Source organism: Oncorhynchus gorbuscha, linkage group LG23 (genome assembly GCF_021184085.1).
Source record: "Oncorhynchus gorbuscha isolate QuinsamMale2020 ecotype Even-year linkage group LG23, OgorEven_v1.0, whole genome shotgun sequence".
In the NCBI taxonomy this organism is placed as follows: domain Eukaryota; kingdom Metazoa; phylum Chordata; class Actinopteri; order Salmoniformes; family Salmonidae; genus Oncorhynchus; species Oncorhynchus gorbuscha.
The window spans coordinates 8783959-8856047 of NC_060195.1; the positions used below are offsets into that span (position 1 = coordinate 8783959).

Sequence of the window (72089 nt, forward strand, 5' to 3'; positions counted from 1 at the left end):
GAAAAGAGGAATCCTATGTATTAAAGAACCCCACACTTACTGTAAAATTTGGTGTTGAAAAGAGGAATCGTATGTATTAAAGAACCCCACACTTACTGTAAAATATGGTGTTGAAAAGACTAATCGTATGTAGTAAAGAACCCCACACTTACTGTAAAATATAGTGTTGAAAAGAGGAATCACATGTAGTAAAGAACCCCACACTTACTGTAAAATATGGTGTTAAAAAGAGGATTAAAAAGGTAATTAAAGAACCCCACACTTACTTAAAATATGGTGTTGAAAAGAGGAATCGTATGTAGTGAAGAACCCCACACTTACTGTAAAATATGGTGTTGAAAAGAGGAATCGTATGTAGTAAAGAACCCCACACTTACTGTAAAATATGGTGTTGAAAAGAGGAATCGTATGTAGTAAAGAACACGACACTTACTGTAAAATATGGTGGTGGATTTTTTTAACACTATGGGGCTGTTTTTCTTTCACTGGTCCTGGGGCCCTTGTTGAGGTCAACAGCATCATGAACTTTACTCAGTACCAGGACATTTTAGCCAAACACCTGGTTGCCTTTACCACAAGGCCTAAACTTGACCACAAGTGGATCTTCCAGCTAGACAATAAGCCCAAGCACACATCAAAATCCACAAAGAAATTATTTATTAACCACAAAATGAACATTTTGTAATGGCCATTTCAATCTCCGGATACCCCAGGCTGTATCACATTGGGAGTCCCGTAGGGCAGTGCACAATTGGCCACAACGTCGTCCAGGTTTGGCCGGGGTAGGCCGTCATTGTAAATAACAATTTGTTCTTAACTTACTTGCCTAGTTAAAGGTTACATTTAAATTATATTAAACCTGTGGTTTGAGTTATAAGGCAGTCCATGAGTGCAGATAAAGGATATCAACAGTCTGGAAAGATTCTGTTTGGAGGAATAGTCTATTAACCCTTCTAAGATGTTCTCCAATCTGATACAACTTTTTCCAAAAAAAGGCTCAGTGTTGGTATTGAAGGGCATTGACAGGTATTGACAGATATTGAAAGGTATTGAAAGGTATTGACAGATATTAAAAGGTATTGAAAGGCATTGACAGATATTAAAAGGTATTGACAGATATTAAAAGGTATTGACAGATATTAAAAGGTATTGACAGATATTGAAAGGTATTGACAGATATTAAAAGGTATTAAAAGGCATTGACAGATATTAAAAGGCATTGACAGATATTAAAAGGTATTGACAGATATTAAAAGGTATTGACAGGTATTAAAAGGTATTGAAAGGTATTGACAGATATTAAAAGGTATTAAAAGGCATTGACAGATATTAAAAGGTATTGACAGATATTAAAAGGCATTGACAGATATTAAAAGGTATTGACAGATATTAAAAGGTATTAAAAGGTATTGACAGATATTAAAAGGTATTAAAAGGTATTGACAGATATTAAAAGGTATTGACAGATATTAAAAGGTATTGACAGATATTAAAAGGTATTGACAGATATTAAAAGGTATTGACAGATATTAAAAGGCATTGACAGATATTAAAAGGTATTGACAGATATTAAAAGGTATTGACAGATATTAAAAGGTATTAAAAGGTATTGACAGATATTAAAAGGTATTGAAAGGTATTGACAGATATTAAAAGGTATTGACAGATATTAAAAGGTATTGACAGATATTAAAAGGTATTGACAGATATTAAAAGGTATTGACAGATATTAAAAGGTATTGACAGATATGACAGATAAAATTGACAGATATTAAAAAAAGGTATTAAAAGGTATTGACAGATATTAAAAGGTATTAGATATTAAAAGGTATTGACAGATATTAAAAGGTATTGACAGATATTAAAAGGTATTAAAAGGTATTGACAGATATTAAAAGGTATTGACAGATATTAAAAGGTATTAAAAGGTATTGACAGATATTAAAAGGTATTGACAGATATTAAAAGGTATTGACAGATATTAAAAGGTATTGACAGATATTAAAAGGTATTGACAGATATTAAAAGGTATTGACAGATATTAAAAAAAGTATTGACAGATATTAAAAAGGTATTGACAGATATTTAAAAGGTATTGACAGATATTAAAAGGTATTGACAGATATTAAAAGGTATATTAAAAGGTATTGACAGATATTAAAAGGTATTGACAGATATTAAAAGGTATTAAAAGGTATTGACAGATATTAAAAGGTATTGACAGATATTAAAAGGTATTGACAGATATTAAAAGGTATTGACAGATATGAAAAGGTATTGACAGATATTAAAAGGTATTGACAGATATTAAAAGGTATTGACAGATATTGAAAGGTATTGACAGATATTAAAAGGTATTGACAGATATTAAAAGGTATTGACAGATATTAAAAGGTATTGACAGATATTAAAAGGTATTGACAGATATTAAAAGGTATTGACAGGTATTAAAAGGTATTGACAGATATTAAAAGGTATTGACAGATATTAAAAGGTATTGACAGATATTAAAAGGTATTGAAAGGTATTGACAGATATTAAAAGGAAAAAAGGTATTGACAGATATTAAAAGGTATTAAAAGGTATTGACAGATATTAAAAGGAAAAAATGTATTGACAGATATGAAAAGGTATTAAAAGGTATTGACAGATATTAAAAGGAAAAAATGTATTGACAGATATGAAAAGGTATTAAAAGGTATTGACAGATATTAAAAGGTATTGACAGATATGAAAAGGTATTGACAGATATTAAAAGGCATTGACAGATATTGACAAATATTAAAAGGTATTGCAGTTTTTCTCAGTCGCTTTGGTGCATTTTTCACATCTTCCCTAACAAGTGCAAAGTAACAAGTGCATTTCTCAGTTTGGATGACAGTTACTGTATTGAAAATGCACAAGGCTGCACTTCTATGGCATATATCAATTTCAACAGTACTATTTACATATTACTGTATGTGGGTTATTGATTGAAAGAGACTGGGGCACAACCCAAGGGGCACAAAGGAAAAACAACTAAATTAGAAGAAACACAGGAAACCACCCCAAAGGAACAACTTTGCCCGCAGCACTCTTGTGCTGTCTCTACACATCCAGACGTTCCTGTCTGTCGGCCCACATATTCTCATCCACATCACACCGGATATTTTCCCTTCCAATGCAACGTGGAAAGAATCTTTTGGAATGCCTTATCCATCCTCTGCAGGCGTCTACTGTGATGTCCTCACATGCTGCATCTATTGCAGCCAGCAGGGTCATCTGTGTGTGTGGCTGACGATCGTACACCTTCCACCTCCATGCTGAAAATAACTACTGAATTGGATTAAGGAATGGTGAATAAGGTGGGAGGAATTCTATGAGCATCCTCGGGTGGGTCACAAACCATTGCCTTATGATGTTTGATCGATGGAAACTCACATTATCACAAATGACCACATACTTTGGCAAATCCTCTCTAAGCAGACCCCTCTCATCATCAGGGATGAGAGCCCTGTAGAGAGTCTCTAAAAAGTTGAGTAGATGCTGGGTGTTGTATGGCCCTATAAGGGGGATATGGGTTAGGACACCATGCTCCGAAATAGCAGCACACATGGTGATATTTCCTCCCCGTTGGCCTGGCAAATCCACAGTAGCGCTGATTTGGTCAGGTTGAAGCCAGCCTCATCCACGTATACAAAGTTGTGAGAGGGTTCACTTGATTCCAACTCCATTATACACTACAGTATATCCCAGAACACACAGTTGAATTTGTTTTGGTAAGGAAGAGTGACATAAAATGTACATATATTGCATGTTCCTTCCACAGCAATGGAAATGTGTGCAGTTTATGCTTACTGTACTATGTATCACTATAAAATGTTGCTGTAAAGTAGTTACATAGATATATGTTTTACCTGTACATACTGGTACCGTAGCTCCTTAACTCTGTCCTCATTCATTTGGAATGGTACACGGTACAGCTGTTTCATACTCATCTGGTTTCTATGCAGCACCCTGTCGATGGTTGAGATGCTAACCGTATGGATGTTTTCAAAGACTTCTATAATGGCCCTTTGTATTTCCCTGAGTCTCATGGCATTGTTTGCTCAGACCATGGTGCAAATAGCCTCCTCCTGTTGAGGTGTGAAAAGGCCTCTGCCACCGGTTTGAGGTCATCTTGCAGTCAGTCCTATGTGGGGAAATGCAGTGATGCATCGGATACTTTCACATAGACAAAAACTATGCGAACACACATTTTACTGTAAAACATACAGGAAGGTGCATGTAAGGTGCAGTGTGTATCTGTATAGAGTATATTTCTGTATGCTGTGAAATACAAGTGGACTACTGTAATATGAAGCATTGTAGAAAGTATATAGTATACTGCTTATATACAGCAACAGTGCACTGTACATTGGTGGACATACCTGTTCTCTCTTCGAAACGTTTGAACTATTGAGGACACGGTTGATCTCCCAATATTCGGCTGCACCCTTCGACCCGTCTCAGCCATTGTAAGGCCATGATTGACAACATGGTCTACAATAGTGGCCCCTATGTCCTCTTCTGCCTTTCCTCTGTTTTGCCTTCCACCACGCATCCTTGCTCCTCTTCTTCCTCCTCTTGGCTGTTGACCCTGTTCGTTTCCTGGTCCATCCATTATTGGAAAATTGCAACTCTGTTGTGGTCTGTCTATATATGCTTGCCAATTGATTCTTCACGAGATGCAACTTTGAGCAATTTAGACAACTGGTTGATTGTTGGTTGAACTAACACTTTACATTCCTTCATGAGTGAGGGTCAATTTCACCTGCACGATTCATCAATTCACGTTTTTGTACAAAAGGTCTAATAGAAATGTGTAAAACTATTCTTGACAGTTTATGACAAATAGTTCAACAATTTTGCATGTAACCTCTGGGCCTCCCTTAGTACAGCAAGGTCAAAACTGGAACAAATGCCTAGATGTTTTGATAGGATAAAGTAATCCTTCTCACCCCCTCCCCCCTTAAAATATTTAGATGCACTATTGTAAAGTGGTTGTTCCACTGGATGTCATAAGGTGAATGCACAATTTGTAAGTCGCTCTGGAACCTAAATCTTAAAACAAATAGTTTAACAATTTAGCATTAATGGCTTATGCAAGGAACTAATGCCTAGATGTTTTGAGGGGTAAGACTATTCAACAGAGAACCATCTTCTATATTTTTGATCAATGTGAGCAATTGATAAAAAAAGCTGACACTTGTACATTATCAATTGCAATTTGTTCAAAAGGAATAAGAAATTGCTTTAATGATGTGCACAAGTGACTAGATGATTTGGAATTTGTACAAGTAGTATCAAGAATTGCACTTTTGATCTAAGAAATGCACCAAAGCGACTGAGAAAAACTGTAAAAGGTATTGACAGATATTAAAAGGTATTGAAAGTTTTATTACTTAAACTCTTTTCTTTCCATTTGTATAAAATAATATACTTTTTTTGGAATATAGTGTGTTTTGGAACACGCTATAGCTCAGTATTCATATTTATTTTATACTGTCTTTTTCCCCTCATCTTTAGCAAGAGTGCTAATCATTTTGGATCTGACTGTAAGTGTTTCATATGAATGTATGTAATGTGCACGTATGTTTGCAGTCATGTCATAGTGAAGATACGACGAAGTGGTTAATATATGATAAGTGATTAACTTATAGCTTCCAACTAAGCACTTTACACGATGAGTGATTATTGTATAAGACAACAGCTTCTGTAGCGTTTGTGCCTAAGCTGAGTAGGAGGTGGGAGACACAGTTTGTGTAGATGGAAGCACAGCCTGTTTTTTCATGCGGTTCTAAGAACACCAGGAGCCTGTTTTTTCATGCGGTTCTAAGAACACCAGGAGCCTGTTTTTTCATGCGGTTCTAAGAACACCAGGAGCCTGTTTTTTCATACGGTTCTAAGAACACCAGGAGCCTGTTTTTTCATGCGGTTCTAAGAACACCAGGAGCCTGTTTTTTCATGCGGTTCTAAGAACACCAGGAGCCTGTTTTTTCATACGGTTCTAAGAACACCAGGAGTCTGTTTTTTCATACGGTTCTAAGAACACCAGGAGCCTGTTTTTTCATGCGGTTCTAAGAACACCAGGAGCCTGTTTTTTCACACTTCACACTTTTTTCTGTTTTTTCACACTCCCTCTCGTGAATCACCCTGTGTGACTAGAGATTCGACATGGTGTCCATTCCTCGTTCATCTTCCCAGCGAGAGTCGTCTCGGTGCCCAGATCAGGAAACTCGACTGGCCTGGTGACAGCTGTCCCCTCCCATCTCTGATGCTTCTGAGCAGCGGGCTCCAGGATATCTCATTTTTCAGCTTCCTATTTGTAGCAGGGATGGAACAGGCATCCCCTGACCACTCCCTAATTTGATTTATATCCTGGCATCCTGTTTCTGTTTTTTTTATAGCCAAAACAACAAAGGATCTAAAATCTGCAGATCACAAAATTGTTAGCTATTGTATGTTTCTCTCTCCTTCCTGTCATTAACAAATGCACAGTTTTCATATTGTACTTCCATTGTAAGAAAATGTTTTGCATTGTCAGCTATCATCAATCATATGTTAATAAATTACTATTGTTATTTAGTGGGCTGGGCTCAAGGGGAAAAACCAAATTGATGTGAAATCCCCTTTAGAAGACAACAGGGTTGATGTCTTTCAATTGTTCCTTTAGGTAAATCACCATGCCACTAACAAAAAAATCAATGTTGAAATGAAGGATTCCTCTGTTTGATGAGCTCAGATCACAGAGCATGACATCTGGATACGTATTGATCTACCATCTGCTACACCGATGTCCTTTTGAAAAAAAAACACAAAAAAACATGCTCAATTCATAACGTGTGATCAACATTGTATTGCTTTCATTATTTAGTTACAGTACACTTCATATGTTTTGTTTTGTTTTTGCAGAGGGTATTAGAAATGAAATTCTGTAACTAGAAACCCGTACAAAGGCCACATAACGTTTTGATAAACAACTTCGCAAAATTTGAGACATTTCTTTTATATACATGGATGTGGTGATCTCAAGCTGTTGGTTAAAGAGGAGCTGCCAGCATTTAGATCAAAGCTGTGTATCGTTCCCTCAAGGTCCTGTCTGATGTCTGATGACCAGGGCCAGGTCCAGACGTCTAAACATCACAAGGTCAGCAGGAAAGGCCCGCTACCTCCATGTCAGCATGATGGCCATAGATATGAATGCTGATCAGTCTATTGTGAGACGGTGCTACCAGTCATGGAGAATATGTGTGTGTGTGTCAGTTAAACATACACACAACAAGTAGAGATGAGATAGTCATTCAAAAATCATGTTAAACACTATTATTGCGCAGAGAGTCCGTGCAACAAATTATGTGACTTGTTAAGCACATTTTTTACACCTGAACTTATTTAGGCTTATCATAACAAAGGGGTTGAATACCTATTGGCTCAAGACATTTCAGTTTTTCCTTTTTAAATTAAATTGTAATCATTTTAAACAAATATAAATAATAATAATTCCACTTTGACATTATGGGGTATTATTGTGTGTAGACCAATGACAAAACAAATCTAAATTTAATCAATTTTAAATTCAGGCTGTAACACAACAAAATGTGGAAAAGGTCAAAGGTTGTGACTACTCTGAAGGGACAGTAGGAACATTTGGATTTAGGTTTACTATTTGAATTGACCGGAATTGAAATGTAATCGACCCCAACCATGCAACTCACGACTACCCACTGATGCAATTCACAAAACAACATTTGAAAGGAAAAGCTCCGCCAGACTAAACTACCCCCACCCCCGATTCACCATTCTCTCACTAGCTACTAATCATGATAAATCGAAATATAACTCACAACCCCCAGCCTCCCCAACCCTTCCAGACACGACACAATTACCAAATAAAGCCTTTGGTCTGCCCTCAAGATGGACGATGATTGATTCCAGTAATATGATTGGAAGAAAACAGAATGACCTTTGTACATTCTAAATAGCATCTGGAGGTTAGCTAGATATTGGTTTTGTTTAGACGCGTGTGTATACATTTAAATGTATGGTGTGAGCCAGGTGGTCTGCTTCAATCAATACATCAGGTAACAGGCATTCAAGATGATGTGACAGAGCATGACTGTGTTGTGTACTTGGAACTGATGTTTTACAGGAAATGTGTGGTTCTTATTTGGATAGTCTGCATTGAGCATCATGCTTTTCGGTCCGGGAATAGGCCTAATCTGGATTTAGAAAACCGACCCTATGCTTCTTTAACAGTACATTTTTCAACCCAAAAAACCTTTAACAGCACATTTTTCAATCCAAAGACCTTCTTTAACAGCAGTTGAATTGGATGATTACTGAGCACTGACTGTTTTCCTCCATCTTCCCAGCTAGCACATGTGGTTCCTTTGAAGTTGTGGGAACGTATGTTTTTTGGTTTCCCATTGGTTATGGGAACAAAGGCATACGTTTCCTGACCGGTAAATGTTCTGAGAACGTGGATCTTTCAACAAGACAATAACCCCAAACACACATCAAAATACACAGATAAATGGTTAATAGACCACAAAAATCAACATTCTGCAATGGCCATCTCCTTCTCTGGACTTGAACCCCATTGAAAACCTGTGGTTTGAATTGAAGAGAGCCAGTCCATAAACGCAGACGAATGATATCAAGGATCTGGAAAGATTCTGTGTGAAGGAATGGTCTAAGATCCCTCCCAATGTGTTCTCTAATCTCATAAAATATTTTTGAAAAAGGCTCATGGTCGTTATCCTCACAAGGGTAGGGTGCTGAAATACTGAAAACAGAAATGCCAAACATTGGCACTTATCTATTATTATTAAAAAATATATATATTTGCTTGTTAAACTCAATCTATTTCTCTGAGCAATTATATTAGTATTAAAATAATACAATTCCCCCATGTTTCTGAACACAATAATTCACATAATTCCCCCAGGTTTCTGAACACAATACAGACACTAATCCATGTGGGGTAAGTAAAAAAACCTCCTCAGCAACACAATACCCCATAATGACATCACAATACCCCTTAATGACATCACAATACGCCATAATGACATCACAATACCCCATAATTGTCATGCCCTGACCTTAGATATCTGTTTTCTATATATTTTGGTTAGGTCAGGGCGTGACTAGGGTGGGTACTCTAGTTTTTTTTTTTATGTCTAGCATTTGCCACGTTGCGCCTTGGTCTCACTCATACGACGGATCGTGACAGAAGATCCCACCACAAAAAGACCAAGCAGAGTGTTCTAAGAGGAGCGGATATCCTGGGCTCGGGTGAAAGGCGAGTGGAGGACATCATGGACATGGGAGGAAGTTATGGCAGGGGACAAGACCCTGCCATGGAGGCAGCGAAAGAGGAACGGCGATGACACGAGGGGTCACGTATAAGCTCCAAAAAATGGTAATATCAACAACAAAAAAATTGGGAGGGGGCACAAGGGGAGATTGGCAGAGTCAGGGGTTAGACCTGAGCCAACTCCCCATGCTTACCATGTTACGCAGTGATGCGCACGGTGTCTCCAGTGCGCATTCATAGCCCGGTGCGCTTTATTCCAGCTCCCCACATTGGCCGGGCTAGAATGGGCATCCAGCCAGGACGGACGGTGCCGGCTCAGCGCTCCTGGCCTCCAGTACGCCTCCCTGGACCAGGATATCCTGTGCCGGCTCTGCGCAGTGTCTCCAGTGCGTCTGCAGAGCCCAGTGCGTCCTGTGCCAGCGCCCCGCATTTGCAGGGCGAAAATAAACATCCAGTACATCATGTGCCTTCACGCACTCGCCCTGAGGTGCGTGTCTTCAGCCCGGTGCCACCTGTACTGGTCCCACGCATCAGGCCTTCAGTGCGCCTCCACAGACCAGAGCTTCCGGCGACAGTTCCCAGTCCAGAGCTTCCAATGGTGGTCCACAGTCCGGAACCTCCAACGACGGCCCCCAGTCAGAAACCTCCAGCGACGGTCCCCAGTCAGAAACCTCCAACGACGGTCCCCAGTCAGAAACCTCCAACGACGGTCCCCAGTCAGAAACCTCCAACGACGGTCCCCAGTCAGAAACCTCCAACGACGGTACCCAGTCAGAAACCTCCAACGACGGTCCCCAGTCAGAAACCTCCAACGACGGTCCCCAGTCCAGGGTCTCCGGCGACGGACCCCGGCGATGATCCATGGTCCGGTTCGACAGAAGCGGAGGAATCAGCATAAGGAGGGCTGCGTCCTGAACCAGAGCCTCCACCGAGGGTAGGTGCCCACCCGGACCCTCCCCTATAGGTTCAGGTTTGCGGCCGGGAGTCCGCACCTTTGGGGGGGGGGGGGGTACTGTCACTGGGGACCGTCGCTGGAGACCCCGGACTGGGGACTGTCACGATTGTGACAATAATGACATCACAATACCCCATAATGACGATAATGACATCACAATACCCCATAATGACATCACAATAACCCATAATGACAAAGCAAAAACAGGTTTTTAGACATTTTTGCAAAAGGGAAGGGGTCTGAATACTTTCCGAATGCACTGTACGTTTCTAATGCTGGATGGTGCTGGATTTTAAAATCAACAGCTTCTGTACCATCACATTAATTGCAGGGATTTTGTATTTTAATTGTATGTAATTAATGAGTAACTGTTGGCACTCTCTAGAAATTAAGTAAAAATGAACTGGCTTGTGGCTAAATTAATCTCCATATTAAACATTTCATTATTGCAGAACCTTTTCTGAATATCAATTAATTTCCGTCTAACAGTTAAGTACCTTGGCATCAATTAAAATAGCAATTTCTGAAGCAAGAATTTCGCTAGGTCTGAGTGAGGAAGGGAAAGCTGAAAACGAAGTGTTATTGGCAGAGACGTTTGGAACTTTCTTATTGGTCTTATTAGCTCATTTGCCACCTGGTGATGTCAGCAGGCAGGCCAGAACTCCATCCCATCAAAACAGGCTGAATTTCAGGCTGTCCTTTCAATCACCTCTTATAATAAAAGGACATTATCCTAATTTTCACAATTTTACAGTATTATTCCAACCTCATATATATATATATATATGAATGGAGTGGAAATTACTGTAAGAACATAACAAATCCCTCTGAATCTCTCCTTTAAATCTCTCTTCAACTGATAAAAGTACTGTTGTCCTCCTTCATCAGACTCTAAGCAGGGGGGGGATAGGTAGCAAGTAAATAGGTAGAATATACACTATGCAGCTGAGTAGGTAGCCTAGTGGTTGGCACGTTGGGCCAGTAACCGAAAGGTTGTTGGATCGAATCCCAGAGGTGACATGGTACAAATCTGTCGTTCTGCCCCCGAACAAGACAGTTAACCCACTGTTCCCCGGTAGGCCATCGTTGTAAATAAGAATTTGTTCTTAACTTGCCTAGTTAAATAAAGGTAAAATGTACAAAAAATTCTAAATGAGTAATTCAAATTAATACAAAATCTACAAATTCTGTTCGCTCATAATGAGAAGAATCTTCAAAATCATCCAAGAAGTTTTTTTTGAAAGACTTTTATTTGTTATGCATTTTAATTTCCCAATGATGAGTCTATAGTGATGTGGTTCCACATAAACAAGTATATGACATGCAGATAAGGACATTTATAATGGTTTACATTCTCATCCTGAATGTAGTATTGAGAAGGAAAAAAAAATCCTCAAACTGACAAAAATGATCCTGATTTTTATTTCCCTTATTTAGAACATCAATGCCATTCACATTGAAACAGTACAACAACGATGAACAGAGAGAATGTTCAATGCCAATGATCACTTATTGAACATCAACAGTCACATTGAAACAGTACAACGATGAGCCACAGAGAGAATGTTCTTAAAGACAGGCTGACACAATGATCCTGATTTTTATTTCCCTTATTTAGAACATCAATGCCAGTCACATTGAAACAGTACAACAACGATGAGCCACAGAGAGAATGTTCTTAAAGACAGGCTGACACAATGATCCTGATTTTTATTTCCCTTATTTAGAACATCAATGCCAGTCACATTGAAACAGTACAACAACGATGAGCCACATAGAGAATGTTCTTAAAGACAGGCTGACACAATGACCGATCCCACAACAGTTTCTCTCCATCGGGAAAGTTTGAAGATATTTTAGTGCAAATATCAAAACATTGGAATGTATTTAAGGTTTAGCGTTCGGTCACCCGTTCACACTAGCGTTAGCTGTACATCCTCAGTCAGGCAGATCGTAATACAACTGGAAATATGGCTGAAATGGAACCCTAGAATCGCTTGGTGCTATCTAGAACCTAAAAGGGTTTTTACGTCTCTCCCCATACGAGAACCCTTTGAAGAACCCTTTTTAGTTCAAGTTAGAACCCTTTTGGTTGCAGATTAAATTTGTTTGGGTTCCATGTAGAACCATTTTTACCAGAGGGTTCTACTTGGAACCAATAAGGTTTATTTTATGTGGACAGCCGAAGAACCCTTTTGGGAACCCTTTTTACGAAGAGCGTAGGGCCCCACTTTTGACCAGTAATAGGGTACCATAGCACTAACAGGCAGGGGCCATTTTCTCAAGAATGGACTGCATGCATGGTGGGATTCTTCCTGTGCTTTGTTTCACACCCGTATTCGGCAGGACAACAGTGTGGCTCGTTACAAAATAGCTGACAGGTGTTAAGCAACATCAGAGAGATGTAACAGCAGTCCAGTCATTCAAACAAAAGTCACACATCAATCTCAATAACGGCTACAGTTTGACAGACAATAACGTTGATAGGAGTGCACTATTTGAAAGGTTTATTCTGAAACAGGATGTGTGATCTGATCTTAAAACCTGACCACACTAGACATCTCCCCATATGATTGCATGAACATCTCTTAAAAAATAATAATTGTTATATATATATATATTTTTTTTTTTAAATCTTATCTTTCAAACAATTATGTATCTCTCTGACACTAATTATACGTTTTATATTAGTTTTAAAAATGATCACTTTATTTTAAAAATATCACCATACCCCATGTTCATCGTTTTGACAGAAACATGATGTGATGTAAAACACTCATTCTGTCTTTGGACAAAGTGCGCCCATGACAGTTAAGGTTTTGGAATGCATCCCATTTATTTTGAAATTGACTAAACAATCCAGTCTTTCAATATCAGACCTTTGTTACCTCAGACCTGATATTGTTTGTATTTTCCATCAACTCTGAGGGAGTAATCCTGAACCATAATCCAAAGACTACTGTCAAGGTGCAAGTAATATACAGGAGAAAAGTTATAATTCAGCTGTTTTTCCACCTTTTCAAGTTAAATGAATGCAATCGCACATTTCACCAGGGCGGGGCTCAATTCCATTTCAAAAATAGGAATGTTCTTGTGTAATACCAGAGGACACATATCAATATTGTTAAATCACTCCATCTGAGAGCTTCATTAATGAGTCTTGTGTTCCTGGCCTTGCTAATATTATAGGTCAGAAGGACAATAATAAACATTATTTCCACACCATTTCATGCAACCAAAATAATGAAATACCTAGTAAACATTACCAGAACAAGCATGGTTTGTGACAGATGTACTCGTCTATGTGAAAATTAAATGATAATAGCCCTTTGCAAAAAGGCAATTCACATCATGCTGTGGTGCCTTGAGAATATGTCAGAGAGAGAGAGAGAGAGAGAGAGAGAGAGAGAGAGAGAGAGAGAAGAGAGAGAGAGAGAGAGAGAGAGAGAGGGGGAAGTGAGGGGGAAAGAGGAGAGAGAGAAAGGAGAGGAGAGAGAGAGAGAGGAAGAAGATAGAGGGAGGAGAGAGAGGGGAGGAAGAGAGAGAGGGGAGGAAGAGAGAGAGAGGGAGAAGAGAGAGAGAGAGAGAGAGAGAGAGAGGGAGGAGAGAGAGAGAGAGAGAGAGAGAGAGAGAGAGAGAGGAGAGAGAGAGGAAGAGAGAGAGAGGAGAGAGAGAGGGAGGAAGAGAGAGAGAGAGAAAGGGGAGAGAGAGAGAGAGAGAGAGAGAGAGAGAGAGAGAGAGAGAGAGAGAGAGAGAGAGAGAGAGAGGGGAGAGAGAGAGGAAAAGAGAGAGAAAGAGATATATATATAGAGAGAGAGATAAAGAGAGAGAGGAAGAGAGAGAGAGAGAGAGAGAAGAGAGAGAGAGAAAGGGGAGAGAGAGAGAAAGGGGAGAGAGAGGGAGAGAGGAAAAGAGAGAGAGAAAGAGATATATATATATATATAGAGAGAGATAAAGAGAGAGAGATAAAGAGAGAGAGAGGAAGAGAGAGAGAGAAAGAGATATATAGAGAGATAAAAAAGAGAGAGAAGATAATAGACAGATGAAATATGGCTATTTTTCCTGTTTGACAAACCCTGCTCTAAACAATTACAGGAGGAAAGTGTGAGTATCGCAGTTGAAGTTTGGACACAGATTTATGCCCCTATCCCAGCCAGGGACAATCACCCAACCATCATATATCACTAATATGCAGCAGCAAGACAGAGAAATATGCATTATAATTGTAAAGCCAAATTGGAACCACTCATACATGTTCCATACATTACCGTAATTACAAGAGTATGTTTACAACTGGGGCAGAGGTACGAGCTGTATGCTGCTTGGAATACATGCTGTCATCAATATACACAGATGTTTGACTTACTGCATATAGTACGTCCCCAGCAGAATATGTCGAGGAAGCATATATGTATCTGAAATACAGGTATTGGGATGAAGACAAAAAAAACAAACCTTAACAGCTTCTTTTGACCAAAATGGAAACATATTGTTAAAATGGTCTGTAATAAGGAGAGCAGATCTATATGGCAACACATCCTGTCTGGACTTTACTTGGGCAGTGGCACATTATCTCTGTGACATGTGTTATATAGTTCAGGATATGAGAGGATATATATGGGGCGGCAGGGTAGCCTAGTGGTTAAAGCGTTGGACTCGTAACCGAAAGGTTGCAAGTTCATATCCCCGAGCTGACAAGGTACAAATCTATCGTTCAAATCTGTCGTTAGTTAACTAACCCACTGTTCCTTGGTCGTCATTGAAAATAAGAATTTGTTCTTAACTGACTTGCCTAGTTAAATAAAGGTAAAATATAGGAGAAACCTGTCGACCATCACTGTTAGAGGCAGCATGTTAATAAGTAAACACATAACTGTTGTGTCCCCAGTTTGGGGTTAACATACGGTACGTGTTGTTGAATATGTATGATATAATTCTGATTGTTTATAAAAGTCCTCAGTAAAGGTTAAAGCCACCTTCTGTCAATGTTGTTTTTGTCATGAAATGAATTGCATCATCACATGAGAGGGCAGGTCTTGTTGAGCAAACAGAATGAATAGCATCTGCGGATGTTATAGGGCCTGGTGTTATAGCAGTAGGATGTTATAGGGCCTGGTGTTATAGCAGTAGGATGTTATAGGGCCTGGTGTTATAGCAGTAGGATGTTATAGGGCCTGGTGTTATAGCAGTAGGATGTTATAGCAGTAGGATGTTATAGGGCCTGGTGTTATAGCAGTAGGATGTTATAGGGCCTGGTGTTATAGCAGTAGGATGTTATAGGGCCTGGTGTTATAGCAGTAGGATGTTATAGGGCCTGGTGTTATAGCAGTAGGATGTTATAGGGCCTGGTGTTATAGCAGTAGGATGTTATAGCAGTAGGATGTTATAGGGCCTGGTGTTATAGCAGTAGGATGTTATAGCAGTAGGATGTTATAGCAGTAGGATGTTATAGGGCCTGGTGTTATAGCAGTAGGATGTTATAGCAGTAGGATGTTATAGGGCCTGGTGTTATAGCAGTAGGATGTTATAGGGCCTGGTGTTATAGCAGTAGGATGTTATAGCAGTAGGATGTTATAGCAGTAGGATGTTATAGGGCCTGGTGTTATAGCAGTAGGATGTTATAGGGCCTGGTGTTATAGCAGTAGGATGTTATAGGGCCTGGTGTTATAGCAGTAGGATGTTATAGCAGTAGGATGTTATAGCAGTAGGATGTTATAGGGCCTGGTGTTATAGCAGTAAGATGTTATAGGGCCTGGTGTTATAGCAGGAGGATGTTATAGGGCCTGGTGTTATAGCAGTAGGATGTTATAGGGCCAGGTGTTATAGCAATAGGATGTTATAGGGCCTGGTGTTATAGCAGTAGGATGTTATAGGGCCTGGTGTTATAGCAGTAGGATGTTATAGCAGTAGGATGTTATAGCAGTAGGATGTTTTAGGGCCTGGTGTTATAACAATTCAGTCTGTCATCAACAAACTCTTATTCTGTATGTGATCGACACAGGCCATCACAGAGCTGAGAATCTACAACAACCCAAACTTCTGAATCTAGTCAAACAGATTCTGTTGCCGGGAGACTACAACATAAACAGGCCATCGTTTGTGTTGTTGTATTTGGTGTGAATTCCCCCCCCCCCCTATGTTCCTATGGCGATGTGAAAGGAATGTGTTAAGTATTTCTTTAGACATATGGCACAACCAATTCGAGCCTGGTTAGAGTTTGTGCACACAGGATTCATAGACACTTATAAACAGGGACTGTATATATCAACAACATAATATCACGTCACTATAGAAAGACACAGATATTGTATAAACATACAAACATACATACAGTACATGTACTGTAGTAGTACATAGACATCATTACCATGACTTCATCGTTTTCTCCTCGTCTTCTCCTCGTCTTTGCGTATACACTTGTATATTGTACACATTAGGATACAGTTGGTGAGAAGGGTTTAGACGAATAGGTAGATAGTGTAACGGAACTACACTTTTTTTCTTTACAGGAAAAAAAAAAAATTCAACATTGAATTATAATTGTTCTAGTTATTTTTTTTTGTGTGATTATTACAGTCTAAACCATATGCTTTTACCTTAGTGAAAAACCCTATCAGACCTAAACAAAAGAAAATGAGAAAATGTACGAATAATTTATTCATAACATGTGATTATTTAAATGTTTATTTTAGTTTTTTTTTCTCTCGAATATATCAATCTTCAATGTCATGTAGCCATGTACGTTATATGAAAAATATGAGAATTTCTGACAATTAAAACTTCACAGGGTTTGGTCTTTGGAAAGTGTATCCCAAAATGACATCAATGTCTACATAAGAAACTATATGTTGTCAGTTCTGGACCATTTCCTTAGTTAGTGGGGACAAAATAAATGATCATGTTGTTTCAGTATCTTTGTATATGAATAATTCAAACACTACCAATGCGATTGTCTCTCAGGATAACATGGAATTTATAAAGGAATTTAATTTAGGTCAATTTATGAACTATTAAATAAATGAAATTCCATTTAACATTTCTTACTATTTCATAATAGCCTGCAAAAGAATGAGTTGTGTAAAACAGACATGTGGTATGGGAGGTGGGTAGTGAAAGGATGACATACGCAGTATCGGCCCTCCCCCAGTCCCTTCACTGTAATGCAGGGCTCATGTTTGATTGTCTTTGGACTGCACTAACCACCAACTGTTAAATATGATGTTGACTAAATCATTTCTATGGATAATTTGAGTGTTTAATGTTGGATATTAATCTAGTGTATTCTATGGATAATCTGAGTGTTTAATGTTGGATATTAATCTAGTGTATTCTATGGATAATCTGAGTGTTTAATGTTGGATATTAATCTAGTGTATTCTATGGATAATCTGAGTGTTTAATGTTGGATATTAATCTAGTGTATTCTATGGATAATCTGAGTGTTTAATGTTGGATATTAATCTAGTGTATTCTATGGATAATCTGAGTGTTTAATGTTGGATATTAATCTAGTGTATTCTATGGATAATCTGAGTGTTTAATGTTGGATATTAATCTAGTGTATTCTATGGATAATCTGAGTGTTTAATGTTGGATATTAATCTAGTGTATTCTATGGATAATCTGAGTGTTTAATGTTGGATATTAATCTAGTGTATTCTATGGATAATCTGAGTGTTTAATGTTGGATATTAATCTAGTGTATTCTATGGATAATCTGAGTGTTTAATGTTGGATATTAATCTAGTGTATTCTATGGATAATCTGAGTGTTTAATGTTGGATATTAATCTAGTGTATTCTATGGATAATCTGAGTGTATAATGTTGACGGGGTGACCTTTGTTTGAGCAAAAATGGTTTCTCTCACAAGATGCAGTCTGTCAGGCTGATAATCTCCTATATTTAATCTGGGAAAATTAGATATGTTTTATTATTAGTCAGGAATGTAAAGGGAAATGAAAGATTCCACTTGCCTTAGTTGTTTCATAGCATTAAGAAGGCATTGGATCAGCTCTATTCGTACAGCCAGACTAACATTAAATACATACGTCATAATGTGGCATGTTTGCATCCTTTGAAGACAAAACAGCGTATTACAAAGTTACATGATATCATCAAACGACCTCAACGAGACCCTCATTAACAGTTCCCCTGTTGGAGGAAGTCCTACGAAGGCACAGTCTAAACTAACTAAACTGCTGATCTCAAAAAGACCTAGAATAGAATATCCACTTCCCATACAGTTACAGTAGATGACTTACTATAAAAATAGAAAAAGCCAGTGAATTTAAAAAAGAAAAAGCGCGTTGGCAGTGCTTTTCAACCACATCAGCAGGAATTGCCCATTGAAGTGTCCATTAGTACAGTGGATTGAACCCTGCTCTCTAATGCATGGCTGGACAGAAACTCCTTACCCCAGTTAATACCAATGGCCAACCAATCCAAATGCATCTACCTGGTGCGGTGAATCTATATACCAACGTTGGAATGTTAGATAAGTGGGGAAAAAACCAAACAAACTCAGTCGGCAGTTGAGAGACTGACGAGAAGCTGTGGGTAGATATATAACCACATTGTGTCTAGTCAGAGTAAGAAAACAACAAATACTTCTGTAAAGGCAGTGAATGGCCGTTTGGCAAGAACCCCTTCTACCCAAATCCCCAGTCCCAGATCTCTCCTCCCCTCCCCCAGCCCCAGATCTCCCCTCCCTCAGTCCCAGATCTCCCCTCCCCTCCCCTCCCCCAGTCCCAGATCTCCCCTCCCCTGTCCCAGATCTCCCCTCCCTCAGTCCCAGATCTCCCCTCCCCTCCCCCAGTCCCAGATCTCCCCTCCCCTCCCCTCCCCCTGTCCCAGATCTCCCCTCCCCAAGTCCCAGATCTCCCCTCCCCTCCCCCAGTCCCAGATCTCCCCTCCCCTCCCCCAGTCCCAGATCTCCCCTCCCCTCCCCCAGTCCCAGATCTCCCCTCCCCTCCCCCAGTCCCAGATCTATCCTCCCCTCCCCAGTCCCAGATCTAATAATAATAATAATAATAAATAATAATATAATAAGATCTCTCCTCCCCTCCCCCTGTCCCAGATCTCCCCTCCCCAAGTCCCAGATCTCCCCTCCCCTCCCCCAGTCCCAGATCTCCCCTCCCCTCCCCCAGTCCCAGATCTCTCCTCCCCTCCCCCAGTCCCAGATCTCTCCTCTCCTCCCCCAGTCCCAGATCTCTCCTCCCCCAGTCCCAGATCTCCCCTCCCTCCCCCAGTCCCAGATCTCTCCTCCCCTCCCCCAGTCCCAGATCTCCCCTCCCCCAGTCCCAGATCTCATCTCCCCCTCCCCCAGTCCCAGATCTCTCCTCCCCCAGTCCCAGATCTCTCCTCCCCCTCCCCCAGTCCCAGATCTCTCCTCCCCCAGTCCCTGGCTGGACTGAACCATGTGTTGTTGTTGTTGTTGTGTTCATTACTTCTTGAACATGTCCTGCAGACGTCCAGGGAGGAACTTGAGGACGGTGTCCAGAATGCTCTCCTCATCCTCGTCTTCCTCGTCTCCGCACCCGGCTGGGATGGCCTTCTTGGCGCGCGTCAGAGACCCCTCACAGGCCTGCTCCATGGCTGCCTTCTCCTCCGCCTCCTTCTCCTCCTTCTTCTTCAAGCCATACTGCGTGGATAAAGGGCACAGAGATAACAATATATGAGGATGTCACTTTCATAAGGAGTAGCACCCCCACACCTCCCATCTTGAGATCAAATGGAGTTCCACAAGGCTTGATTCTTGCACTTACAGTGCCTTCAGAAAATATTCACACCCCTTGGCTTTATCCACATTTTGTTATGTTACAGGTTGTTATTAAATATTGTTAAATATTGTTATTTTACTGCTGCTGCTTAATTATTAGTTATTTTTATTTTACTGCTGCTGCTTAATTATTACAGTTATTGTAAAGTAAAGCATTTCACTGTTTGCATTTCACTGTAAGATCTACACCTGTTGGTTATTGTAAAGTAAAGCATTTCACTGTAAGATCTACACCTGTTGGTTATTGTAAAGTAAAGCATTTCACTGTAAGATCTACACCTGTTGGTTATTGTAAAGTAAAGCATTTCACTGTAAGATCTACACATTGTTGGTTATTGTAAAGTAAAGCATTTCACTGTAAGATCTACACCTGTTGGTTATTGTAAAGTAAAGCATTTCACTGTAAGATCTACACCTGTTGGTTATTGTAAAGTAAAGCATTTCACTGTAAGATCTACACCTGTTGGTTATTGTAAAGTAAAGCATTTCACTGTAAGATCTACACCTGTTGAATATTCGGCGCATGTGACAAATAAAATATGATTTAATTTGATACAGCCTGAATTTAAAATGGATCAAACGTAGATTTTTCTTCGCTCACTGGCCTACACAAAATAGCCATAATGTCAAAGTGGAATTATGTTTTTAGATTTTAAAAAACAAACAAATACATTTAAAATGATAAGAAGAAATGTCTTGAGTCAATTTGTTTTCAACCCCTTTGCCATGGCAACCTAAATACATCCTGGAGTAAAAATATTCTTAAAAAGTCACAATAAGTTGCCTGGACTCACTCTATGCAATATTAGTGTTTAACATGATTTTTGAATGACTACCTCACCTCTGTACCCCACACATACAATTTTCTGTAAGGTCCCTCAGTAGAGCAGTGAATTTCAAACACATATTCAACCACAAACACCAGGGGGTTTTTCCAATGCCTTGCAAAGAAGGGCACCTATTGGTAGATGGGTAAACATTTTAAAAAGCAACCATTGAATATCCCTTTGAGAATGGTTGTTGTTAATGGTAGTTGTTAATTCAACTTAAAGTCACTACACAGATACAGGCGTCTTTCCTAACTCAGTTGCCGGAGAGCAATGAAACTGCTCAGGGATTTCACCATGAGGCCAATTTAAAACAGTTACAGAGTTGAATGGCTGTGATAGGAGAAAACATGAGGATGGATCAGCGACGTTGTAGTTACTCCACAATACTAATCTAATTAACAGAGTGAAAAGAAGAAAGCCTGTACAGAATACAAATATTCCAAAACATGCATCCTGTTTGCAACAAGGCATCACTGCAAAAAAATGTGTAAGAGTAATTAACCTTTCATCCTGAATACAACGTTTTATATATTTGGAGCAATACAACACATTACTGAGTACGACTCTCCATATTTTAAAGCCAGGTGGTGGCTGCATCATGTTATGGGTATGCTTGTAATCGAGAAGGAATGGGGACTTCTTCAGGATAAAAAATAAAACGGAATGGAGCTAAGCACAGGCAATATCCTAGAGGAAAACCTGATTCAGTCTGCTTTCCACCAGACACTGGGAAATGTATTCACCTTTCAGCAGGACAATAACCTAAAACACAAGGTCAAATACACACTGGAGTTGCTTACCAAGGAGAGTGTTCGGAGCTACAGCTTGGACGTAAATCTACTTGAAACTCTATGGCAAGACCTGAAAATGGTTGTCTAGCAACAACCAATTTGACAGAGCTTGAAGAATTTTGAAAATAACAAATGGGCAAATATTGTACAATCCAGGCGTGGAAAGCTCTTAGAACCTTACCCAGAAAGACTCACAGCTGTAATCACTGCCAAAAAGTGCTTCTACAAAGTATTGACTCAGGGATGTGAATACTTATGAAAATGAGATATTTTTGTATTTCATTTTCAATAAATTTGCTAACATTTTAAAATGTGTCATTATGTGTAGATGGGTGAGGGGGAAAAAATCGATTGAATCTATTTTGAATTCAGGCTGTAACACAACAAAATGTGGAACAAGTCAAGGGGTGTGAATACTTTCTGAACTAACTGTATATTATTTATAGTTTACATTAAAAGGGCAATCTGGGATTCAAAGCAAAGAACTATACAAAGTACTTTTTTAGGTGTAGTATACAGCTGAAGGTTGGGGCTGGAGTAATGTAATGGTTTTATAACGGGGTACGTTGAATGTAAAATAATTTCTGAGTAGTTTGTGGACTGCTGCAGTGCTCACCTTGTCTCTGATGGACTGTCGTACGACTTCTCTTTCTGCCTCCATTTTCCGGTGCTTATCCTTCCTCTCCTCCTCCTGTTGTCTCAGTGCCTCCTGTCTCTCCTCCTCTTCCTCCTTCTTCTTCTTTGCGGCCTCTGGATCCTTCTCCTCCTCTCCACCTAACATTTTCCCCATGTCTTTAGTGGCCCCTGGAGGAAGCAGGCACACACACACAGAGCCTGAAGTCATTCAGTTAAAAGACAATACAATACACTTCTATTTGTCCATCTGCTACCAACCCAAATCATACAGCCACAACCTGCAACCTGTCTCACTGATCTATATGATATACTGTATCAGCAACCTGTCTCACTGATCTATATGATATACTGTATCAGCAACCTGTCTCACTGATCTATATGATATACTGTATCAGCAACCCAACCTGTCTCACTGATCTATATGATATACTGTATCAGCAACCTGTCTCACTGATCTATATGATATACTGTATCAGCAACCTGTCTCACTGATCTATATGTTATACTGTATCAGCAACCCAACCTGTCTCACTGATCTATATGATATACTGTATCAGCAGCCCAACCTGTCTCACTGGTCTATATGACATACTGTATCAGCAACCTGTCTCACTGATCTATATGATATACTGTATCAGCAACCTGTCTCACTGATCTATATGATATACTGTATCAGCAACCTGTCTCACTGATCTATATGATATACTGTATCAGCAGCCCAACCTGTCTCACTGGTCTATATGACATACTGTATCAGCAACCTGTCTCACTGATCTATATAATATACTGTATCAGCAACCCAACCTGTCTCACTGATCTATATGACATACTGTATCAGCAACCTGTCTCACTGATCTATATGATATACTGTATCAGCAGCCCAACCTGTCTCACTGATCTATATGATATACTGTATCAGCAACCTGTCTCACTGATCTATATGATATACTGTATCAGCAACCCAACCTGTCTCACTGATCTATATGACATACTGTATCAGCAACCCAACCTGTCTCACTGGTCTATATAATATACTGTATCAGCAACCCAACCTGTCTCACTGGTCTATATGATATACTGTATCAGCAACCTGTCTCACTGATCTATATAATATACTGTATCAGCAACCCAACCTGTCTCACTGATCTATATGATATACTGTATCAGCAACCCAACTGTGGGTCTGTAAAGTTCCAGTAGAGTACAGTAGAGTAAGGATGAAATATAGAGAGATTCCCAATTACAATAATATAAACTTGCTAGGGATAAAATAATGGTGCCTCGACTTCAGTTGTAAAACTAGCGTGTGGACCAGCCAGTCCAGTCGAAAAGGCCTGTGTCATCTGGTAATCAGTAATGACTGAAATGTCCTGACTCGTAGCACGTGGCAGCTCTCTAGTGACTATAACACAACGATTTCTCCCAGCGTATCGATATTGTTGTTGTTACCAGAGTCAGATCAATAATAAACAGAGCATCACCTGAGTGACTATGAATTATGTATATAACAGCAGAGTTAAAACTTTATCCTGGAATTGATCTACTGTTCTGACACTAGATGAGGCTGGCCGCAGGCCAAGTTACTGCTCTGAAACAGGAAGTTACTGCTCTGAAACAGGAAGAGGCTGGCCACAGGCCAAGTTACTGCTCTGACACAGGAAGAGGCTGGCCGCATGCCAAGTTACTGCTCTGACACAGGAAGAGGCTGGCCACAGGCCAAGTTACTGCTCTGAAACAGGAAGAGGCTGGCCGCAGTCCAAGTTACTGCTCTGAAACATGGAGGAGGCTGGCTGCAGGTCAAGTTAATGCTCTGACACAGGAAGAGGCTGGCCGCAGTCCAAGTTACTGCTCTGAAACAGGAAGAGGCTGGCCACAGGCCGAGTTACTACTCTGACACAGGATGAAGCTGGCCGCAGTCCAAGTTATTGCTCTGACACAGAAAGAGGCTGGCCGCAGGCCAAGTTACTACTCTGACACAGGAAGTTACTGGCCACCAGGAGCCAATAGATCCCCCTGGAGCCCCTGGAGAGCAGGGTTAAAGGTCACTCTGGAGTCCCTGGAGAGCAGGGTTAAAGGTCACACTGGAGCACCTGGAGAGCAGGGTTAAAGGTCACTCTGGAGCCCCTGGAGAGCAGGGTTAAAGATCACTCTGGATCCCCTGGAGAGCAGGGTTACAGGTCACTCTGCGCACTGTTAGCGCCCAACTGCTTTCAAATCTATAGCCCCCACGGACTATGGCACTATTACCCCATGATAAATGTAAACAACTGTCACGTCTACTCCCTCTCCCCCTCTCTGGTGCTCATTGTCACCAGTTCTCTCATTATTACGCATACCTGTCACTATCGTTACGTGCACCTGTGCCTCATGACACTCACCTGGACTCCATCCCCTTCCTGATTACCTCCCCTATATCTGTCACTCCCTTTGGTTCTTTCCTCAGGCGTTATTGGTTCTGTTTTTGTTTCATGTCTGTACGCTTTTCCTGTTTCTTGGTGTCGCTACCGGGTGTCGCTACCGTAGCAACCGGGGATGCCTCAGCTGGCTCGTCAGGCTCCCATGCCTCCTGGTCCCCGGGACCTTCCCTCTGGTCGGTGTTCTGCAGCTGGAGCCGCGCGTCAGGGAGGGGGTACTGTCACGTATCCTCCCTCTCCGGCACGCCAGGTCACCAGGCTGCTCATTATTACGCACATAGTTACACGCACCAGCGCCTCATCAGACTCACCTGGACTCCATCACCTGCCTGATTACCTTCCCTATACAGTGGGGCAAAAAAGTATTTAGTCAGCCACCAATTGTGCAAGTTCTCCCACTTAAAAAGATGAGAGGTCTGTATTTTTTTCATCATAGGTGCACTATGACAGACAAAATGAGAAAAAAAATCCAGAAAATCACCTTGTAGGATTTTTAATGAATGTATTTGCAAATTATGGTGGAAAATAAGTATTTGGTCAATAACAAAAGTTTATCTCAATACTTTGTTATATACCCTTTGTTGGCAATGACAGAGGTCAAACGTTTTCTGTAAGTCTTCACAAGGTTTTCACACACTGTTGCTGATATTTTGGCCCATTCCTCCATGCAGATCTCCTCTAGAGTAGTGATGTTTTGGGGCTTTTGCTGGGCAACACGGACTTTCAACTCCCTCCAAAGATTTTCTATGGGGTTGAGATCTGGAGACTGGCTAGGCCACTCCAGGACCTTGAAATGCTACTTACGAAGCCACTCCTTCGTTGCCTGGGCGGTGTGTTTGGGATCATTGTCATGCTGAAAGACCCAGCCACGTTTCATCTTCAATGCCCTTGCTGATGGAAGGAGGTTTTCACTTCAAAATCTCACGATACATGGCCCCATTCATTCTTTCCTTCCTTTACACGGATCAGTCGTCCTGGTCCCTTTGCAGAAAAACAGCCCCAAAGCATGATGTTTCCACCCCCATGCTTCACACTAGGTATGGTGTTCCCTGGATGCAACTCAGCATTCTTTGTCCTCCAGACACGACGAGTTGAGTTTTTACCAAAAAGTTATATTTTGGTTTCATCTGACATTCTCCCAATCTTCTTCTGGATCATCCAAATGCTCTCTAGTAAAACTTCAGACGGGCCTGGACATGTACTGGCTTAAGCAGGGGGACACGTCTGGTACTGCAGGATTTGAGTCCCTGGCGGCGTAGTGTGTTACTGATGGTAGGCTTTGTTACTTTGGTCCCAGCTCTCTGCAGGTCATTCACTAGGTCCCCCCGTGTGGTTCTGGGATTTTTGTCTCACGGGGTGAGATCTTGCTTGGAGCCCTAGATCGAGGGAGATTATCAGTGGTCTTGTATGTCTTCCATTTCCTAATAATTGCTCCCACAGTTGATTTCTTCAAACCAAGCCGCTTACCTATTGCAGATTCCCAGCCTGGTGCAGGTCTAATATTTTGTTTCTGGTGTCCTTTGACAGCTCTTTGGTCTTGGCCATAGTGGAGTTTGGAGTGTGACTGTTTGAGGCTGTGGACAGGTGTCTTTTATACTGATAACAAGTTCAAACAGGTGCCATTAATACAGGTAATGAGTGAAGGACAGAGGAGCCTCTTAAAGAAGAAGTTACAGGTCTGTGAGAGCCAGAAATCTTGCTTGTTTGTAGGTGACCAAATACTTATTTTCCACCATAATTTGCAAATAAATTCATAAAAAATCCTACAAATGTGATTTTCTGGATTTTTCTTCTTCTCATTTTGTCTGTCATAGTTGAATTGTACCTATGATGAAAATTACAGGCCTCTCATATTTTTAAGTGGGAGAACCTGCACAATTGGTGGCTGACTAAATACTTTTTTCCCCCACTGTATCTGTCACTCCCTTTGGTTCTTCTCTAGGCTTATTGTTCTGGTGTTTCATGTCTGCTACTTGAGTTTCTTGTTTTGTTCCTTGTGTTTTTAAAGTCACTCCCTGTTCTTGCTTCCCGACTCTCTGTGTATACATTACAGAATAATGCCTCACCAAGGGGAAGCATCAGGGATTTTATAATTTACATTTTTATTTTATCTTACTGGTGACGTCAGGTCCAGGTGCCGCTGCCGAAGCAACCGGGGATGCGTCGGCCGGCTCGCCAAGCCAAGCCTCGCCAGGCTCGCCAAGCCTCGCCAGGCTCGCCAAGCCAAGCCTCGGCCGGCTCGCCAAGCCTCGCCAGGCTCCCGTGCCTTGACCGGGTCGCCATGCCTTGCCAGGTTCCCGCGCCTTAGCTGGCTCTATAGGTTCCCGCGCTTTAGCCGTGTCTATAGTTTCCCGTGCTTTAGCCGGCTCTACAGTTTGAGATTTGTTCTGAACGTTGCACCCTAATGGAATTATTATTCATGACTTTAATACTGCTTGGGTCACATATACTGCATGATCATCTCTCCAAGTAAAGGTATTGATCTTGATTTAATGAAGAGTGGTGAATTCCCTTCTTAGCACGCGAATGGTACTTTCAAGTTTCAAGAATGAGATATTAATCAATTAGGCCTATGCTAATTCAGTTAAGGTCCATTTATGTCTTTAAAGTAAAAAGAGAGGGTGGTCATAGTGAGATTCCCATAAACTGTGGCTATGAATGCAATGTGTATTGTATAGAGTACAAATAAAGATGTTGTTCCACCATTCTTAAAGGACCAGTGCAGTCAAAAATGTGATTTTCCTCTGTTTTATATGCACTGCTCAAAAAACGAAAGGGAACACTAAAATAACACATCCTAGATCTGAATGAATGAAATATTATTATTAAATATTTTTTTCTTTACATAGTTTAATGTGCTGACAACAAAATCACACAAAAAAGATCAATGAAATCAAATTTATCAACCCATGCAGGTCTGGATTGGAGTCACACTTAAAATTAAAGTGGAAAACCACACTACAGGCTGATCCAACTTTGATGTAATGTCCTTAAAACAAGTCAAAATGAGGCTCAGTAGTGTGTGTGGCCTTCATGTGCCTGTATGACCTCCCTACAATGCCTGGGCATGCTCCTGATGAGGTGCCGGGTGATCTCCTTAGGGATCTCCTCCCAGACCTGGACTAAAGCATCCGCCAACTCCTGGACAGTCTGTGGTGCAATGTGGCGTTGGTGGATGGAGCGAGACATGATGTCCCAGATGTGCTCAATTGGATTCAGGTCTGGGGAACGGGCGGGCCAGTCCATAGCATCAATGCCTTCCTCTGCTGACACATTCCAGCCACATGAGGTCTAGCATTGTCTTGCATTAGGAGGAACCCAGGGCCAACCGCACCAGCATATGGTCTCACAAGGGGTCTGGGGATCTCATCTCGGTACCTAATGGCAGTCAGGCTACCTCTGGCAAGCACATGCAGGGCTGTGCGGCTCCCCAAATAAATGCCATCCCACACCATGACTGACCCACCGCCAAACCAGTCATGCTGGAGGATGTTGCAGACAGCAGAACGTTCTCCACAGCGTCTCCAGACTGTCACGTCTGTCACGTGCTCAGTGTGAATCTGCTTTCATCTGTGAAGAGCACAGGGTGCCAGTAGCGAATTTGCAAATCTTGGTGTTCTCTGGCAAATGCCAAACAGTGTTGGGCTGTAAGCACAACCTCCACCTGTGGACATCGGGCCCTCAAACCACCCTCATGGAGTCTGTTTCTGACCGTTTGAGCAGACACATGCACATTTGTGGCCTGCTGGAGGTCATTTTGCAGGGCTCTGGCAGTGCTCATCCTGCTCCTCCTTGCACAAAGGCGGAGGTAGCGGTCCCGCTGCTGCGTTGTTGCCCTCCTACAGCCTCCTCCACATCTCCTGATGTACTGGCCTTTCTCTTGGTAGCGGCTCCATGCTCTGGACACTACGCTGACAGACACAGCAAACCTTCTTGCCACAGCTCGCATTGATGTGCCATCCTGGATGAGCTGCACTACCTGAGCCACTTGTATGGGTTGTAGACTCCGTATCATGCTACCACTAGAGTGAAAGCACCACCAGCATTCAAAAGTGACCAAAACATCAGCCAGGAAGCATAGGAACTGAGAAGTGGTCTGTGGTTATCACCTGCAGAACCACTCCTTTATTGGGGGTCTCTTGCTAATTGCCTATACTTTCCAACTGTTGTCTATTCCATTTGCACAACAGCATGTGAAATTTATTGTCAATCAGTGTTGCTTCCTAAGTGGACAGTTTGATTTCACAGAAGTGTGATTGACTTGAAGTTACATTGTGTTGTTTAAGTGTTCCCTTTATTTTTTTGAGCAGTGTATATTTCCACACTATAAGGTTGGAATGATACTGTGAAATTGTGAAAATGATGATAATGCCCTTTCAGTGCTTGAAAAAAATGCCTGAAATTTCTGCCTTTTTTTGGTGGGATGAAGTTTTGGCCTGTCGGGTGACATCACCAGTCGGTAAATTTAGTTAATAGACCAATAAGAAAGAGAGTTCAAAACTTATCTGCCAATAACAGCTAGTTTTCAGTTTTACCCTCCTCACTCAGACCACTCCCAGACTGTCCTAGCAAAATTATTGCTTGAGAAATTGCTTTCTGCTAAGAAGCTATTTTTGTTTATTTTTGACCATTTTATTTGAAAATAATCACAGTAAGGTTCATCACTGTTACCCAGAAATGATTTGATATTGAGATTAAAATGGCTGTATTGGGCCTTTAGATAAAGGTGTAGCTGTGGTTCTACGTGTCAAATGTACTTTTATTTTAACATTTATTTAACTAGGCAAGTCAATTAAGAACAAATTCTTATTTTCAATGACGGCCTACCCCGGCCAAACCCAGACGACACTGGGCCACTTGTGCGTCTCCCTTGGGACTCCCAATTACGGCCGGTTGTGATACAGCCTGGATTTCGAACCATGGTGTCTGTAGTGACGCCTCAAGCACTGAGATCCAGTGCCTTAAACTGCTGCGCCACTCGGGAGTCCTAAGGTAAACATGTTATCATTCAATTAGACTGTTAAGAGAGACAGTCTCTCTCCATTGGATATCACTGTCATGTGTCATCTTCCCCATCTCATGTGTCCAGCTTGTCCTATAACATTACGTTAGTAGTTGGGTCACTCATTTTCCTTGCACACAAATAATGCATTTTTGGAGCTAGAGTGGCCTCCCTTCATACACCCTTTGCTCTTGATGGTCATTCCTTTATTGTATAATCTCACAAAACTCTTGTTTGATACATTCAGAGGATGGTTTGTCCCAGACTGGGTGTCACCTCTTATGAATCACCATAAGTAACCCTTAGACAACATGTTTTGTCTAGTCTAGTGAGAGACAGACACAGAGAGAGAGAGAGAGAGACAGACAGAGAGACAGAGACACAGAGACAGAGAGAGACAGAGAGAGACAGAGACACAGAGACAGAGACACAGAGAGAGACAGAGACAGAGACACAGAGAGAGACACAGAGAGAGAGACACAGAGAGAGAGTCACAGAGAGCGAGAGAGAGAGACAGAGAGAGAGACAGAGAGAGAGACAGAGAGAGAGACAGAGAGAGAGACAGAGACACAGAGACAGAGAGAGACAGAGAGAGACAGAGACACAGAGAGAGACAGAGAGAGACAGAGAGAGACAGAGAGAGACAGAGAGAGACAGAGACACAGAGAGAGACAGAGAGAGAGAGACAGAGAGAGACAGAGAGAGACACAGAGAGAGACACAGAGAGAGACACAGAGAGAGACACAGAGAGAGAGACACAGAGAGAGACACAGAGAGAGAGACACAGAGAGCGAGAGAGAGAGACAGAGACACAGAGAGACAGAGAGACAGAGACACAGAGAGACAGAGACACAGAGAGACACAGAGAGAGACAGAGAGAGACAGAGACAGAGAGAGACAGAGACAGAGACAGAGACAGAGAGAGACAGAGACAGAGACAGAGACAGAGACAGAGACAGAGAGAGACAGAGAGAGACAGAGAGAGACAGAGAGAGACAGAGAGAGACAGAGAGAGAGAGACAGAGAGAGACAGAGAGAGACACAGAGAGAGACACAGAGAGAGACACAGAGAGAGAGACACAGAGAGAGACACAGAGAGAGAGACACAGAGAGCGAGAGAGAGAGACAGAGACACAGAGAGACAGAGAGACAGAGACACAGAGAGACAGAGACACAGAGAGACACAGAGAGAGACAGAGAGAGACAGAGACAGAGAGAGACAGACAGACAGACAGACAGACAGACAGACAGACAGACAGACAGACAGACAGACAGACAGACAGACAGACAGACAGACAGACAGACAGACAGACAGACAGACAGACAGACAGACAGACAGACAGACAGACAGACAGAGAGAGAGAGAGAGAGAGAGAGAGAGAGAAAACAGGGAACATGGCCCATCGGCTTCCACAGTCTGCTAGTCGGAACACTGGCGCTGCTGAATAATTTGTTAGGGATTGGGGGGGGGGGGGCTCATTTGAATAATGGATGGCCCTCATTGGTAAATCATTTAAATGATGAACTTAAATGTTGGACACTTTGGGATGAACTTTTTAAAATGATCACCAGTATCACGAAGAGCTCATGAAGATGTACTGTAGTTAGGGGCACCCTATTTCTTACATAGTGCACTTCTTTTGACCAGAGACTTATGAGACCTGGTCAAAAGTAGTGCACTATATAGGGAATAGGGTTCCATCTGGGACATCTACAGTGCCCTCAGAAAGAGTTCAGACCCCTTGACTTTCTCCACATTTGTTACGTTACAGCCTTATTCTAAAATGTATTAAATAAAATGTTTAAAAAGCTCAATCTACAAACAATGCCCCATAATGACATCACATTGCCCCATAATGACATCACAATGCCCCCCCCATAATGAAAAAGTGAAAACAGGTTTAGAAATGTTTGCAAAATGTACAAAAGTAGAGGTATTCAGACCCTTTACTTAGTACTTTGTTGAAGGAACTTTGGCAGCGATTACAGCCTTGTGTCTTCTTGGGTATAACGCAACAAGCTTGGCTCACCTGAATTTGGGGAGTTTCTCCCATTCCCCTCTGTAGATCCTCTCAAACTCTGTCAAGTTGGATGTGGAGCGTCGCTGCACAGCTATTTTTAAGTCTCCTTCCAGAGATGTTAAATCGGGTTCAAGGCTCTGGCTGGGCCACTCAAGGACATTCATGGACTTGTCCCGAAGCCACTCCTGTGTTGTCTTGGTTGCGTCCTTAGGGTCGTTGTCCTGTTGGAAGGTGAACATTTGCCCCAGTCTGTGAGGTCCGGAAGTCCTGAGCGCTCTGGAGCAGGTTTTCATCAAGGATCTCTCTGTACTTTGCTCCATTCATATTTTCCCTTGATCCCGACTAGTCGCCCAGTCCCCGCCGCTGAAAAACATCCCCACAGCATGATGCTGCCACCACCATGCTTCACCGTGGCAATGGTGCCAGGTTTCATCCAGACGTGACACTTGGCATTCAGGCCAAAGAGTTCAAGCTTGGTTTCATCAGCCCAGAGAATATTGTTTCTCATTGTCTGAGAGTCTTTAGGTGCCTCTTGGCAAACTTCAAGGCCTGATTGGTGGAGTGCAGCAGAGATGGTTGTCCTTCTGGAAGGTTCTCCCATCTCCACAGAGGAACTCTGGAGCACTGTCAGAGTGACCATCAGGTTCTTGGTCACCTCCTGGACCAAGGCCATTCTCCCCTGATTGCTCAGTTTGGTCGGGCGACCAGCTCTAGGAAGAGTCTTGGTGGTTCCAAACTTCTTCCATTTAAGAATGATGGCCACTGTGTTCTTTGGGGACCTTCAATGCTGCAGAATGTTTTTGGTACCCTTCCCCAGATTTGTGCCTCGACACCATCCAATGCTCTGACATGCACTGTCAACTGTGGGACCTTTATACAGACAGGTGTGTGCCTTTCCAAATCATGTCCAATCAATTGAATTTACCACAAGCGGGCTCTAATCAAGTTGTACAAACATCTCAAGGATGATCAATGGAAACAGGATGCACCTGAGCTTGATTTCGAGTCTCATAGCAAAGAGTCTGAATTATTTATTTGAAGACACATATTGATGCCATAAGTCAATGGTGCCACCAATGATTTTAGAAGGCGAGACAATGATGATTTAAAGGTTTTCACCTCCAGAGGTGGTCAGGAAGATCTGATCACAATCAGATCATAATGCATCTGTTAAACATCTACACCTGTCTGAAAATGTGTCCACAATCAGAATGTGGATGAGTTCAGGACAAAGGATGCATGTTAGGACAAAGGATACATGTTAGACCCAGATATAAACAGGGCTTTAGTCTTCTCTCCATGTTATGACCTGCTGTAGTTACTGCTCGGCCGCCTGTCTGTCTGTCTGTCTGGAGGCTGATTGAAACAGGCACGCAAATAGCACTCCCTGCTAATCTATTGTGGTCAGTCAGAGAGCCCGATGAACCAATATCTAATTAACCATGCAGCGATGCAAAGCAATCCCATGCCAGAGGCTAGGATCCATACGGAGATCTGTGTGAGATGGTGGATGCAAGCAACACATCACATCCAGTTTATTTCCAATGATATCAGTCAAAGCTAAATGTGATAGAGAAGTGGGAAAATAGGACTTTATGTTATTGCTCAGAATGTACTATTCAGAATGTACTATTTAGAATGTACTATTTAGAATGTACTATTTAGAATGTACTATTTAGATTGTACTATTTAGAATGTACTATTTAGAATGTACTATTTAGAATGTACTATTTAGAATGTACTATTTAGATTGACTATTTAGAATGTACTATTTAGAATGTACTATTTAGACATTGAGATCTTGGGACTAAAAGGTTATATTTGCAAAATGATGAATCTGAGATAATTGGCTTTAAATAAAAATAAAAAAATATATATGGAGGCAAGTCAGTTAAGAACAAATTCTTATTTACAATGATGGCCTACACCGGCCAAACCTGAACGACGCTGGGCCAATTGACACTCCGCCCGATGGGACTCCCAATTACGGCCGGTTGTGATAGAACTTGGAATCGAACCAGGGTGTCTGTAGTGACGCCTTTAGCACTGAGAGACAGTGCCTTAGACTGCTGCGCCACTCAGGAGCCCATTGGTTTGAATGGTGTCAGTAATTTTCATATTGTATTCTTTTGAACTTAACAACATGAATTAAGGTATTTAGAGTACTATATACTGTAGGAAGAGAACATTGAACAGAAAATGGTTATGTCAATAACTTCATTTTGACAAAAATGTAGATAGAACCTTATAGTACCTAACTCTCCATTTAGAATATTTTAAAGTCTTATCTGAAGAAAGCCCCCCAGTCTCCCGGCCCACCAGTCTCCCAGTCCCCCAGACCTCCAGCACAACCCCAGCCACCCAGTCCCCCGGCCCACCAGTCCCCCATCCCCCCAGTCCCCAAGCCCCTCAGTCCCCGGGCCCACCAGTCTCCCAATCCCTCAGACCTCCAGCACAACCCCAGCCACCCAGTCCCCCACCACCCCCAGTCTCCAAGACCCTCACTCCCCTGGCCCTCCAGTCTCCCAGTCCCCCAGACCTCCAGCCCTCACGGGAACAACCCCAGCCACCCAGTCCCCGGCCCACCAGTCCCCCATCCCCCCCAGTCCCCAGCTGCAACATCGGGCCCCCATCAATTCCCCATTCCCAGCCCAATGAAATTACATTCTGCACCCAGGCCAGACCAACCAAATGAAAGGGCACCGCATGGCCACAGCCTCTTCCAGAAAGGCAATTTGCTCCAAGCCTGTCAGAGGAGAGGGGGGATTAGGATTGACAGACGAGGTATACTTTTAATTTGACTACCCATAGTCTTCCCACTGATTAATCCCAATCAGGATGTTGATTTTAACAATGCATTGACCTTGAGCCAGAGTTCATCCACAGTGACAAGTTAATCTACACAGCATATAGATATAAATGATGGAGGACTATCTGAGTCTATAGGTTGAGTTGACTATTGCTTCCATCTGAGTCCTAAAACCAGAAACTGGCCATAAATTGTGACCGTTTATTTCCTTGTTAGTGATCATTGCTTTACATTATAGTATATTGTCTACAATAAGTTTACCAGGCAGCTTGTTTGATTTGTTTATAGTTTAGCAGTTCTTCCAAATCCAAATTCAGTTTGTATTTTCTAGAGCAATACATTTGTACTTTGATACAAAGATCAAGATGTAAAGAGGTACGTGCTCCCCTGAGTACAAACATCAGATCGCATGGCAAACAGATGTTCAGTCCATAATATTGACACGTTCAAATATAGCAGTGTATACAGTACTTACCACCTAAGGCTTGCTTCATCACAAAATTCATGGTTCCTTCTGATACTCTGGTCTTCTACAGACAAACACAACTGTGCATGTAGCCGCCCCTTCTTTACCAGATCTCTGTTGCCTTCCACAGTCTGTGTGAGTGTTTACCTCTTGATCCAAGCTGTGGAGAGAGGAGAGATAGGAGAGAGAGGAGAGAGAAAGGAGAGAGAAAGGAGAGAGAGGAGAGGAGGAGAGAGAGGATAGAGGAGAGGGAAGGAGAGAGAAAGGAGATAGGAGAGGAGAGAGAGGATAGAGGAGAGGGAAGGAGAGAGAAAGGAGATAGGAGAGAGAAAGGAGAGAGAAAGGAGAGAGAAAGGAGAGAGAAGGAGAGGAAAGGAGAGAAATGAGAGAGAGGAGAGAGAACGGAGAGAGTGGAGAGAGAAAGGAGAGAGTGGAGAGAGAGGAGAGAGAGGAGAGAGAGGAGAGAGTGGAGAAGGGGGGAAAGGAGAGGAGAGGAGAGAGAAAGGGAGAGAGTGGGAGAGAGAAGGAGAGAGTGGAGAGAGAAAGGAGAAGAAAGGAGAAGAAAGGAGAGAGAGGAGAAGGGGGGAAAGGAGAGGAGAGGAGAGAGAAAAGAGCGAGAGAGGAGTGAGAGGAGAGAGAGGAGAGGAAAGGAGGAGAGAGGAAAGGAGAGAGAGAGAGAAATGGAAAGGGAAAGGAGAGAGAGAGGAAATGGAAAGGAGAGGAAAGGAGAGAGGAGAGGAAAGGAGAGAAAAGAGAGGAAATGGAAGCGAGAGAGAGAGGAGAGAGGAAATGGAAAGGAGAGGAAAGGAGAGAGGAGAGGAAAGGAGAGAAAAGAGAGGAAATGGAAAGGAGAGAGAGAGGAGAGAGAAAGGAGAGAAAGGAACAATAAAAGACAAAACAGTTTACTGGAAGATGTTGACAAAGGATATGGAGAGTGGCTATGTATGGTTGAGACGGTAGGGTGTGTGTATGTGTGTGTGTGTGTGTGCGTGTGTGGGGTTGTAGAGCATAAAGATGTATCAATCTCTATGTTGTGGAGTCTATATCTATGTAGAACAGAGTAGATTTCCTGCTTACAGTATCTCATCACTGAGCTCTATTAGAACAGAGTAGATTTCCTGCTACAGTATCTCATCACTGAGCTCTATTAGAACAGAGTAGATTTCCTGCTTACAGTATCTCATCACTGAGCTCTATTAGAACAGAGTAGATTTCCTGCTTACAGTATCTCATCACTGAGCTCTATTAGAACAGAGTAGATTTCCTGCTTACAGTATCTCATCACTGAGCTCTATTAGAACAGAGTAGATTTCCTGCTTACAGTATCTCATCACTGAGCTCTATTAGAACAGAGTAGATTTCCTGCTACAGTAAAACATTGGCGCTGCTGGATATTTCACCTCCTAGATGTCCCTCTGGTCCCCCCTTTGAAAGACAATCCCATTCCCCAGAACAGCCAGGATCAATACTAAGGTACTCTCCTGTGTTAAAATACTAAAGAATACTCTATATTTGAGACCCAGGGGGGTTAAGGGTGCTTGAGACCCAGGGGGGTTAAGGATGCTTGAGACCCAGGGGGTTAAGGATGCTTGAGACCCAGGGGGTTAACTTGAAACCCAGGGGGTTAAGGGTGCTTGAAACCCAGGGGTTAAGGATGCTTGAAACCCAGGGGGTTAAGGGTGCTTGAGACCCAGGGGGGTTAAGGGTGCTTGAGACCCAGGGGGGTTAAGGGTGCTTGAGACCCAGGGGGGTGTCTCCTGACCCCTCCTGTCTCAGCCTCCAGTATTTATGCTGCAGTAGTTTATGTGTCGGGGGGCTAGGGTCAGTTTGTTTATCTGGAGTACTTCTCCTGTCCTATTCGGTGTCCTGTGTAAATCTAAGTGTGCGTTCTCTAATTCTCTCCTTCTCTCTTTCTTTCTCTCTCTCGGAGGACCTGAGCCCTAGGACCATGCCCCAGGACTACCTGACATGATGACTCCTTGCTGTCCCCAGTCCACCTGGCCATGCTGCTGCTCCAGTTTCAACTGGCCTGGGCCCTAGGACCATGTCCCAGGACTACCTGACATGAGGACTCCTTGCTGTCCCCAGTCCACCTGGCCATGCTCCTGCTCCAGTTTCAACTGTTCTGCCTTACTATTATTCAACCATGCTGGTCATTTATGAACATTTACATTTACATTTAAGTCATTTAGCAGACGCTCTTATCCAGAGCGACTTACAAATTGGTGCATTCACCTTATGAACATTTGAACATCTTGGCCACGTTCTGTTATAATCTCCACCCGGCACAGCCAGAAGAGGACTGGCCACCCCACATATGCTCTCTCTAATTCTCTCTTTCTTTCTCTCTCTCGGAGGACCTGAGCCCTAGGACCGTGCCCCAGGACTACCTGACATGATGGCTCCTTGCTGTCCCCAGTCCACCTGACTGTGCTGCTGCTCCAGTTTCAACTGTTCTGCCTTATTATTATTTGACCATGCTGGTCATTTATGAACATTTGAACATCTTGGTCATGTTCTGTTATAATCTCTACCCGGCACAGCCAGAAGAGGACTGGCCACCCCACATAGTCCGGTTCCTCTCTAGGTTTCTTCCTAGGTTTTGGCCTTTCTAGGGAGTTTTTCCTAGCCACCGTGCTTTTACACCTGCATTGTTTGCTGTTTGGGGTTTTAGGCTGGGTTTCTGTACAGCACTTTGAGATATCAGCTGATGTACGAAGGGCTATATAAATAAATGTGATTTGATTTGATTTGATTTAAGGGTGCTTGAGACCCAGGGGGGTTAAGGATGCTTGAAACCCAGGGGGGTTAAGGATGCTTGAGACCCAGGGGGTTAAGGATGCTTGAGACCCAGGGGGTTAAGGATGCTTGAGACCCAGGGGGTTAAGGATGCTTGAGACCCAGGGGGGTTAAGGGTGCTTGAAATCCAGGGGGTTAAGGATGCTTGAGACCCAGGGGGGTTAAGGATGCTTGAAACCCAGGGGGGTTAAGAGAAGAGCCTCATGTCCATAAACACACAGTTGTCTTGATTAGCTCCAGGCAACAGATGTAGAGATGTAGGCTTGCGTCCCAAATGGAACCTCATTCCCTATACAGTGCACTACTGTTAGGGATCTGATCAAAAGTAGTGCACTATGTAGGGAATAGGATGCCATTTGGGACGTAACCATATTCTATAGGGCATCAGCACTGAGCTGAGTGCTTTCAGTGCATTAGCCCCTGCTACTATTCATCTGGACACGGCATCTCCTTAAATAGCAGTCAACCAACTACATTAGAATAGAGGGCTTTTCATGTTCTGCTTGCTTGTTGATATAGAGTAGAACTCTATGCAAGTGTAGATGGTTGTTGACTGTACAACCCCAGGAAGTTAATCCAGACCATATTTAAAAATATTATATATATATATTTAAAAATATATATATATATATATATATATATATATATATATATATATATATATATATATATATATATATATATATATAATATATATAATGCCAAGCTTGATGACTCTAAAATGTTTCACATTGATAGGCCCCTGTGAAGTGGATTTACAAAGGATTTAAATGGACACGTAAAATTTGATTGGTTGATTTATCAATAACTCAGTCATCTCTTAAACCAATCCCTTAGCTTTGGTATCAATTTGAACTTATGGTTCATGAAAATACATCGTATTTTTAAAATTTTATATCCAAGATGGAGGAAAATCTATCCGAATGGATCCACTTCCAATGATTTTCCAGGGAGATTGCATGGCTGTTTGCTCGATTTTATACACATGTCAACAACGAGTGTTGTTGAAATAGCCAAATCCACTCATTTGAAGGGGTGTCCACATACTTTTGTATATATAGTGTATATACTGTATTTTACGACCCCACTGCAGTCCCTCTGCGACCCCTGACTTTGAACACCACCAACAGACTTAAAACTTTGGCAAATCTGTTCAGCATGAGGAAAGACACCTACATACAAAGTTTTAAGTCTGTTAGTGGTGTTCCTCTCCTGTACTCCCTGTTCACCCACGACTGCGTGGCCACGCACGCCTCCAACTCAATCCTTTGCGGACGATACAACAGTGGTAGGCTTGATTACCAACAACGACGAGACGGCCTACAGGGAGGAGGTGAGGGCCCTCGGAGTGTGGTGTCAGGAAAATAACCTCACACTCAACGTCAACAAAATAAGGAGATGATTGTGGACTTCAGGAAACAGCAGAGGGAACACCCCCCTATCCACATCGATGGAACAGTAGTGGAGAGGGTAGTAAGTTTTACAGACAAACTGAATTGGTCCACCCACACAGACAGCATTGTGAAGAAGGCGCAGCAGCGCCTCTTCAACCTCAGGAGGCTGAAGAAATTCGGCTTGTCACCAAAAGCACTCACAAACTTCTACAGATGCACAATCAAGAGCATCCTGTCGGGCTGTATCACCACCTGGTATGGCAGCTGCTCTGTCCACAACCGTAAGGCTCTCCAGAGGGTAGTGAGGTCTGCACAACGCATCACCGGGGTCAAACTACCTGCCCTCCAGGACACCTACACCACCCGATGTCACAGGAAGGCCATAAAGATCATCAAGGACAACAACCACCCGAGCCACTGCCTGTTCACCCCGCTATCATCCAGAAGGCGAGGTCAGTACAGGTGCATCAAAGCTGGTACCGAGAGACTGAAAAACAGCTTCTATCTCAAGGCCATCAGACTGTTAAACAGCCACCACTAATATTGAGTGGCTGCTGCCAACACACTGACTCAACTCCAGCCACTTTAATAATGGGAATTGATGGGAAATTATGTAAAATATATCACTAGCCACTTTAAACAATACTACCTAATATAATGTTTACATACCCTACATTATCCATCTCATATGTATACGTATATACTGTACTCTATATCATCTACTGCATCTTTATGTAATACATGTATCACTAACCACTTTAACTATGCCACTTTGTTTACATACTCATCTCATATGTATATACTGCACTCAATACCATCTACTGTATCTTGCCTATGCCGCTCTGTACCATCACTCATTCATATATCTTTATGTACATATTCTTTATCCCCTTACACTTGTGTCTATAAGGTAGTAGTTTTGGAATTGTTAGCTAGATTACATGTTGGTTATTACTGCATTGTCAGAACTAGAAGCACAAGCATTTCGCTACACTCACATTAACATCTGCTAACCATGTGTATGTGACAAATAACATTGGATTTGATTTGATTTGATCTTCAACCACCAACTTACTACCCTGAGACAAGGCCAAATATAACCCACGAAGACCTCCCCATGGCACAAACCCGAGGGGGGTGCCAACCCGGACAGGAAGATCACGTCAGAGACTCAACCCACTCAAGTGATGCACCCCTCCTAGGGACGGCATGACAGAGCACCAGTAAGGTAGTGACTCAGCCCCTGTAATAGGGTTAGAGGCAGAGAATCCCAGTGGAGAGAAGGGAACCGGCCAGGCAGAGACAGCAAGGGTGGTTCGTTACTCCAGTGCCTTTCAGTTCACCTTCAAACCCCTGGACCAGACTACACTCAATCATAGGACCCACTGAAGAGATGAGTCTTCAATAAAGACTTAAAGGTTGAGACCGAGTCTGCGTCTCTCACATGGGTAGGCAGATTGTACCATAACAATGGAGCTATAGTCCTGCCTCCAGCTGTTTACTTAGAAATTATAGGAACAATAAAGAGGCCTGCGTATTGTTACTGTAGCGTACGTGTAGGTATGTACTGCAGGACCAAATCAGAGAGATAGGTAGGAGCAAGCCCATGCAATGCTTTGTAGGCTAGCAGTAAAACCTTGAAATCAGCCCTAGCCTCGACAGGACGCCAGTGTAGGGAGGCTAGCACTGGAGTAATATGATCAATTGTTTTTGGTTCTTGTCACAAGAGCAGCTGCTCACCGATTTGACAGCTCCCAACACAGTTACACCTACGACACCGCCAAAACATCAGCTATGCGGGTGATCTGATTGAATCTAGGCCTCAGAAAAACAATAGCTTTGCTGTGAAACCCTAATTAAAGCTAGTATGGAGTCCAGCTCTGCTCTCAACATCCCCATCCCTTCCTCTGACACTTTTCCCAGGATTTATTCATATGGGGTCTATGGTGATAAATGATGCCCTCAGCCTCTAACTGGTAGGAGAAGATTACATGGTTCCATTACATTTTTCTTTGGAAATAATCAGCCTGGGATATTACGGTCTCATTTGGGTGGCGACTCAGAACGTAGAAAATGTATAGCATGTAAATAAAATATGTGATTTAATAAATTATTTCAAGTAAAGTAATAGGCACTGCATTCTAAATCAATTAAGCATATTTTTACCATAGAGATCCTATAATTCTGCGTTCTATGTAATTCTGGGGCTATTACGATATGAATAAGGCATCTGTTCATATGAGTTTCTATTCACCCATAGAAGGAGCTGAGAGTAATTAAATTCTGCAAAACACCAAATATTCAATTTAATTCAAGTAAAATTTGGCATGGGGCTCTTTCAATGCAGATAGAATTTCCAATTTTCCAAACATGAAATGTAATTGGCTTCAACAAAACTTTGAAGACACGGAATCCATGCAGCATTTGTAAGTGTAAGTAAATGTCATGTCGGGTAACTGTATTTTTTACTAAATTGCTCCCTGTGTCAATATTGCTCCCTTTCATAACAAAAGTAACGACAGAAATAGAAGAAAGGATGCCGTCTCTGCTCTCTCATGTATACCAGGAGGGAATGGATGATGGTACGCAGACCCACAAGCCACTGCGGCCCCTCATGATGAGTTCTGTTTTTCTTGTGGTCCCCACCCCCGTTCAATGTTGCCCAAGTTGGTGAGTGTAGATGGAACAGGGATATTGTTATTCACGTCGGCACCAATAATGTTAGGATGAAACAGTCAGAGGTCACCAAGCGCAACATAACTTCAGCGTGTAACTTTGCTAGAAAGATGTGTCGGCATCGAGTAATTGTCTCCCAGTTAGGGGAGTGATGAACTCTACAGCAGAGTCTCTGGCCCCCTCCCAGTTAGGGGGAGTGATGAGCTCTACAGCAGAGTCTCTGGCCCCCTCCCAGTTAGGGGGAGTGATGAGCTCCACAGCAGAGTCTCACAACTCAATCACTGGTTGAAAACTGCCTGCCAGTTTAGTGGGGTCTGTCACTAGCACAGACAGTGTAGTCAGCTCTGCTATCCCCATTGAGACCATGTCTGTGCCTCGATTTAGGTCGGGCAAAACTAAACATGGCTGTGTTCGATTTAGCAATCTCACTGGAATCAAGACCTCCTCCATTCCTGTCATTATTGAAAAGATTGGATAATATCTCACATCTCAAAATAGACCTACTTAAATGTTAGATCCCTCACTGCCAAGGTAGTCATAATCAATTAACTAATCATAACCTTAACGTGATTGGCCTGACTGAAACATGGCTCAAGCCTGATGAATTTACTGTGTTTAAATGAGGCCTCTCCTCCTGGTTACACTAGTGACCATAGCCCCACTGCATCCCACAAAGGCAGAGGTGTTGCTAACATTTACGATAGCGAATTTCAATTGATGGAGGAAAAAAAGACTGTGTTTTCGTCTTTTGAGCTTCTAGCCATGAAATCAATGCAGCCTACTCAAACACTTTTTATAGCTGCTGTTTACAGGCCTCCTGGGCCATATACTGCGTTTCTCACTGAGTTCCCTGAATTTCTATCGGACCCCGTAGTCATGGCAGATAATATTCTACTTTTTAGTGACTTCAATATTCACGTGGAAAAGTCCAAAAGACCCACTCCAAGGCTTTCGGCGCCATCATCAACTCATTGGGTTTTGTCCAAAATGTCTCCAGCCTTACACATTGTGTCACGTTCTGACCATCGTTCTTGTGTGTTTTCCTTGTTTTAGTGTTGGTCAGGACGTGAGCTGGGTGGGCATTCTATGTTGTGTGTCTGGTTTGTCTATTTCTATGTTTGGCCTGATATGGTTCTCAATCAGAGGCAGGTGTTAGTCATTGTCTCTGATTGGGAACCATATTTAGGTAGCCTGTTTTGTGTTGGGTTTTGTGGGTGATTGTTCCTGTCTTTGTGTTTGTGGCACCAGATAGGACTGTTTCGGTTTTTTCATGTTTCTTGTTTTTGTAGAATTGTTGTATTTTCAGCTCTATTAAAGATGTACAAAAATAACCATGCTGCATTTTGGTCCGCCTCTCTTTCACCAGAAGAAAACCGTTACACATTGTCACAGTCATAACCTGGATATAGTTCCCATGGAATAAATATTGTGGATCTAATTGTTTTTCCTAATAATCCTGAACTATCGGACCACTATCTAATTATGTTTGCAATCGCAACAAATAATCTGCTCAGACCCAAACCAAGGATAATCAAAAGCCACACCATAAATTCTCCGACCAACCCAAAGATTCCAAGACGCCCTTCCAGACTCCCTCCTTGGCCCTCCCAGACCCCCTCCTTGGCCCTTCCAGACCCCCTCCTTGGCCCTTCCAGACCCCCTCCTTGGCCCTTCCAGACCCCCTCCTTGGCCCTCCTAGACCCCCTCCTTGGCCCCCCTAGACCCCCTCCTTGGCCCTCCTATGTTGAACATAATAAACTGCACCCTATCCTCCAGATGTGTACCAAACTCACTAAAAGTGGTAGGAATAAAGCCTCTCTTGAAAAAGTCAAACTTTGACCCAGAAAATTTCCAAAACTATCATCCTATATCGGATCTCCCATTCCTCTCAATTTGTTTCAAAAAAGCTGTTGAAGACAAAGTTGTATACGAAACGCCCCAGTCTGGTTTTAAAACTCCACCATAGTACTGAGACTGCAATTGTGAAGGTGGGAAATGACCTTTTAATGGTGTCAGACCAAGGCTATGCATCTGTCCGGGTGCTCCTAGACTTTAGTGCCACTTTTGACGCCCTCGATCACCATATTCTTTTGGAGAGATTGGAAACCCTAACTGGTCTACACGGACAAGATATTGCTTAGTTTAGATTTTTTCTGTCAGAAATATATAAAAAGTTTGTCTCGTGGATGGTTTGTCCTCTGACAAATCAATGGCACGTTTTGGTGGTCCTCAAGGTTCCATTTTAGGACCACTATTATTTTCACTCTATATTCTACCTATTTGTGATATAATTCGGAAACACAATGTAAACATTCACGGCTATGTGGACTACACACAGCTGTACATTTCGATGAAACATGGTGAAGCCCCAACATTTCCTTCCTTGGAAGCATGTGTTTCAGACATAAGGAAGTAGATGGCGGCACATTTTTTACATTTGAACTTGGACAAAACAGAGATGCTAGTTCTAGATCCCAAGAAACAAAGAGATCTGCTGTTTGATCTGACAATTAATCTTGATGATTGTACAGTCGTCTCAAATAAAACGGTGAAGCACCTCGGCGTTACTCTGGACCCTGATCTCTCTTTTGACTAACATATCAAGAATATTTCAAGGGCAGCTTTTTTCCATCTTGGTAACATTCGTAACAGAAACGTTTTGTCCAAAAATGATGCAGAAAAGCTAATCCATGCTTTTGTCACATCCAGATTAGACTACTGCAATGCTCTACTCTATGGCTACCCGGATAAAGCACTAATTCAACATCCGTTAGTGCTAAACACGGCTGCTAGAATCTTGACGAGAACCAAACAATTTGATCATATTACTCTGTTAAGGCTAGGGCTGACCTCAAGGTTTTACTGTTAACCTACAAAGCATGGGCTTGCTCCTACCTATCTCTCTGATTTGGTCCTGCCGTACATACCTACACGTACGCTACGGTCACAAGACACAGGCCTCCTCATTGTCCCTAGAATTTCTAAGCAGGGCTTCCTTCTATATCCTATCCATGTGAGAGACGCAGACTCGGTCTCAACCTTTAAGTCCTACTGAAGACTCATCTCACCTGTTACGGGGGCTGAGTCACTGGCTTACTAGTGCTCTTCCATGCCGTCCCAAAGAGGGGTGCATCAATTGACTGGGTTGAGTCACTGATGTGATCTTACTGTCTGGCTTTGCGCCCCCCTCGGGGTCGTGCGGTCAGTGGTGGAAAAAGTAACCAATTGTCAGACTTGAGTAAAAGTAAAGATACCTTAATAGAAAATGACTCAAGTGAAAGTCACCCAGTAAAATACTACTTGAGTAAAAGTTAAAGTATTTGATTTTAAATATACTTAAGTATCACAAGTAAATGTAATTGCTAAAATATACTTAAGCATTAAAAGTTAAAGTATATTTTCAAATTCCTTATATTAAGCAAACCAGGCAGCACCATTTGACATTTATTTTTAATTTACAGATAGCCAAGGGCACACTCCAACACTCAGACATAATTTACAGATAGCCAAGGGCACACTCCAACACTCAGACATAATTTACAGATAGCCAAGGGCACACTCCAACACTCAGACATAATTTACAGATAGCCAAGGGCACACTCCAACACTCAGACATAATTTACAGATAGCCAAGGGCACACTCCAACACTCAGACATAATTTACAGATAGCCAAGGGCACACTCCAACACTCAGACATAATTTACAGATAGCCAAGGGCACACTCCAACACTCAGACATAATTTACAGATAGCCAAGGGCACACTCCAACACTCAGACATAATTTACAGATAGCCAAGGGCACACTCCAACACTCAGACATAATTTACAAAGGAATCATGTGTTTAGTGAGTCCACCAGATCAGAGGCAGTAGAGATGACCAGGGATGTTCTCTTGATAAGTGTGTGAATTAGACAATGTTTCTGTCCTGCTAACCATTGAAAATGTAACAAATACTTTTGAGTGTCACGGAAAACATATGGAGTATGAAGTACATACTTTTCTTGAGGAATTTAGTGAAGCAAAATGAAAAGTAGTAAACAAATCTAAATAGTAAAGTAAAGTACAGATACCCCCAAAAAACTACTTCAGTAGTACTTTAAAGTATTTTTTACTTAAGTACTTTACACCACTGCTGATTGGTAGAGGAGATCTTTCATGGGCTATACTCATCCAGGGTAATAAGTTGGTCGTCTGTTGATATCCCTCTAGTAGTGTGGGGTGCTGTGCTTTGGCAAAGTGGGTGGGGTTATATCCTGTCTGGTTGACCCTGTTCGGGGTGTATCGTCAGACAGGACCACACATTAGATTTGATCCCTACTCTATAGGTTTACGGAGACTGTGATCTGTCAAAAGAAAATGTATCTCTCAACTAGAACATAGAGAATGCGTCCCAAATGGCGCCCCATTCCCTTTATAGTGCACTACTTTTGACTAGGGCCTATAAGTTAGGGGTTAAAAGTAGTGCAGTATATAGGGAAGAGGGTGCCATTCGGGACGAACACCATGGCTAGCTGCAGGGAGAGGACGGGACGAACTTCTTGCTCGAGGAGCATTGAGACGACGGATGAAAGATGACATTTACTAAAAGCAGATTGCACAGAGTTGTGTAATTAATGGATGAGGGCATCAGCAGACATACAAGACATATCTATTACTGTTTCCTGTGAAGTACCATCTGGTCGCCAACAACGACATTATGGAGAAAAACATGCTTTACTTCTACTTTTGAAAAAAAAAGAAATACAATCAATTTCACGCAAAGAGCCCTTGGAAAAGATCACTGATCTCTACACATTATACAGTTCACTACCATTAGTCAGCACCTCTACACATTATATAGTTCACTACTATTACTCATCACCTCTACCTGTTACGTCTCTCGTCGAAAGGCGTGGACCAAAACGCAGTGTGGAAAGTGTTCACGATTCTTTTTTACTCAAAAAAACACTCAAACAAAATAACAAAGTGAAAAAAACGAAACAGTTCTGTCAGGTGCAGAAAACACGAAACAGAAAATAACTAGCCACCAAACACAGGTGGGGAAAAGGTGGGGAAAAGGCTGCCTAAGTATGATTCCCTATCAGAGACAACGATAGACAACTGCCTCTGATTGGGAACCACACTCAGCCAAAAAAAATAAATAAAGACCCTAGAATGCCCACCCTAATCACACTCTGGCCTAACCAAAATAGAGACTAAAAGCCTCTCTATGGCCAGTGCGTGACACTACCATTAGTCATCACCTCTACACACATTATTGGTTGTGTGTCAGCTCATGCTTTTTTTTAGACATTCCCATTAGTAACAGTACTGGACTGTATCCCATTAGTAACAGTACTGGACTGTATCCCATTAGTAACAGTACTGGACTGTATCCCATTAGTAACAGTACTGGACTGTATCCCATTAGTAACAGTACTGGACTGTATCCCATTAGTAACAGTACTGGACTGTATCCCATTAGTAACAGTACTGGACTGTATCCCATTAGTAACAGTACTGGACTGTATCCCATTAGTAACAGTACTGGACTGTATCCCATTAGTAACAGTACTGGACTGTATCCCATTAGTAACAGTACTGGACTGGACTGTATCCCATTAGTAACAGTACTGGACTGTAACCCATTAGTAACAGTACTGGACTGTATCCCATTAGTAACAGTACTGGACTGTATCCCATTAGTAACAGTACTGGACTGTATCCCATTAGTAACAGTACTGGACTGTATCCCATTAGTAACAGTACTGGACTGTATCCCATTAGTAACAGTACTGGACTGTATCCCATTAGTAACAGTACTGGACTGGACTGTATCCCATTAGTAACAGTACTGGACTGTAACCCATTAGTAACAGTACTGGACTGTATCCCATTAGTAGCAGTACTGGATTGGACTGTAACCCATTAGTAACAGTACTGGACTGTAACCCATTAGTAACAGTACTGGACTGTAACCCATTAGTAACAGTACTGGACTGTATCCCATTAGTAACAGTACTGGACTGTATCCCATTAGTAACAGTACTGGACTGTATCCCATTAGTAACAGTACTGGACTGTATCCCATTAGTAACAGTACTGGACTGTAACCCATTAGTAACAGTACTGGACTGTATCCCATTAGTAACAGTACTGGACTGTATCCCATTAGTAACAGTACTGGACTGTATCCCATTAGTAACAGTACTGGACTGTATCCCATTAGTAACAGTACTGGATTGGACTGTAACAAATTAGTAACAGTACTGGACTGGACTGTATCCCATTAGTAACAGTACTGGACTGTATCCCATTAGTAACAGTACTGGACTGTATCCCATTAATAACAGTACTGGATTGGACTGTAACCCATTAGTAACAGTACTGGACTGGACTGTATCCCATTAGTAACAGTACTGGACTGTAACCCATTAGTAACAATACTGGACTGTATCCCATTAGTAACAGTATTGGACTGTATCCCATTAGTAACAGTACTGGACTGTATCCCATTAGTAACAATACTGGACTGTATCCCATTAGTAACAGTACTGGACTGTATCCCATTAATAACAGTACTGGATTGGACTGTAACCCATTAGTAACAGTACTGGACTGGACTGTATCCCATTAGTAACAGTACTGGACTGTAACCCATTAGTAACAATACTGGACTGTATCCCATTAGTAACAGTATTGGACTGTATCCCATTAGTAACAGTACTGGACTGTATCCCATTAGTAACAATACTGGACTGTATCCCATTAGTAACAGTACTGGACTGTATCCCATTAGTAACAGTACTGGACTGTATCCCATTAATAACAGTACTGGACTGTAACCCATTAGTAACAGTACTGGGCTGTAACCCATTAGTAACAGTACTGGACTGTATCCCATTAGTAACAGTACTGGACTGTATCCCATTAGTAACAGTACTGGACTGGACTGTATCCCATTAGTAACAGTACGGGACTGTATCCCATTAGTAACAGTACTGGACTGTAACCCATTAGTAACAGTACTGGACTGTATGCCATTAGTAACAGTACTGGACTGTATCCCATTAGTAACAGTACTGGACTGTATCCCATTAGTAACAGTACTGGATCTCATTAGTAACAGTACTGGACTGTATCCCATTAGTAACAGTACTGGACTGTAACCCATTAGTAACAGTACTGGACTGTATCCCATTAGTAACAGTACTGGACTGTATCCCATTAGTAACAGTACTGGACTGTATCCCATTAGTAACAGTACTGGACTGTATCCCATTAGTAACAGTACTGGACTGGACTGTATCCCATTAGTAACAGTACTGGACTGTATCCCATTAGTAACAGTACTGGACTGTAACCCATTAGTAACAGTACTGGACTGTATCCCATTAGTAACAGTACTGGACTGTAACCCATTAGTAACAGTACTGGACTGTATCCCATTAGTAACAGTATTGGACTGTAACCCATTAGTAACAGTACTGGACTGTAACCCATTAGTAACAGTACTGGACTGTAACCCATTAGTAACAGTACTGGACTGTAACCCATTAGTAACAGTACTGGACTGTAACCCATTAGTAACAGTACTGGACTGTAACCCATTAGTAACAGTACTGGACTGTATCCCATTAGTAATAGTACTGGACTGTATCCCATTAGTAACAGTACTGGACTGTAACCCATTGCCATTATTGACAGCGTATCAACCAAGGTGTAATTCACTTTGCTTTTAGTATTGTCATGTTTATATTTGCTATTTGATTTGGGTATCTGGTATTTGGGTACCTTCATGAATATCTTGGGTATCTTAAAAGTCGCAAATGAAACATATTATTATTATTTATTTTATTTTATCATAAGTGCCATCAGTGAATCTGTGTCTCTGGCAACATCTGGGTTAAAGGTCTGGGGACCTTGCCTTACTGTGTGTGTGTGTGTGTGTGTGTTTGTGTGTGTAAGGGGAAATGGAAGGGGGTAATTAAGTTACACTCAAAATAGCCCTCCCTGGTTTACAAAGTGGATCTGACATCATCTACAATTGATTCAAACTCAGGGTTCTGCCCTCCCTATCGGATGTGGAGATATCCCTGTCCTACCCAGTCCTACCCTGTCCTACCCTCCCGTCCCTATCGGATGTGGAGATATCCCTGTCCTACCCAGTCCTACCCTGTCCTACCCTGTCCTGCCCTCCCGTCCCTATCGGATGTGGAGATATCCCTGTCCTACCCAGTCCTACCCTGTCTTACCCTGCCCTACCCTGTCCTGCCCTCCCCTCCCTATCGGATGTGGAGATATCCCTGTCCTACCCAGTCCAGTCCTACCCTGTTATACCCTGCCCTATCCTGTCCTGCACTCCCCTCCCTATCGGGTGTGAAGATATCCCTTTTCTATCCAGTCCAGTCCTACCCTTCCCTACCTTGTCCTACCCTGTCCTGTCCTACCCTGACCAACCCTGTCCTGCTCTGTCCTGCCCTGTCCTGTCCTACCTTGTCCAACCCTGTCCTGCTCTGTCCTGCCCTGCCATGTCTTATCCTACCCTGACCAACTCTGTCCTGCCCTGTCCTGTCCTGTCCTACCCTGTCCTGTCCTGCCCGGTTTTAGCCACAATAGGGTGTATGATGTGACAACATGGCACACGTCCATGTTGAAGAATATGAAGGCCTATCCATAAATAAGATAAAAATACATATTTATTTATATTCTGCATAAAAGTGCAGTGTGTGAAATTAATTGTCTGACCTATTTCCAGTCTATGATTTCCTGATGAATCGGATGTGCATAAATGTTTAGACAAGAGCATACAAAACAGTAAATTAGACTAAATTGGCTTCAAACAAAATTCATAGCAGAATGATGGTTGAACTATTGCTGTATCAAAAATATCCTGTCAGTTGTGCATTGAACCAGGCCCACAGATGTTTCAGTGACAAAGGCAAAGCACAACGCAAACTCCATCAGACGTGTGCACGGTGTGAGATTTGTGAGCAACCATATGAATGAATTCATAGTTTGTTGGTTTTGGTAGGTTTATATAGATGATAATTAGCTGTAGCTACAATCTGTAATACATTGTCAATGTCCCTGTCAAATAAACAAAACTATTAACATCTAACTGACAGAAAGTGAATTGTCTCTGTCCTGAACACAACCTGTCTGGAGTTATTTTCTTTACGTTAGGCTCCCGAGTGGCACAGTGATCTAAGGCACTGCATCTCCCGCATCTCTTCAGCAATGCTCCTTTAAAGGGTGATGACTCTAGTGATAATATTTAGGGAGAAACAATGGATACAGCACCTGTGCCTGGAACTGTGTTCAGTGCAGAGCTCCAAACTGTCTTCCTAGCTGTCTTCCCTCCTACAGCACTCTGTTTAGCTTCGTAGCAACAGGTCTAAGTGGTTGTTACCAGGACAACCACTTCTTACATCAACTAGAGGCAGTGAGAGTGTGGGTGTCCTGGCTGCAGGAGGAACAGGAGAAGTACATCTCTATTACCAGTCACCCCGTCAGAACTTATACAGTGTATATTCAGACCCTTCAGGTCTGCTAACACGGATCGGGGGGTGAAAGGGGCCAATGGGAAGATGTGGGAGCGAATTGGCACGAGCTGGTCACCCCATCAGAGAACTCCCTCCCTGGTTGTTCAAACAGCCAGATGAGGATATGACTCAGCAGTTGTTAGGTCTCACGTAAGGCCCATCGTAGCGAGGCCCACCAGAGTGAGGCCAATCGTAGCGAGGCCCATCGTAGCAAGGCCCATCCTTGGGAGGCCCATCCTAGCGAGATCCATCCTAGCTAGAACCATCCTAGCGAGGCCCATCAGAGTGAGGCCCATCAGAGTGAGGCCTGTCCTAGCGAGATCCATCAGAGTGAGGCCTATCCTAGCGAGATCCATCAGAGTGAGGCCCATCCTAGCGAGATCCATCAGAGTGAGGCCCATCCTAGCGAGATCCATCCTAGCTAGAACCATCCTACCGAGGCCTTTCCTAGCGAGATCCATCAGAGTGAGGCCTATCATAGCGAGGCCCATCCTAGCGAGACCCATAAATCAGAGTAAGGCCCATCCTCGAAAAACCATCAGAGTGAGGCCCATCCTAGCGAGATCCATCCTAGCTAGAACCATCCTACCAAGGCCCATCCTAGCAAGTCCCATCAGAGTGAGGCCCATCCTAGCGAGGCCCATCCTAGCGAGACCCATCCTAGCGAGGCCCATCCTAGCGAGGCCCATCCTAGCGAGGCCCATCCTAGCAAGGCCCATCCTAGCGAGGCCCATCCTAGCGAGACCCATCCTAGCAAGGCCCATCAGAGTGAGGCCCATCCTAGCAAAATCCATCCTAGCGAGACCCATCCTACCGAGGCCCATCCTAGCGAAACCCATCCTAGCAAGGCCCATCCTAGCAAGGCCCATCCTAGCGAGGCCCATCCTAGCGAGATCCATCAGAGTGAGGCCTATCGTAGCGAGGCCCATCCTAGCAAGACCCATAAATCAGGTTGAGGCCCATCCTAGCGAGGCCCATCCTAGCGAGGCCCATCCTAGCGAAACCCATCCTAGCAAGGCCCATCCTAGAGAGACAGAGTGAGACCATCTCCTAGCGAAACCCATCCTAGCAAGGCCCATCCTAGCGAGGCCCATCCTAGCGAGACCCATCCTAGCAAGGCCGATCAGAGTGAGGCCCATCCTAGCAAAATCCATCCTAGCGAGACCCATCCTACCGAGGCCCATCCTAGCGAAACCCATCCTAGCAAGGCCCATCCTAGCAAGGCCCATCCTAGCAAGGCCCATCCTAGCGAGATCCATCAGTGTGAGGCCTATCGTAGCGAGGCCCATCCTAGCAAGACCCATAAATCAGGTTGAGGCCCATCCTAGCAAAATCCATCCCAGCGAGACCCATCCTACCGAGGCCCATCCTAGCGCCCAAAGCCATCAGAGTGAGGCCCATAGCAAGACCCTAGCGAGGCCCCCATCCTAGCGAGGCCCATCCTAGCGAGAGCCATCCTAGCATCCTAGCGAGGCCCATCCTAGCGAGGCCCATCCTAGCGAGGCCCATCCTAGCGAAACCCATCCTAGCAAGGCCCATCCTAGCGAGACCCATCAGAGTGAGGCCTATCATAGCGAGGCCCATCCTAGCGAGAACAATAAATCAGAGTAAGGCCCATCCTAGCAAGGCCCATCCTAGCAAGGCCCATCCTAGCGAGATCCATCAGAGTGAGGCCTATCGAGGCCCATCCTACCGATGCCCATCCGAGGCCCATCCTAGCAAGACCCATAAATCAGGTTGAGGCCCATCCTAGCAAAATCCATCCCAGCGAGACCCATCCTACCGAGGCCCATCCTAGCGAAAGCCATCAGAGTGAGGCCCATCCTAGCGAGGCCCATCCTAGCGAGGCCCATCCTAGCGAGAGCCATCCTAGCGAGGCCCATCCTAGCGAGGCCCATCCTAGCAAGGCCCATCCTAGCAAGGCCCATCCTAGCGAGATCCATCAGAGTGAGGCCTATCGTAGCGAGGCCCATCCTAGCAAGACCCATAAATCAGGTTGAGGCCCATCCTAGCAAAATCCATCCCAGCGAGACCCATCCTACCGAGGCCCATCCTAGCGAAAGCCATCAGAGTGAGGCCCATCCTAGCGAGGCCCATCCTAGCGAGACCCATCCTAGCGATCCATCCTAGTGAGGCCCATCCTAGCGAGGCCCATCTAGCGAAGGCCCATCCTAGCAAGGCCCATCCTAGCGAGGCCCTAGCGAAACCCATCCTAGCAAGGCCCATCCTAGCGAGACCCATCCAGAGTGAGGCCTATCGTAGCGAGGCCCATCCTAGCAAGCGAGGCCCATCCTAGCGAGAACAATAAATCAGAGTAAGGCCCATCCTTGCAGCCCAAACCATCAGCGAGGCCCAGTGAGGCCCATCCTAGGCCCATCCTAGCAAGGTCCCATCAGAGTGAGGCCCATCCTAGACCCATAAATCAGGTTGAGGCCCATCAGAGTGAGGCCCATCCTAGCCATCAGTGAGGAGTGAAACCCATCCTAGCGAGAGCCATCCTAGCGAGGCCCATCCTAGCGAGGCCCATCAGCCCAGTGAGGCCCATCCTAGCGAGACCCATCAGAGTGAGGCCCATCCTAGCAGAAACCCATCCTTGCGAGGCCCATCCTAGCGAGGCCCATCCTAGCGAGGCCCATCCTAGCAAGGCCCATCAGAGTGAGGCCCATCCTAGCAAAATCCATCCTAGCGAGGCCCATCCTACCGATGCCCATCCTAGCGAATCCTAACCCATCCTAGCAAGGCCCATCCTAGAGTGAGGCCCATCCTAGCGAGGCCCATCCTAGAAAGGCCCAAGGCCCATCCTCGCAAAAACCATCAGACTGAGGCCCATCCTAGTGAGACCCATAAATCAGAGTAAGGCCCATCCTCGCAAAAACCATCAGAGTGAGGCCCATCCTAGCGAGACCCATCCTAGCGAGCCATCCTAAGAGACCCATCCTAGCAGAGAGAGGCCCATCCTAGCGAGACCCATCCTAGAGAGACCCATCCTAGCTAGCGAGGCCCATCCTAGCGAGGCCCATCCTAGCGAGGCCCATCCTAGCGAGGCCCATCCTAGCGAGGCCCATGAGGCCCATCCTAGCGAGGCCTATCCTAGCGAGGCCTATTGTCAGTCAGGGAAGTGATTATCAGCAACACCCATTGTGATACAAACACATGATTCACTCAGGGGTTTACATTAATCCCAGCACCCTTTAACAAAAGGTTCACTAGCAAGACACGCACTGACTGGGCAGACTCTTAGTAGGCACGTACTGACTTGGCACTGTTTTTCCATTTCCTTCTTAAGAGTGAACTTTTAAATTTTGAACAGCTGCTTTACATCAGTGCTTCTACAATGGTTGTGGACTAGAGGAGAGCGTTACTCTGCATAAGAGCAGAAATTATGTTTAAAGCGGTCTCAAAAACATCCCTCAGTCATCTGTCTGGTACTGTACTGTGGCGCTAATTTGTTTGTCGGGAGTGGTTCAATGAGCCCACGAGGGGTTCCCTCCTCCTCTAGTGAAATAGAAGAGAGAAAGCGAAGTGCTGCTGGCCGGTAAGTGGCCTATCAGTGACCACAGAACCAGGTTCCTGGGGTCTGTTAGTGGCCTATCAGTGACCACAGAACCAGGTTCCCGGGGTCTGTTAGTGGCCTATCAGTGACCACAGAACCAGGTTCCTGGGGTCTGTTAGTGGCCTATCAGTGACCACAGAACCAGGTTCCCGGGGTCTGTTAGTGGCCTATCAGTGACCACAGAACCAGGTTCCTGGGGTCTGTTAGTGGCCTATCAGTGACCACAGAACCAGGTTCCCGGGGTCTGTTAGTGGCCTATCAGTGACCACAGAACCAGGTTCCTGGGGTCTGTTAGTGGCCTATCAGTGACCACAGAACCAGGTTCCCGGGGTCTGTTAGTGGTCTATCAGTGACCACAGAACCAGGTTCCTGGGGTCTGTTAGTGGCCTATCAGTGACCACAGAACCAGGTTCCCGGGGTCTGTTAGTGGCCTATCAGTGACCACAGAACCAGGTTCCTGGGGTCTGTTAGTGGCCTATCAGTGACCACAGAACCAGGTTCCCGGGGTCTGTTAGTGGCCTATCAGTGACCACAGAACCAGGTTCCTGGGGTCTGTTAGTGGCCTATCAGTGACCACAGAACCAGGTTCCTGGGGTCTGTTAGTGGCCTATCAGTGACCACAGAACCAGGTTCCTGGGGTCTGTTAGTGGCCTATCAGTGACCTCAGAACCAGGTTCCTGGGGTCTGTTAGTGGCCTATCAGTGACCACAGAACCAGGTTCCCGGGGTCTGTTAGTGGCCTATCAGTGACCATAGAACCAGGTTCCCGGGGTCTGTTGGGGAGGGAGCAACATGACAGAATAATCAGACAGAAATGAAGAGACAGATTTAGGGGCTCCCAAGTGGAGCAGCAGTCTAAAAGGCACTGCATCTCAGTGCTAGAGGTTTCACTACAGACCCTGGTTTGATTCCAGCCTCATTATACTCTGATGAAGACAGCTTGCCTGTCGAAACGTTGGATTTTACATTTTTGCATCTGAGCTCCGTGAGTGTGCGGCTCTCCTGTATTTTCAAGTTGTCTAATCCGCTAGCCAGCACCTCGCCTAAATAGGTGTGCATTTCTTTTTCTTCTAGATTGATTCCAGGCTGTATCACAACCGGCCGTGATTGGGAGTCGGATAGGGCGGTGCACAATTGGCCCAACGTTGCCCGGGTTAGGGTTTTGGCTGGGTTAGGCCGTCATTGTAAATAACAATGTGTTCTTTTTTGTTCTGACTTGCCTAGTTTAAATAAAGGATAAAATCACGTCAGCTGTTCTATTCAATACATTTCTATCTGCAAGGTTGGAAAGAATGTGAATGTTTCAGCTCATTGAACAACCCCCCCCACCCCTGCGGGGTCTTGTCTTATTGACCCCCTGCTGAGAGGTACCTGGGGAACCCCCCCTTCTCTACACTGTGGGGTCTAATTAGCCTCCGTCAAAACGATTCAACGTCCTCATCTGCAAAACCTAGTGTAACAACAACAACAACAGCAGTGTTACTGTAAACACTAAAAGGGCAAATATTAGTGAGGTGAAATCAAATATTTATTGGTCGTATACACGCGTTTAGTAGATGTCATTGGTCACGTACACGCGTTTACCAGATGTCATTGGTCATATACACGCGTTTAGTAGATGTCATTGGTCATATACACGTGTTTAGTAGATGTTATTGGTCATATACACACGTTTAGTAGATGTCATTGGTCATATACACGCGTTTAGTAGATGTCATTGGTCATATACACGTGTTTAGTAGATGTCATTGGTCATATACACGCGTTTAGTAGATGTCATTGGTCATATACACGTGTTTAGTAGATGTCATTGGTCATATACACGCGTTTGGTAGATGTCATTGGTCGTATACACGCGTTTAGTAGATGTCATTGGTCACGTACACGCGTTTAGTAGATGTCATTGGTCACGTACACGCGTTTAGTAGATGTCATTGGTCATATACACGCGTTTAGTAGATGTCATTGGTCACGTACACGCGTTTAGTAGATGTCATTGGTCACGTACACGCGTTTAGTAGATGTCATTGGTCACGTACACGCGTTTAGTAGATGTCATTGGTCATATACACGCGTTTAGTAGATGTCATTGGTCGTATACACGCGTTTAGTAGATGTCATTGGTCATATACACGCGTTTAGTAGATGTCATTGGTCACATACACGCGTTTAGTAGATGTCATTGGTCACATACACGCGTTTAGTAGATGTCATTGGTCACTTACACGCATTTAGTAGATGTCATTGGTCGTATACACGCGTTTAGTAGATGTCATTGGTCACGTACACGCATTTAGTAGATGTCATTGGTCACATACACGCGTTTAGTAGATGTCATTGGTCACGTACACGCATTTAGTAGATGTCATTGGTCGTATACACGCGTTTAGTAGATGTCATTGGTCATATACACACGTTTAGTAGATGTCATTGGTCATATACACGTGTTTAGCAGATGTCATTGGTCGTATACACGCGTTTAGTAGATGTCATTGGTCGTATACACGTGTTTAGTAGATGTCATTGGTCGTATACACGCGTTTAGTAGATGTCATTGGTCATATACACGCGTTTAGTAGATGTCATTGGTCATGTACACGCGTTTAGTAGATGTCATTGGTCATATACACGCGTTTAGTAGATGTCATTGGTCATATACACGCGTTTAGTAGATGTCATTGGTCATATACACGCGTTTAGCAGATGTCATTGGTCACGTACACGCGTTTAGCTGCTAACTACTTATGGATACAATCGTTGAACCACCCATCATCATAACTGTATATCTCACCTGGTCTGCACGTGTATATGATGTCACTACTATTTGTGTTACTGTGCTGTGTGTGTGTGTGTGTGTGTGTGTGTGTGTGTGTGTGTGTGTGTGTGTGTGTGTGTGTGTGTGTGTGTGTGTGTGTGTGTGTGTGTGTGTGTGTGTGTGTGTGTGTGTGTGTGTGTGTGTGTGTGTACACCTCCGTGCGTGCATTTTTATTTTCAAATATATGTACCAAGGGTCTAGGCACTTTACAGCAAGACAAGTCTGGCAAGGAATGATAAGACCACAGATAACATCCTTAGAGCCGGCATGAAGTTCTTAGGGACCATCGTCATACCATTTCAGATAGATTAGAATCTCTATCCATGAAGTTCTTAGGGACCATCAGCATACCATTTCAGATAGATTAGAAGCTCTATCCATGAAGTTCTTAGGGACCATCAGCATACCATTTCAGATAGATTAGAATCTCTATCCATGAAGTTCTTAGGGACCTTCAGCATACCATTTCAGATAGATTAGAATCATTATCACTTACCTGGTTTCATTTCAGCTCTAGAAGCTCTATTCAATTACAATCAGCTCCTCTGGTCAAAAGTAGTGCACTATATAGGGAATAAGGTGCCTTTTGGGACACTGGTAAAAAGTAGTGCACTATATAGGGAATAAGGTGCCATTTGGCAAACAATATGTCTACTGGCTACGGAAATACAGATCGAGGCAATTCCTTTGAACCAGCATGGTAACATCCTCATCACAGGGACAATTTGTCCAGGTAATTGTAACAGTAGTTTTTTATTGTTTTCATTATTGCATTATAAACATCTCACAACATCTTGATTGAGGTTTATTTCTGTGGGAGATTGTATTAATAATTCATCAGTTTGAGTCCTCTGTGGTTCAGCAGCTCTCCCCCTCCCTCTTTCTATCTCTCTCTCCCCCTCTCTTTTCTCTCTCTCTCTTTCTTTCTCTCCCCCCTCTCTCTTTCTTTCTCTCCCCCTCTCTCTTTCTCTCTCCCCCTCTCACTCTCTCCCCCTTTCTCACCTTCTCCCCTCTCTCACTCTCCCCCCTCTCACTCTCTCCACCTCTCTCTCCTTCTCCCCTCCTCTATCTCCTCAGCTGACAGAATAGAACTCACACAGGAATCATCAAACTCTCCATCTCCACATCTGTCATCATCAGCCCACTATTGACAAGACAATTAATCTCTTTCCAACTAGGTGACAGGCAAGCCTGTGTGGCATTTCCTGTAGGCTAATATTACAGCTATACAAATTGTCACAACATACACTGTAGGTGTTTTACTTGAACATTTTAGCATTGGATGCAAACAAAGCATTCTATATGACCTCACTGCATATTATGGCATCTTTGTCCAAAAGGTTCTCGCACTTAACATGAATGAGGGTTGCATGAATGAACTGTAGGGTTGGCTGCCTCCAAGCTCTGATAGGCTACTGTACTTACATGGCTGGAGGATGTTGCTTTCAGCTACAAGCAACTGTCAAAAGTATTACCATTGGTGGGCTAATGGTGAAACACTGGCACTGACTGTAAATGTTGAACTCATCCTTCAGTTCTCAACAACAAGGGTTAATTGGTGGACCAGTGTACTAGATGTTTCTGTAGTCTGTATACTTGTGGTCCTTCTGTAGCTCAGTTGGTAGAGCATGGCGCTTGTAACGCCAGGGTAGTGGGTTCGATTCCCGGGACCACCCATACATAGAATGTATGCACACATGACTGTAAGTCGCTTTGGATAAAAGCGTCTGCTAAATGGCTTATTATTATTACTTATGTTTACATTATCTCTCTCTCTCACGCACACACACACACACACACACACACACACACACACACACACACACACACACACACACACACACACACACACACACACACACACACACACACACACACACACACACACACACACACACACACACACACACACACACACACACACACACACACGTTGTGAGTGCATATAGCATGCATATATTGGCTAATCAATTTAGCATCACTTCAAATATTTAATGTGTCCATAACCTGAATGTGGCTCATTTCAACAGACTGGTAACCTACACCGTCAACAAAAACACCTTGGTCTACGCATACAACATATAACATGCATGTACAACTTAAACAACACAATAGACATGTCAATATTTTGTTCAAACCAATCGCTCATCGAACAGAGCATCTCAATAGACTATCTAATGCTTGCACAACAACTGCCCATTCCGGGAAAAACATCAGCGTTACACACACGCATCTCTCCTTTCTCAACCGCGCTCAATAGCTTTGAGGAGGACAAAAATCCCCCCTCACCTACGGCGAGATTAGGGGGGCAAAATATGCAACAACCATGAGCACTCTTGTCTTCTTCCAACAACACCGTGCTGAAACTAACAGCTCAACACGCCTTGAAACCATCGCGTGCCCAACCCTTTCTCCATCTTCGACTTCTGTTCGCACTACCAGTAGCCCTAGCTGGTTTCAGTACCAGTCAAGTGGAAAGTCAAAACGTGTTCCAGCTATGGTAAATTGTTGTTGCTCAGAATGAATTGATAGGTAGTTTTACAAACCTTCGAGCGACTGGAGAAAGTCAGGCAGCGGCTCTCTCGGTCCTCAACCAACCAGTCTGTCTGTATCCTCCACGGTTAAATGCTCCAGTAGTATCGCACGCCCTCAGTCTACCCCCTCTCTCCTCTATTTTCCTCTCCCTACCGCCCCCTTCTCTATTCATACTACCACTTCAAGCTTCGCCAAAGAAAGATACTGAAAATATCACAACATACACGGATCGCATTTTTGTATCCCCTAGAATAGTTCAAATCAACTTTATATAGTCCGGATTTAGTAGATTGACACCAAATGGTTATTTCTGGTAATGTATATTACTTATTGTCAAATACTTTTCATGGATAAAGATTGTCTACAATGTGCTGTTATATTGTTATTTAGAACCCATTATGCTTTTTGGCAGACTTCAGTAGATAATTTAAAGGCCTACAGAACAGGCAGACTTCAGTAGAGAACTTATAGGGCCTACAGAACAGGCAGACTTCAGTAGATAACTTATAGGGCCTACAGAACAGGCAGACTTCAGTAGAGAACTTATAGGGCCTACAGAACAGGCAGACTTCAGTAGAGAACAGGCAGACTTCAGTAGATAACTTATAGGGCCTACAGAACAGGCAGACTTCAGTAGAGAACTTATAGGGCCTACAGAACAGGCAGACTTCAGTAGATAACTTATAGGGCCTACAGAACAGGCAGACTTCAGTAGATAACTTAAAGGCCTACAGAACAGGCAGACTTGAGTAGAGAACTTAAAGGCCTACAGAACAGGCAGACTTGAGTAGAGAACTTATAGGGCCTACAGAACAGGCAGACTTGAGTAGAGAACTTATAGGGCCTACAGAACAGGCAGACTTGAGTAGAGAACTTAAAGGCCTACAGAAAACAAATGACAATAGACTACAGAGTGACAACAAAGAGGTATTAAGAGATATTCAATATAATTAATTATTGATTTTGGTGACACATAGATACATGCATTATATTGATATTGTAGATGCCAAGGGTAGGAGCACTGATCAGATTGAAGCCAATGGTATTGTAGGAGCACTAATCAGATTGAAGCCAATGGTACTGTAGGAGCACTGATCAGATTGAAGCCAATGGTACTGTAGGAGCACTAATCAGATTGAAGCCAATGGTACTGTAGGAGCACTGATCAGATTGAAGCCAATGGTACTGTAGGAGCACTAATCAGATTAAAGCCAATGGTACTGTAGGAGCACTGATCAGATTGAAGCCAATGGTACTGTAGGAGCACTGATCAGATTGATGCCAATGGTACTGTAGGGGCACTAATCAGATTGAAGCCAAGGGATTTGGGAGCACTGAACAGATTGAAGCCTAGGGATTTGGGAGCACTGATCAGATTGAAGCCAATGGTACTGTAGGAGCACTAATCAGATTGAAGCCAATGGTACTGTAGGAGCACCAAAACCAGGAGGATGGGAGGGAAAGCAGGGCCCAACAGGGAAAAAACCCACTGGTTGACTTGAACAAACAAGATGAACTGGCAACAGACAGACAGAGAACACAGGTATAAATACACAGGGGGTGATGGGGACGATGAGTGACACCTGGAGAGGGGTGGAGACAATCATGAAGACAGGTGAAACAGATCAGGGTGTGCCAGTGTGTAACCAAGCCCCTGTTGTGAGGCTGCAGGGCGTGTGTAACCAAGGAATCCATTGTCCGTCTGTTATTGCAGAACTCCTACATCAAGCCCATAGCAGGTGTTCTGCTGAGGTAATACAGCACTCACATACACAAGAGAGAACATTAGTGGGGGAGATTAAACACGGCAAACACACATAGCCATGAGGTTTCCTATTTCCCATGATGTGTTGTATGTCAGCCCGGGAGGTCTCCTATTTCCCATGATGTGTTGTATCTCAGTCTGGGAGGTCTCCTATTTCCCATGATGTGTTGTATCTCAGTCTGGGAGGTCTCCTAATTCACATGATGTGTTGTATCTCAGTCTGGGAGGTCTCCTATTTCCCATGATGTGTTGTATCTCAGTCTGGGAGGTCTCCTATTTCCCATGATGTGTTGTATCTCAGTCTGGGAGGTCTCCTATTTCCCATGATGTGTTGTATCCCAGTCTGGGAGGTCTCCTATTTCCCATGATGTGTTGTATCCCAGTCTGGGAGGTCTCCTATTTCCCATGATGTGTTGTATCCCAGTCTGGGAGGTCTCCTATTTCCCATGATGTGTTGTATCCCAGTCTGGGAGGTCTCCTATTTCACATGATGTGTTGTATCTCAGTCTGGGAGGTCTCCTATTTCCCATGATGTGTTGTATCCCAGTCTGGGAGGTCTCCTATTTCCCATGATGTGTTGTATCTCAGTCTGGGAGGTCTCCTATTTCCCATGATGTGTTCCGTATGAAATGGAGCCAACAGAGTAAAGGTTCAGTGAAGAGATAGAAACCTCATGACATCATGCCTCTGTAGAGGCTGGTTGAAATCATGAACGTAGCTCATGTAAATGATGAACCTAGTCTAGAGGGGGTTAAATGAGATTGACTACAGTGTTGTCGTAACCAGTGAGTGAACCAAACATCAACCGTATTCAGAGCTCAGGGACAAAGTGTCAAGGAATGGTAGTTCCCTGTGGATGGTCTCTAACTCTCTCTTGTTTATTATGGAACCCACGTCATCCCAGTAATTTCACATCTCATTCAGGGGTTAATATGTAAATATCTACTCACTTTGAATCTAGAAATGTACTTGAATTAAATGAATTCCATTAAAGGGATATACTTTTTTAAAACAATTTACGGACATAATTTCATATAAGTACGAAGACATACTGTTGACCAAAAGTGGATTTCAGCTTTTTACTATTGAACTCATAATGAATGACTTCTCAAAAGCCCTCTGAAGTTACCACTACCTCCCACTCGGTTACCTTTTTCTGTAATGACTTGAAGAACCTATATCAATCTTAATCAATATGATATTAACATATTGTAATAAATAATGCAGTGGTGTTAATGTGTAATTCTAACTATAACCTGATGTCTGCTGAGAAATTGCTACGGCAATGTAAGGGTAATTTGAGTAAGTTTTCTCATCTTTGCCAAGTTATCCAGTGCAATACAAATATCTGATAATATCTTCTTGAGATGTATTCCAGCAGGACAGAATATTCTAATTTAGTAATATTTTAATTAATTACACACAGAGCAAATTTAAATCAAAGTATTAATGAATTTTAGTGCGGAGAGAGAGAGAACGAGCGAGACAGAGAGAGAGAGAAACTGAAGAGGTAAAAATAATTGCGGACATTTCCAGAGCCTGAAGAAAAGTTCCTTCCTTCCCACTGAAGACACTGGACTCATCCCAAATGGGACAATTTTCCCATATGGCTCTAGTCAAAAGTAGTGCACTATATAAGGAATAGGGTGCCATTTGGGATGTACACACTATCACTGCAGGAGGGGAGAGGGGACAGTACAGTGGACTACAGCAGATCTAATGTGGAGGAGAATATTACAAGCAGCCCAGACCCTCTGTTACATGTCACAACAGCATCTTGATGTAATTACATTAGTCCATCACAGTGCCTTTAAATAGCAAAAATATTCTGCTCCAAAAAGGATAAATACGTGATTTGGACGCGTCAGTGTACACAGTGTGGATTTGTTTGTTTTTTGTTGTTTTGGTAGTTGAAACTACAGCATGTTTGGGGCCCAACAGTTGTTGTTTTGGTAGTTGAAACTACAGTATGTTTGGGGCCCAACAGTTGTTGTTTTGGTAGTTGAAACTACAGTATGTTTGGGGCTCAACAGTTGTTGTTTTGGTAGTTGAAACTACAGCATGTTTGGGGCCCAACAGTTGTTGTTTTGGTAGTTGAAACTACAGCATGTTTGGGGCCCAACAGTTGTTGTTTTGGTAGTTGAAACTGCAGCATGTTTGGGGCCCAACAGTTGTTTTTTGACAGGTGAACCTACAGTATGTTTGAGGCCCACTGGCCCAACAGTTGTTGTCTTGACAGTTGAAACTGCAGTATGTTTGGGGTCCACTGGCCCAACAGTTGTTGTTTTGACAGTTGAAACTACAGTATGTTTGGGGTCCACTGGCCCAACAGTTGTTGTTTTGACAGTTGAAACTACAGCATGTTTGGGGTCCACTGGCCCAACAGTTGTTTTGACAGTTGAAACTACAGTATGTTTGGGGTCCACTGGCCCAACAGTTGTTTTGACAGTTGAAACTACAGCATGTTTGGGGCCCACTGGCCCAACTGTTGTTTTGACAGTTGAAACTACAGTATGTTTGGGGTCCACTGGCCCAACAGTTGTTTTTTTGACAGTTGAAACTACAGTATGTTTGGGGCCCAACAGTTGTTGTTTTGACAGTTGAAACTGCAGTATGTTTGGGGTCCACTGGCCCAACAGTTGTTGTTTTGACAGTTGAAACTACAGTATGTTTGGGGCCCAACAGTTGTTGTTTTGACAGTTGAAACTGCAGTATGTTTGGGGTCCACTGGCCCAACAGTTGTTGTTTTGACAGTTGAAACTACAGCATGTTTGGGGTCCACTGGCCCAACAGTTGTTTTGGTAGTTGAAACTACAGTATGTTTGGGGTCCACTGGCCCAACAGTTGTTTTGACAGTTGAAACTACAGTATGTTTGGGGCCCAACAGTTGTTGTTTTGACAGTTGAAACTACAGTATGTTTGGGGTCCACTGGCCCAACAGTTGTTGTTTTGACAGTTGAAACTACAGTATGTTTGATGGCCCAACAGTTGTTTTGACAGTTGAAACTACAGTATGTTTGGGGTCCACTGGCCCAACAGTTGTTGTTTTGACAGTTGAAACTACAGTATGTTTGGGGTCCACTGGTCCAACACAGTTTTGTTTTGAAGTTGAAATCATGTTGGGGATGGCCCACAACACGGTTGTACAGAGTTTGGGATGGCCCAAATTGTTTTGACAGTTGAAACAAAAACTGCCCATCAACAATCGTATTTTATCATGAACATCAACAATCGTATTTTATCATGAACATTGTTGTTTTGACAGTTGAAATCAGTATGTTTTATCAGTTGAACATCAACAATCGTATGTTTATCATGAACATCAGTTGACAATCAGTATGTTTTATCAGTTGAACATCAATGTTTGGGGCCCAATGGCCCGTATTTTATCATGAACATCAACAATCGTATTTTATCAGTATGTTTGGGGCCCAACAGTTGTTGTTTTGACAGTTGAAACAGTCCACTGAACATCAACAATCAGTATGTTTATCATGAACATCAACACTCAGTATTTTATCATGAACATCAACAATCGTATTTTATCATGAACATTGAAACTCAGTATGTTTTACTCATGAACATCAACAATCAGCATTTTATCATGAACATCAACAATCAGTATGTTTTATCATGAACATCAACAATCAGTATGTTTATCATGAACATCAACAATCGTATTTTATCAGTTGAACATGAAACAATCAGTTGTTTTACAGTTGAACATCAACAATCGTATTTTATCATGAACATCAGTTGAAATCAGTATTTTATCATGAACATCAACAATCTGGCCCAAGAGTTTTTGACAGTTGAACATCAACAAGTTCAGTATTTTATCATGAACATCAACAACAGCATTTTATCCATGAACATCAACAATCAAGAGTTATTTTATCATTAACATCAACAATCAGTTGTATTTTATCATTAACATCAACAATCAGTTGTTGTTTTTATCATGAACATCAACAATCGTTTTTTTATCATGTTTGAACATCAACACTCAGTATTTTATCATGAACATCAACAATGAAACTACAGTATTTTATCATGAACATCAACAATCAGTATTTTATCATGAACATCAACAATCGTATGTTTATCACTGGAACATCAACAATCAGTATGTTTATCATGAACATCAACAATCGCATTTTATCACTGTTGTTTTGAAGTTGAAATCAACAATCAGTTGTTTTTATCAGTTGAACATCAACAGTTGTTGTTTTATCATGAACATCAACAGTTGTATTTTATCATGAACATCAACAATCAGTATTTTATCACTGGAACATCAACACTACAGCATTTTATCATGAACAGTTGTTTTCAACAATACAGTATGTTTATCATGAACATCAACAATCAGTATTTTATCATGAACATCAACAAGTATTTTATCATGAACAGTTGTTGTTTTCAACAATCAGCATGTTTATCATGAACATCAACAATCGTATTTTATCATGAACATCAACAATCGTATTTTATCATGAACATCAACAATCGTATTTTATCATGAACATCAACAATCGTATTTTATCATGAACATCAACAATCGTATTTTATCATGAACATCAATGTTTGGGGCCCACTGGCCAGTTGTAGTTTTGACAGTTGATCGTATTTTATCATGAACATCAACAATCGTTATTTTATCATGAACATCAACAATCAGTATTTTATCATGAACATCAAGTTGAACTACAGCATGTTTATCATGGAACATCAACAATCGTATTTTATCACTGGAACATCAGTTGAAACTACAGTATTTTATCACTGAACATCAGTTGAAACTACAGTATGTTTATCATGAACATCAACAATTGTATTTTATCAGTTGAACATCAACAATTGTTGTTTTGATCAGTTGAACATCAACAATCGTTTTTTGAAATCATGTTTGAACATCAACAATCGTATGTTTATCATGGAACATCAAGTTGAAATCGTATTTTATCATGAACATCAACAATCAGTATGTTTTATCAGTTGAAACATCAACAGTTGTTGTTTTGACAGTTGAAACTACAGTATGTTTATCACTGAACATCAGTTGAAACTCAGTATTTTATCAGTTGAACATCAACAACAGTATGTTTACAGTTGTTTTCAGTTGAACATCAAGTTGTTGTTTTGACAGTTGAAATCAGTATGTTTATCATGAACATCAACAATCAGCATGTTTTATCATGAACATCAACAACAGTATTTTATCATGGAACATGAAACTACAGTATGTTTGGGGCCCACTGGCTCAACAGTTGTAGTTTTGAACAATCGTGGCCCAACAGTTGTATTTTATCATGAACATCAACAATCGTATTTTATCATGAACATCAACAATCGTATGTTTACTGGCCCAACAGTTGTTTTGACAGTTTGAGGCCCAACAGTTGTTTTGACAGTTGAAACTACAGTATGTTTATCATGAACATCAACAATCGTTATTTTATCATGAACATCACTGGCCCAAGTTGTTATTTTATCATGAACATCAACAATTGTTGTTTTGATCAGTTGAACATCAACAAGTTGTGTTTTTATCATGTTTGGGGAACATCAAGTTGAAATCAGTATGTTTAGTTGTTGTTTTCAGTTGAACATCAACAATCAACACTATTTTTATCATGAACATCAACAATCGTATTTTATCATCATGAACATCAACAATCGTATTTTATCATGAACATCAACACTATGCAATAGCAGCAGTACCCACCAGAGCCCATTTATGTGCGTCTTCATAAATAAATTTTTCAAGATCAATTAAAAAAAGTTTAAACCGTATTTGTTGAAAGTCTTCCACGGGGTGTAATTAAACAGTGTTGTGTTGTTTAGCTGTGGGAGCCCCTGGTCCCGTGATAGATTTACTGCCTTACTCAATACAATACACCATCTGGTTGGCCCTGACTGAACCTCACTCTTTCCTCCCACTAAAAACATCCATGAAGTCTGACGCATGCTACAACGGATGGAATATTTTTATTCATTTGACCTTTATTTAACCAGGCAAGTCAGTGGTCCTGTAGCTCAGTTGGTAGAGCATGGCGCTTGTAACGCCAGGGTAGTGGGTTCGATCCCCGGGACCACCCATACGTAGAATGTATGCACACATGACTGTAAGTCGCTTTGGATAAAAGCGTCTGCTAAAATGGCATATATAGTTAAGAACAAATTCTTGTCTTCAATGACGGCCTAGGAACAGTGGGTTAACTGCCTGTTCAGGGGCAGAACAACAGATTTGTACCTTGTCAGCTCGGGGTTGGGACTTGCAACCTTCCGGTTACTAGTCCAACACTCTAACCACTAGGCTACCCTGCTGGGTAAAGGGCCCATAGTTTAGAATAGACTTTAATAATGTGGTGTTGACGGACTTCCTTGGTGGGAGGCTAATGGCTGAGACATAACTTTATTGATACATTATACAGAATGGTTCAAATTAAGTACTTTATTTTATTATTATTATGATTATACTACAGTTTACAATCAGGTGGGCCCCATCACAAAAAGATGCTCTTGTAATAAAATACAAATACAATTAATGTTTTATTGTTCCAAAACCCGGATAGGTGCAGTGAAATGTATTGTTTTACAGGGTCAGCTACAGTAATACGGCACCCCTGGAGCAAATTAGGGTTAAGTGACTTGCTCAAGGGCACAGCGATAGATTTTTCACTCTGTCAGCTCGGGTACCGCAGAGAGGTAGGTAACAATGTTGCAGAATTCAGGTCGTCAACAACTAATAAACGGGCAGAAGAGCATGTCAGTTCTCTCAAATCAAATCAAATCAAATTTATTTATATAGCCCTTCGTACATCAGCTGATATCTCAAAGTGCTGTACAGAAACCCAGCCTAAAACCCCAAACAGCAAACAATGCAGGTGTAAAAGCACTCTCCTGCTTTCTGCTAGCTGTGTGTTTGTGACATCTCCTGCTTTGTGCTAGCTGTGTGTTTGTGATATCTCCTGCTTTGTGCTAGCTGTGTTTTTGTGACATCTCCTGCTTTGTGCTAGCTGTGTGTTTGTGATATCTCCTGCTTTCTGCTAGCTGTGTGTTTGTGATATCTCCTGCTTTCTGCTAGCTGTGTGTTTGTGATATCTCCTGCTTTCTGCTAGCTGTGTGTTTGTGATATCTCCTGCTTTGTGCTAGCTGTGTGTTTGTGACATCTCCTGCTTTGTGCTAGCTGTGTGTTTGTCACATCTCCTGCTTTGTGCTAGCTGTGTGTTTGTCACATCTCCTGCTTTGTGCTAGCTGTGTGTTTGTCACATCTTCGGCTTTCTGCTAGCTGTGTGTTTGTTACACGTGCACACTGTGAGGCCCGTGTGGGTGTAGTGGAGGATAGAGGACAATGGGTGTACTGTACTGGAGCAGCAGAGATACAGGCTTATATCAGGTCACAGTAGTTAGTAGATCCATCCATCTACAGGGTTATATCAGGTCACAGTAGTTAGTAGATCCATCCATCTACAGGCTTATATCAGGTCACAGTAGTTAGTAGATCCATCCATCTACAGGCTTATATTAGGTCACATTAGTTAATAGATCCATCCATCTACAGGGTTATATCAGGTCACAGTAGTTAGTAGATCCATCCATCTACAGGGTTATATCAGGTCACAGTAGTTAGTAGATCCATCCATCTACAGGGTTATATCAGGTCACAGTAGTTAGGACTGTGGGTCCTCCAGAGATAGAGGGTTATATCAGGTCACAGTAGTTAGTCGATCCATCCATCTACAGGGTTATATCAGGTCACAGTAGTTAGTCGATCCATCCATCTACAGGCTTATATCAGGTCACAGTAGTTAGTAGATCCATCCATCTACAGGGTTATATAGGGTCACAGTAGTTAATAGATCCATCCATCTACAGGGTTATATCAGGTCACAGTAGTTAGTAGATCCATCCATCTACAGCTGTATTTCCTCCAGAGATAGAACCTAATATAGATGTTTAAATATTTGATGTATTCAGGCAAGCTGTTGAAACTAAGGAGGAGTCTGAAATAGCACCCTATTCCATATATAGTGCTTTGGATCTAAAGTAGTGCACTATGTAGGGAATAGGGTTCCATAGGGCTGGTCAAAAAGTAGTGCACTATGTGGGGAGTAGGGTTCCATAGGGCTGGTCAAAAAGTAGTGCACTATGTAGGGAATAGGGTTCCATAGGGCTGGTCAAAAAGTAGTGCACTATTTAGGGAATAGGGTTCCATTTCAGAAACAGACTAAAAGCTTGGTCTTGGTCTCTGGTAGCCTTAATACAGTGGGTTGATGGGTCAGTACCTGCAGGACTGCAGCAAATGTTAATGACAGTGGAGGAGGGATGGTGACACACACACACACACACAGACACACACACACACTCAGACACACACACACACACACACACATGCAGTCACACACACAAGCAGACACACACACACGCAGACACACACACACACGCAGACACACACACACACGCAGACACACACACACACGCAGACACACACGCAGACACACACGCAGACACACACGCAGACACACACGCAGACACACACGCACACACACACACACACACGCACACACACGCACACACACACACACACACACACACACACACACACACACACACACACACACACACACACACACACACACACACACACACACACACACACACACACACACACACACAATGGAGGACGGATGGCGGCCCTGGCTGGCACCATCTCTCTGTCTAGACCAGTCATCATGGATTCTGTTGACACACGGATGACAAAATTAATCTTTCACCATTTTATTCCCATTTTATTGCCTATCGTTTTGTTTTACTACTGTCCTCTCTTGAGTCTTTGTCCAGTTCACAACGTTACCGTAGTAACCATAACTACAGCTGTTTGGCGTTGTAGTAACTGAAACCACGGAGATCTTATATTACTCTGATGTTTTATCAGATGCCTCTTCTTTCAGGACATACACCTGGCTGTCAGGGAAACGTTATCATCACAATGTATATCTAGACAATTCATTGTCTATTTTCTAAAGCAACACAAATACAACATGGTAGCTTTACACATTAAAAATCATTAGATCAAATAGGGTGTTTCCCAAACGATGGGTAGAACAGTGTTTTTTTTTGTCTATGTGTTTTTTTACAGTCGGATAAACACTCCAAACCATGTGGAGGCGTCCACATGGTCCTAAAGCACACCGTTGCCTCGTTTTGTATCACATTCCAATGATATAACCGTGTGTGGGACACACACACACACGCAACCTTCACCTGTCCTCAGTGAAAGTTGCGCCCCTGCCTTCCACTACTGAGCCAAACTGAGTTGAGCCCATCTGTACAGCCTGGTTACACATCCATCATAATTGCTGGAACTGTGCTGGAAAGGACAATGTAACCTGAGGAAAGGACAACGTAACCTGAGGAAAGGACAATGTAACCTTAGGAAAGGACAACGTAACCTGAGGAAAGGACAACGTAACCTGAGGAAAGGACAACGTAACCTGAGGAAAGGACAACGTAACCTGAGGAAAGGACAACGTAACCTGAGGAAAGGACAATGTAACCTTAGGAAAGGACAATGTAACCTTAGGAAAGGACAACGTAACCTGAGGAAAGGACAATGTAACCTGAGGAAAGGACAATGTAACCTTAGGAAAGGACAACGTAACCTGAGGAAAGGACAACGTAACCTGAGGAAAGGACAACGTAACCTGAGGAAAGGACAATGTAACCTTAGGAAAGGACAATGTAACCTGAGGAAAGGACAATGTAACCTTAGGAAAGGACAACGTAACCTGAGGAAAGGACAATGTAACCTTAGGAAAGGACAATGTAACCTTAGGAAAGGACAATGTAACCTGAGGAAAGGACAATGTAACCTGAGGAAAGGACAACGTAACCTGAGGAAAGGACAATGTAACCTTAGGAAAGGACAATGTAACCTGAGGAAAGGACAATGTAACCTGAGGAAAGGACAATGTAACCTTA

At 42.8% G+C, this 72089-nt stretch overlaps 1 protein-coding gene across 1 annotated transcript; it reads right to left on the bottom strand.

Annotated features, from left to right (window-relative positions):
- Positions 1 to 19675: 19675 nt before the first annotated feature.
- cplx2 (complexin 2) lies at positions 19676 to 60435 on the bottom strand. The gene is made up of 4 exons (XM_046325108.1): positions 60349 to 60435; positions 35050 to 35200; positions 22309 to 22496; positions 19676 to 19933 (listed from the first exon to the last, which is right to left on the bottom strand). The coding sequence occupies exons 2-4, from the start codon at positions 35078 to 35080 to the stop codon at positions 19736 to 19738; spliced, it is 417 nt and encodes a 138-aa protein (XP_046181064.1). The 5' UTR covers positions 35081 to 35200; positions 60349 to 60435; the 3' UTR covers positions 19676 to 19735.
- Positions 60436 to 72089: the final 11654 nt, after the last annotated feature.

What these genes read in the sequence shown, in the direction of transcription:
- cplx2 (XM_046325108.1), bottom strand. Translation starts at nt 35,080, where the DNA reads ATGAATTTTGTGATGAAGCAAGCCTTAGGTG. An exon ending in GATGAAGCAAGCCTTAGGTG is followed by an intron (nt 22,497 to 35,049) that starts GTAAGTACTGTA and finishes TGCTTCCTCCAG; the next exon opens with GGGCCACTAAAGACATGGGG. An exon ending in GACAGTCCATCAGAGACAAG is followed by an intron (nt 19,934 to 22,308) that starts GTGAGCACTGCA and finishes TTATCCACGCAG; the next exon opens with TATGGCTTGAAGAAGAAGGA.